Below are 67,718 nucleotides of genomic sequence, written 5' to 3' on the forward strand. Positions count from 1 at the left end.
GATGCTTTAAACATGACCCCTGCCTTTATGAAGACAAATTTGAAAACCAGACCCAAAATTAAAAATCCAAATACACGGTTAGATTCTGCATATAAAAAAAAATCAATAATTCAATTTTTGATGGAATCCAACAAAGTTTAAGTTTTGACAATTTAGATCACATTGTGGATCCGGACCAATTAACAGTCAGGGCCCGGTTGTTCTGAAATAACTGATTTATGAATCACTCATTCAAGTACAAAAATGTTGCAAATAAGAAAATTTGTAGTTTTACCAACATTTTAAACATACAGTTTTAGTTTATATCTAATTATTAGTAAAATTGAAATAAATGAACTTTCCTTTCTTAACAGATAATAAAATTTTACTGTTCACCATCAAAATTTCACTGTTCGGGGGTGTTGAAATTGGGGGGGGGGGGGGGGGGGGGGATTAGAATAATAATACTTAAAGAAGTGTTTTTTTTAAATAAATTGAGGTATGATACTTAAACAAGAGATTTTCATGTCAATATCCCAGATTCAGTACAAGGTTATCACTTGACATGACTGGACAGTCTATAAACACAGATGTTGGTTCTGGTAATTTTAGCAACATAATAAGCCCATGTATTATACATTTAAAGCTACAATAAATGAAATCACTTAGTCTAGTGATTTATTTGTACATGTAAAACTTAAATTGGTGATTATTGAGGGATGACAACTCTTACTTCCAACATTTGTGGACATAATGTTGGTTATACAACTTCAACTAAAGTGTGTATCCTTGTGTTTGTGCTGTGTTGTTGAGTGTATTAGTTTCAGGTCGTGCCTTTCACTCGTACACAGTGTCACTGATGACAAATGCCAATGATACACTTTTACAGGATTACCCTAGAAAAGAACTGGTAGCGTGAATTCCGTGAATTGAGGGAATTCCGGTGTAGTCCGAACGAAGTCTTGCCAGTGAACATAAACACAAAGTTGATTAAAAGTTCAATACTCATTACTGAATTATTCAAAATCCAAAGTAGCAGTAATATAAGTTTACAACATCTAAACTGCAGGCTCAACAATACAGTGGCATAATCTTAAATCTCTGAAGTATATTTCTCTCGTACACAAAATCGTAACTCCTTCTCTACAGCTATTTCTCTCTTTTATACCTCTATTTGCCCTAGTAACCTGATTACAATATGGTTAAATGACTCTGAACAAAGAAATAATCAACCGGAACTAGGGCTACAGGAGCCCAGAGGCGGAGCTGAGGTCAATTCATAGAATCATAAATTATTTTTTCAAACCATGAGTTGGATGACGAAGATGGAATTTTTTCTTCGAGTTTTCTTGTTTTGTTTCAACTTTTGAGTATGCATGTGTGTGTGTCTAATGAGTGTTTATTTTAAACGGAGTTTTACAACTGTGAACTGATCAGGTCAAAAGTTGAACAAACATTCTCACTTTTTCTGTTTATTTCTGCACTATTAAATCATTTATTTGAGTTACCTGTATTATTTCCGCGAGTATCTATGCGTCCATAGCTCCTTGATTGTGTTTGTCTCGTTAAATAAACAGAAACAAGTACTTGTTCAAGTTGTTGTCTTCAAATTTGCATCATTCATCTGAATCTTTCAAGCGTTTTAAAAACCTATCTCCGGTCCCGGATATCGTCACGAAGAATAGTTATCCATGTGCAAATAGGTACATGCTGGTTTCCCCATTCAATAGACCAATATCTAATGTTTCTTAGCATAATCACCCTCCCGACTTTACTGACTCAATTCAGTTTTAAAATGATATTTACTGCTTAAAGTCCTGACTAAGTAAGACATATAAATGAAAAAATAACAAATTATTTTGTTTACAAGCATCCTTTACATAGGAGCACCCCTTTAGTAGAGCATAAAGTTTAACCCTTAAAACTATTTGATATATTTTGATATAATATAAACTATATTGTTAGATATAATTTCAATGAAGTTATTTCATTTAGTTGAAGAATATATATGTTTAATCCAATTAACAGCCTGTCTAATTGGCATTCATACCCTCACATTTATTACAGCTAAATAATATTAGATACATTATTTAGTATATATGTGTAACAGGAGCTAGTTATCCTGTCTTGTTTTTCATGTAATTTCTGAATTGTTTATTTGTAAATGTTGATGTCTTGTTTTAGTACGGTATGATTGTTCAAGGAGATCAACCTAAATAATATATTGGAAGATTCAAACCACCAAAAACCAAAAAGGAACAACCAGAATTATTGACAATGACTAAAACAACCAAAATAATATGAACGGTGTTATGTTAATGACTAAACCTTTAAAACAGGGTATATCTAAGCTCTAGGTTCTGTTGTAGTCTCCTCTTGGTAGCTTATTTAAATAAAGAAAATCAAGTTCACATAGTTTAATGATGTTATAACGACAAATCTACATGTCAGAATTTAATATAAATATATATCAAGTCAACACTTCACCTATAAAGCACAGTGTAATGAAAATTGGGCAAAGTTATCTCCCCTTTTCTAAAATAATATTGAAAAACCTTAATTTCCTACTTACTTAACACTAGTTACCTAAACTTGTTTTATAAAATAAACAGGCTACTTAATCAAATTTGGGAAGGGAAAAACCAGACGTGGAAGCTTAACAGTTTGAAAAGTTTTGCCAAGGTTTTGTCTTACAACAAGCCAAAATTGTAAGTCGTAACTAACGCATCAGCCAAGTTGCTAATAGTCGAAGACTAACGCTGGCTAGTAGAAAACAGTCCTAATTTAATAGGCACCTACCTTAAGAGTCTGTTACAGACAAGTGGCTCTTGCATAAAAAGCAATGATATTAAGAATATGTGGGCCTTATATACTAATTAAGTTCTAATTATAGAAACTATATCTAAATTTATAAACCCAATAAGAAATATCAACACATAAGTTAAACCAATGAAATTTACTATCAAAAACTTGTTATGCCTAGATTTAGAAAAACGCACAGACAAAGATCTCCGAACGCACCCAATTTAAAAAATCTAGAGAGATAATAAGTTTCGGAACTAATCCAATAAAAAGCATGTTTAAATTCAAGGAAAATATAACAGTTTGGGATTTAAAAGTTACTTAATGACAAATTTATAAGGTAACATCAATATTTAAAGTTCAAAGAACGTTCCCAAGTGTAAATACTATATTTTTAAATTAACCAGGTTGAAAGTCCCATGACATTGCACAATTTACGTTTTAAAACAAGGCTCCACGGCCACACTCCCCCATCTAGACCATTGCAAATACCAATAAATGGTCTATACAAGCCAATATAAATTAAAAGATGAAATACACAATACATGAATATTAATTTTACAAAATGAATTAATTTAAATGTTCAAAATAAAAAGTCTTTCTTTGGTACCAGTTTCATTACCATTTCCCCATTTTCCTCCACCAACTCATATTCTATATCTCTCGGGACGCCCTCACCGTGTTGTACGTATTCTTGTGGTTGTACGTATTCCTGCGCGTCTACATACACCTCCTCCTCTTCTTGAACCATAGCTACCTCTATGTTCCTACTGTCCTCCCATAGCGGCGGTAAACATTTCCTTGGGTTTACATAATTTAAATTTACGGTGATTTTAGACTGTAGGGATGGCAGGATGAGGATGGCATGACGTGATGAAAAATGATGATATTTCATTAAATGCTCCTTGACATGGTGCCTGCGTGGAAATGAGTCATTACAACCAACACAACTAAATTCTTTTATATCGCGAACATGTTTGCTATGCCAGTGTCTCTGGTACTGGCGGAATCCATTAAATGGACCCCGTCCACATGTTGCTACTAGACATTTATATCCCTTTTTAAACACAGGTCTTTCTCCTGCCATACTGTAATATAATACAATTATAAATAATTTGTTAAGATAAATGAACAGTTAATATATAAGGTACTCATGTACACACATAAGAGTAATAATGCTACATTGTCAACAAACATACATTATGTAAATAGTAAATGAATAAAACAAATGTGTGACAGCCTTTTTCTTAGGTATAATTTGTGAAACTTTAAAAATCCATACGCACAAATTCCTATCAACGTTTGATAAACTCTTTTAATGAGTAACTGGAAAAATGTGACTATTATGTGAAAACAATATGAACTCTTCTGTTATTTAATAAATAAAAACAGCCTTTTTAATAGGTCTACGAAGCGAACATATAAAAATACATTTCATATATTTTATGATATAACTAGTCTCAACATATATGTCAATACATTGCTCTATCCTTCACTAATGCTTGTATAACAACATAAATTAAAATCTGCTATGCATAAATTACACCCTTATAAAAACATATTAAATATTCTTATTTTTATTCTAATCCTCAAACTAAATTCAGATATGAAAAGTACATACCTTATTCCATCTGCTTACCATTCTCAGTATTATTACTTTTACCGCACCAATATAATTTAAAAATATGCAAACTTGAATTTTTCAACTTTTCTTTTTTTTTTTAAACTAAGTACTGATTTCAGTACAAACATTATAAGCAAAAAAAAAATTAAAACTATATACACGGTGAATACTTTGTTGGCTTTTTCACTGTTCTTCCACATCTGGTTCTTTGTGGGCTAGGAGTACAGGGGTTACATCCATAAAGGGGAATATCATTTTCAGTTTCATCAAATGACAAGTGAAAATCAAATGACGGGGGTTCTATATCGGACTCATCAGACTGGATTTCATCCTCTATTTCAGGTGGTAACCATGTGACAGGGACATTCCCAAAATAGGGTTTTAAATGATCCGCATGAACTACTATGTCCTTTGCAATAGGGGTTTCTTGAATTCTGTAAGTCACATCAGAAAGTTTGGCTTTTACTTTATATGGACCTCTCCAACCTAACCCTAATTCAATTCCTGCAGTAGGGGGATACCATCTATAGACAAAATCATTCACTTCATATTGACGAGGTTTAAGTCCCCTATCATAACTTTTCTTTTGCCTAGTAGCGGCCTTTGACAACTTATCCCTAGCAAAATTAAATGTTTTCCTGAAAGAATAATTCAGCCACTGTACATATTCTACTGGGCATGGGGTATGTACAGTTGAAGGGTTTCCAGCCATAATATCTAACGGATAAACATTTCCCTACCAGTCAACATTTTATGGGGCTAACACCAGTTGAATCATTTTCCGTGGCCCTGTAAGCTATTAGCAAGTAAGGCAATAAATCATCCCAATTATTTCTGATTTTATTGACAAACATGGACAACATTTTCTGTAAAGTTCTGTTGAAACGTTCAACAAGACCATCACTCTGTGGCCGATAGGGTGTTGTTCTAGTTTTATCGATTCCCAACTTATCACAAACTGCTTGAAATAGAATGGATTCAAATTCCCTGCCCTGATCACTGTGTATTTGTAGGGGCATTCCAAAGCGACAAAATATTTCAGAAACTAGTTTATCTGCTACTGTTAAAGCATTATGGTTCTTAACTGCAAAAGCCTCAGTCCATTTTGTAAAGTAGTCTTGTACTACAATTAAATACTCATTCTCATTTTCAGTAATGGGACATGGGCCTACAATGTCAACCCCAATTCTATCGAATTGACAACCCACTAAAGACTGTTGTAAAGGAAATCTACCTATACCTGGGCCAGGTTTAGTTTTAGCACAAACAATGCACTCACGAACCCATGAACTTATATCAGAAGTCATTCCAGGAAAATAAAACCTATTTTTAATTGCTCTAATTGTTCGATCTCTACCTAAGTGACCAGATATTACTGAATTATGAAATTCTTTCATGATTTGATTCCTAATTTCTGCTGGGGCTACCAAAACAAGATTTTCATCATTATCCGTTTCAATCCTATAATACAGTAAGCCATTTTCTATTGACAAAGACTCCCATACACTCCATAAATTTCTAATTCCGTATGAACAACCGGAAACTACTTTCTTGCCAGGTTTTTCATCAAACTCTCCTAACATATTTACAATTTTTGATATATCTGGGTCATTATCCTGTCAACAGACTTTCTCTTCACTTGTCCAAACTCTTAACCAATTCGAAATTTGGGGCAAATCAAATTCACCTTCGTTATCACTATCATCTTCAACATAGGGAATTGTTTCATCTAAATCACTATTTCCAGGCCTAATGGGTGCTAGAAGACAGTTATCGGGGTTATCACAACTCTGACCTACTTGATTCTTATCACAAGCAGGACTATCAGAGCGTTTACACAACCTATAAGGTTTTCTGGACAAAACATCAGCATTCGTATGCTGAGTACATTTTCGATATTCAATCTCATAATCATAGGTATCCAAGACAGAAATCCACCTAGCAACCATACCTTCTGGGTGTTTAAAATTCTTCAACCAAATTAAAGATGCATGATCTGTGCGAATCCTAAATTTTTGACCTAACAGGTAGTGGCAAAAATATTTGACAAAGGTAATTACCGCTAAAAGTTCCCGGTACGTAGTACAATATTTTTGTTGGGTATCACTCAACATTCGACTAGCACAGGCAATAACCTTTTCCTCACCATCCTGTACCTGTGAAAGGACGGCACCTATTGCATGACCACTAGCATCCGTATCCAGAATAAATTCACCATCCCCTATAAGGTAACTTAAAATGGGAGCAGAAATAAGTTTCTCTTTCAAAACTTCAAAAGCATTTTGACAATCTTGATCCCACAAAAATTTCAAGCCCTTTTTCGTCAAATTTTTCATTGGCAATGCTATTTCTGAAAAACTACGGATAAACCTCCTATAATACCTTGCCAAGCCGAGAAAACTGCGGACTTCATTTACATTTTTAGGGACTGGCCAATTACTAACACTTTCAATTTTTGCTGGGTCACAAGCTATTCCCTTATCACTAACTAAATGTCCTAAATATAACAACTGGTGTTGAAAAAGAAAGCATTTCTTAGGTTTAAGCTTAAGATTAGCCTTTCTAAATCTGTCAAAAACAAGGTCTAAATTCTCTAGAGCCTTCTCAAAAGTAGGGCCAAAATAATGACATCATCTAGGTAACACATACACCTTTCCCACTGATAACCCTTTAGAACAATGTCCATCAACCTTTCAAAACAACTGGGCGCATTACACAACCCAAATGGCATCACTTTGAACTGAAATAACCCCTGGTGGCAAGAAAAGGCAGTTTTAGACCTATCTTTTTCATCAACGAGTACCTGCCAATAACCGGAAGCTAAATCGATAGTGCTAAACCACTTATTGTTCCCTAGGGAGTCAAGAGAACAGTCTATACGGGGCAAGGGGTACGAATCCTTTAAAGTATGTAAGTTCAAAACCCTGTAACCAATACAGAAGCGCCATGTTGAGTCTTTCTTTAAGCAAAGTGTGACTGGGGCACTCCAAGGACTACAACTTGGTTCAATTACATCATTTTGTAACATTTTCTCTAACTCTTGTTCAATTATTTCCCTTTGTTTAATGGGTACCCTCCTGGGAGGTATCTTAACAGGCTTTGTGTTCCCAGTATCTATTGTATGCCTGACAATATCTGTTTTTCCAAGTTTTCCGTCGGGACCCAAAAATATATCCTGATATTTTATCACCAGTTTACTTAAATCCTGTTTTTGACTCTCAGTCATTTTTGAAGAAACCCTATCAATCAGACCTGTTAAATGTTCTGGAAGTTCAGATAAATTGTTTAACTCATTTGCACTAACTGAATCAGAAATTGTTTTAACTGTTTGTATACTACCAACAACTTTATTTCTTTTTAAAGTTACATCTCGATCCCTACAATTTATTGCAGAAATGGCAACCCTACGTTTAGTTGTATTTACTAAAGCAGTAGAAATCAAAATTCCATTTCTAAATAATCTTACATTTGGTTCGACAAGCATGTCTTCTTCCTTAATGTATTTAGGAACTTTAATTTGAAATACTGACTCAGTATTAGCTGGTAAAACAAGTCTATCTGGGAATCTAATTAAGGCACAATGTTTATTTTGTTGCTTATGAAGCTTTATGGTACTTTCATCTTGCATGATCAGTAAAGACTTAGAAATGTTTATTTGAGCTTCATTGGCTTCTAAAAAATCTATGCCTAATATTCCCTCAAGATCATCTAGTTCAGCTATGACAAAGTCATGTGTAAAAGGAATGCCTTGAATAAAGAACTCTAAGGTAACTTGTCCATGTACTTTTAACTCTTGGCCTCCTGCCGTAGTTAACGAAGTTAAAATATCTTGAACTTTCAGTTCATCAATGTTAAATTCATCAAGCTTTGCTTTAGAGACACAACTAACAACTGCGCCTGTGTCTAAAAGAAAACTACCCTTATTTAGTCCTACTTTCACAGAAGCAAATAGACCATTTTGTTTAATAGGGTTTACTTTTATACTGGGCCTTATTTCTGTTCCGCAGCCTGGGTTTCTGACCCTGAACTCAGGCTTCCCTTGTTTAAATCTTGATTTGGATTGTTTTGTCTCTTATTTGACCTTGGAACCTTACAATCTTTGCTAACATGTCCTACTTTTTGACAATTATAACAAGTTGGAACCCTACAATCCTTAACTACGTGACCTAACCTATTACATTTAGTACATTGTAGGGGAATAGTTGTATTTATCTCCTCAATTTTTTTGGATAACTGTTCAAAACAATTCATAATAGTTCGGGTAACTTCAGACAGATCTGACTGAGCTTTAACATTCTCAGTGTTTCCCTTATCATTCTTATCGGACCGTTTTACAGCTTGTATAGCAGCTGCATGTTCTTCAGTCTGTTCTTTTGGTTTACGGACTTCAGTTGACATAGAACCAACAAACGCTTCATACTCAATGGCTAATGCGATCGCGCTTTCTAAAGTAGTAGGATGTGAGAACTGGACGCGTTTCTGAACGTCAAAATTTCCTAATCCTCGTATAAATTAATCAATGGCTAAGTTTTCAGTTTTTTTCCAAATCTGGATAGGCTAAACGTACAAGCCTTCGAAGAGCGTAACCGTAGTCTTGAATCGACTCGCTTTTTCTACGTATCCTACTATTAAACTTGCATCTATAAGCGGTTATTCTTTCCTTCGGAGCAAATCGTCTGCTCAACATATCTTAGAGTGAAGTATAATCTGCCAATACGTTTGACTTTGCATCTCCAAGTAACTTCTGTGCGGTGCCACGTAAACACATACACAATTGTTGTGCTTTCGACTCGTCATCCCAATCATTCCATTGAGCAGTTTGTTCAAAATGAACTATATAGTCTTGCCAATCAACGCTTTTACCATCGAACTTATCCGGTTCTCTTTCTCTCCGTAATATACGCGGTTTAGGGTGATTAAAGTTAACATGCCTCGGTGCAGGCGGCTGTACATTGGTTTGTACAAGATTTGTTCTGGCCATATTACTTGGTACAGATTTAGGTGTAACTAATAATGGAGCTCGAGACGGCACGCTAGTCCCTACTGAAGAGGTTTTTCTGATTTGAGGGGTGACTTCACAGTTGTTTTGATCAACAAATCCATCACTAGGTACCTCGTTGGTTTGTCGGCTTATGTAATACAAGCCTTCGCGACTTTGGTATGAGGAAGACTCCTCATCACCATCGTATCTCGGACGGGACCTCTTAAAATCAGTTTCAGACGCTCTGGTCGATTCGGCTCTCTGTTCCTCATTTCCATAATTTATAGGACGTGGTAAACCCAAAGGGCTAATCAAAGACAGATCTGATATGGAGTTTTGTTCCCTACTTTGTGAAATATCTACTCCTACGTTTTCAATTTGAACTTGTAATTGACCTATCATTTGTTGACATTGGTCTCTAAATTCACTTATATTTGCCATTATATTCTTATATTTATAAATCCTATTTATAAAGTCTTAATAAGTTCTTTATTTAAACAAAATAATTAATTAATCACCAGTTTAAAGAGGGGCCAAAATTTTTACAGCAGGATCCCACCGCTGCCACCAAAATGTAACCGGAGCTAGTTATCCTGTCTTGTTTTTCATGTAATTTCTGAATGTTTATTTGTAAATGTTGATGTCTTGTTTTAGTACGGTATGATTGTTCAAGGAGATCAACCTAAATAACATATTGGAAGATTCAAACCACCAAAAACCAAAAAGGAACAACCAGAATTCTTGACAATGACTAAAACAACCAAAATAATATGAACGGTGGCATGTTAATGACCAAACCTTTAAAACAGGGTATATCTAAGCTCTAGGTTCTGTTGTAGTTCGATCCTGAGTCTTTGACTCCTCTTGGTAGCTTATTTAAATAAAGACAATCAAGTTCAAATAGTTTAATGATGTTATAACGACAAATCTACATGTCAGAATTTAATATAAATATACATCAAATCAACACTGCACCTATAAAGCACAGTGTAATGAAAATTGGACAAAGTTATCTCCCCTTTTCTAAAATAATATTGAAAAACCTTAATTTCCTACTTACTTAACACTAGTTACCTAAATTTGTTTAATAAAATAAAACAGGCTACTTAATTAAATTTGGGAAGGGAAAAACCAGACGTGGAAGCTTAACAGTTTGAAAAGTTTTGCCAAAGTTTTGTCTTACAACAAGCCAAAATTGTAAGTCGTAACTAACGCATCAGCCAAGTTGCTAATAGTCGAAGACTAACGCTGGCTAGTAGAAAACAGTTCTAATTTAATAGGCACCTACCTTAAGAGTCTGTTACAGACAAGTGGCTCTTGCATAAAAAGCAATGATATTAAGAACATGTGGGCCTTATATACTAATTAAGTTCTAATTATAGAAACTATATCTAAATTTATAATCCCAATAAGAAATATCAACACATAAGTTAAATCAATGAAGTTTACTATTAAAAACTTGTTATGCCTCGATTTAGAAAAACGCACAGAGAAAGATCTCCGAACGCACCCAATTGAAAAATCTAGAGAGATAATAATTTTCGGAACTCCTCCAATAAAAAGCATGGCTAAATTCAAGGAAAATATAACAGTTTGGGATTTAAAAGTTACTTAATGACAAATTTATAAGGTAACATCAATATTAAAGTTCAAAGAACGTTTCCCAAGTGTAAATACTATATTTTTAAATTAACCAGGTTGAAAGTCCCATGACATTGCACAATTTACGTTTTAAAACAAGGCTCCACGGCCACATATGCCTCTGGTAATAATTCAATGTCAATCAATAATTTTCAATAACATACATAACACATTAATGCATTTGCCTGGGACACTATATAGGACTTAAAATATGTTTATTATCTATAAATTTTAAAAAGATAATTAAAAATATTTGAAAATTATACAACATTTTTAGGTGTAAAATTCCTGATTTAACATGTTTCAAGACTGCAGTTTTTTTTTATAAATAATATCAGATCTATCAAAGTTGTAAATTTAACCAACCATTCGCTATAAATTAACAAATTATTTCAGACAATCCTTGATTATCTTCTTAAAACATACTTATTAATAAGCCAAATAAAAATATACATTGGCGGATCCAGAACTTTTCATAGGGTGGGGGTGGGGGCTCCAGTCATGCTTCAGTGATTCCCTATATAATCAACCAAATTTTTTCCCACAAAAGGGGAGGGGGGTGGCAGAGCCCCCTAGATTCGCCTAGAATATATGTGTGGTTCTACTAACTGTTACCCTAACTACCCTACTTTTTAGTCTTAATAATAGCCTACCCTAAAGATTTTTTTGTCATTTTCATTAAGCACTGTTAAGTCAGAATGTTACTCTCATAGACTCAATGTAAAAAAAACACAACATAAAATTAAAATAAATCCCTACCTAGTTACTTAACTGAAATTATAAAATTAATATTTAGTTTAAAATTTTTCCCATTGATTGACAAACCCTGACAACTCAAAAGGAAAAATTGAGAAATCTTGATCATTATAAAAAGGTTTATAAAATATTTTGAAGTGTACAAATTGCAATCCAGTTGATAAACATGCAATCCATGAGAGAAGATATTTTCTTTTTTCTTCCTTTTTTTTAGATGAAGGAGTAGTTAGCATTTACCGCTTTTGTAATACTCATTAAATAAAACATTTTTCATATTTCTGAAAGCAAAGCAGTTTTAAAAATATACTGCACTTGCAATATATATACTTTGATAAACATTCAATTTTACATTTATTGACAACATTTGGCCCAATAAAATTCTTTTCAGCACACTTACATATTTTTATTCATAAGTCCTATTGTTAAACTTATGTGTGGTTCAAAGCTCAAAATTGTACTTGACAATTATAAGTTTGAGGAAAAATTTTAATACACAGCAAAAAAGGGAGATAACTCAGGTTTTGAAGTAACTGATTTTCATTATCATTTTTTTTTCTTTGCAATTATGGAAAGTAAAGGATCTTAATCACAGTAACAGGAATCTATTTCATAAGCTGGAGTTACCTCCCATATTTTATAAGAGGACAAAAATACAGAAAACTTTCTATGTGTGAAAGAAATTAAGTTTACTGATAAATAATAATAGAAATATTACTGATAAATCAATATTAGCCCATCAATATAATCTAGGTATCTAGGAATTTGAAATCAAAGATACAAATTCTACCCTTATTGCTCTACTAGAGATAAATATAAACATTGAGAGAAAATACAACTCAAAACCAACACTAATTTTTTTGTAGTTGCATCAAACCCACTATCAAGGGAGATAATTCATGCGAAATAAAAAGATAAATATTAATCATATGATGGTTATATGTCCCCCTTTTATGTAAATTATATTAAAGTGCTTGTAAAAATGTTCTCCTGAGTATGTTTTTAAAGTGTTTATTGTGAAATTTTGTTAGAATTTGTTAATTTTTGTATTTCAAACAAATAAAATATCTATATTCTTATTCTAATTCTTCTTCAATAACTATTTTTACATTTTGGCGATTATGTCAAAATGGCAATAATTAGTGCACACACTTAATTATTTTAAACAGTGATTTTATCTTGTGCAAAACCAACCACGTAAGCAGATTATATAAAAAATTAGCCTCAGTCAGATCAAATGAATTTCACGTGAATTTCACGTTAGTCAGATCATGTGCAATTCACGTGAGTCAAATCATGTGAATTTCATGTGAAAAAAGTTTTTGTGAAATTCACATGAATTTCAAATGAGTTTCACGTTAACAAGTTCACGTTAAATTCACGTAAGTCAGATCATGTGAGTTTCACGTCAATTTCATGTGAATTTCACGTGAAAACTGTTCAAGTGAAATTCACATGAAAAATTCACGTGATATTCACGTGAAATTCATGTGAAACTCACGTGAATTTTATGTGACTTTCATGTGAAATGAGACTCACGTGAAATTCACGTGAACAAAATTTGCCTGTGTACATAACACCACAGGGAGATAACTCTGTAAAAATCAGATGAACGTTTTAATCACGTTTTGTTGTTAAGGAAATATTAAGCCTCTCAATGATCAAAATTGTTGTTTGTCAAACTGCTATATATCCAATGAAATTTTTCCGATAAAGTGATTGGTTCAAGTTTTTTGAAATTTTCATATTTTTGTCAAAGGGTCAAAGTAAATATTTTGTCAAAACTTTATGAAAATTAAACGAGCCAAATTAATTTTAGTCAAGATGTTTGGTACCATCTTAATGTCCTCTTGGTATCTTCCACTTTTTGTCTAATCTCGCCTCTTCTTCCGCGATGGCCAGAGCCACTTCTATCACTGCTACCGTCTTCACCTCATGAAGCTATAAAAGCCATTACATTTGCGAAATGAGCACCCTCAATTGATAAGCCTGTGGAACTACAGCAGTATTAATAAAAAGGACGCCAAGTGATTATGATAACTTACTGGTTTGTGGTCCCTAGCTCAAGATTTTCATTTTTATCCTGTAATGGCTATTATATTCTCGGAATGTTTTTAAAGTACAAAACCCACATTCATAAATTTGATATTAGCATTCAGTTAAATGTGTCCTTCAATTGCACTCACTTGTATTCCTACCATTAAAAAAGCTCATCTTAGATCATTTGTTTAAAAAGCTAACGGTATTATTTATATGAAAAAAAATGGTCGTCTTTGTTTATCTATATATACATTCCTTTATTTAATCGTTTCTATTTAAATTACTTCATTTATTTATTTATTCATTTTGTTTCCTAATGACAGAAAAAGCCTACATTTTTTTTTGTTTTATCTGTAATACAAATCGATTGCTTTTAGAATGCTTTTTATTCCCAAGAAATCTAGCTAACTTTGAAAGTATGAAAATACCAAGAAAGCTACTTAACTGTAAGTAAAAAAGACAACATCATGGACAAAACAAAACACAAAACATGAAGAAAAAGTGTCCCAAAAAACTGAACTAAAAGGAGATGTGAGTCATTGACCAATGAAGAAACAACGTTAATCGTAACACACAAAATCAAACATAAAAACAATAAATAATTAAACACTTTATAAACTTTTCAACATTTCAACACAGACGTACTCACAACTGGGCTGGTGGTAGAAAACATTCCAGCAGCGCCTGCATACGGAGTATATATCTCCCAGTTCATACGATATTCCAGGGCTTGTATTCCTATCAATGATTTCCTTGATAGAGGGTTGCTGCTCACAAGGAAGCTATTAAACCAGGAGATCCAACGGGTGAAGTTGAAATCATCCCTTTGTAAGTTTTACGGACGCCATCAAGAGTTGGTTCACCGTTATGGAATACCTGTTTCACAGATGATAGCAGATATGTTCCTAATGTCGTAACTACAATCCCGTCCCCTTTTCCCCGACTGTGACCTACAGAATAAGACTTATAACCGGGTTTGAACTTACATGAGCAACACATGTGGAACAGGGTCTGCGTACCCTTCCCGAGCACCTAAGATCACCCTCCCCAGTTTTGGTGTGGTTCGTGTTGCTCAGTCTTTAGTTTTTCTATGTTGTTTTTGGTGTACCATTGTTTGTGTATTGTTTTTTTTCTTTTTAAGCCATGGCGTTCTCTGTTTATTTTTCGACTAATGAGTTTGAATGTCCCTCTAGTATCTTTCGCCTTTCTTTTACTAACGGCTAGAAACGTACGCTTACGTCTGCATCAACCCAGCAGTTGTAAAAACTCGTCAAAGATACCATATTCATAATGAATAAACAACCACTGCAACGACCAGATTTGTTTAAAAAGCTTAAAAAAACAATGACACATGTTTACAGTAAGTCAATCATCCTATAAGGATTGTTATTTGCAATATAAGAATTAAGAAATAAATATTGTGGCGCTCAGTGAAGCGAGAAGGTTTCTTTTTTTTTCTTACTTTCTTTAACATAGTTGATGAATGGTTTCCCTCATTTACATAATGTGGATTAAAATATTATCTTTCATGCATAGTGTGAAAGTCTCATGTAAGTCATAATTCGAGTACGTGTACCAACTTGTTGGCTGAATAGTAGTGATGTCGAAAATTAGTTTTATATAAATAAAATATGACCTTGATTGTCGATAACAATTTTATAAAAACTGTTATCACACCAACACTTAAAAAAAATACATGAACGTCATTAACATGTATATATCTTGATAATTAAAAAAAATGTTGTTATCTACGAAGATTTGATGAATATAGAAAGAAAATGGAAAAAAAATTGTCAATAACGTCATTGTAGACGTCAAAACGTTCCTATACTTCAAAATAGTCAGACGACTATATAGGAGTTATTACTCTTAAATAATAAATTTCACAGTTTTGTTCTTTCAATTTTGCCTACTAGAAATTGATAATAGATATAGACAAACTTTAATGACATACATGATCAGCAATACAAAATCTACAAATAATGCAGGTGGCCGAAATCGTCAGACGACTCCTTATTAGAGTTATTACCCTTTTTCATCAGCTCAGTAGTTAGTACTTCGGCAGTGACATGATTTATAACAAACCTTTCTAAATTTGAAAGTTTATAAACTTTAATATTATAAAGAAACTAAAGTTTCAACTCCCTCAGGCAAAGTTGACCTTAGACGGATTTGACAATTTATTTATGTACTGTTTGGTCATATAGCTATTCAAGAGAGAGGCTAAAGATACCAAAGGGACATTCAAACTCATAATTTGAATATAAACTGACAACGCCATGGCTAAAAACGAAAAATACAAACAGACAAACAATAGTACACAAATCACCACATAGAAAACTAAAAACTGAGCAACACGAACCCCACCAAAAACTGGGGGTGATATCAGGTGCTCCGGAAGGTAAGCAGATCCTGCTCCACATGTTCCATTCAACTGTTTCTATTTTACATCCTCGGCTTTCAAATATTTGGCTTTGAGCGTTTCTGGTGAAGGTAAATCCAGAAAAACACGCATGAAATTTATAACGAGTTGTTTTTATTTTTTTACCATTTTTAAGCGTTTTCGCCTAATATCTTTCAAAAACTTCAATAGATAGATAGAAACTACAAAAACCAAAAATGATCAGTAAGACAACATCTACAAATAAGTTTATGGTTGAATGCTTCAGTTTACTCGTTATTGCTTTTTAATGATGATTTTGACTAATTGTTAGTTTTTTCCTTTTATCTTGAAGAAAATAATAGATAGACAGATAAAGACAACAGTAGTATACCGCTGTTCGAAATTCATTCATCGATTGAGAAAAAAACAAATCCGGGTAACAAACTAAAACTGAGGGAAACACATCAAATATAAGAGAACTACGACACAACAGAAACACAACATTAAAATGTAACACACAGAGAAACGAACTATAATATAACAATGGCCATTTTCCTGACTTGGTACAGGACATTTTAAGAAAAAATGGTGGGTTGAACCTGGTTTTGTGGCTAGCCAAACCTCGCACTTTTATGGCAATGTTAAATATAACACTAAAATGACACCATTACATGATAATTTAAGGTAAAAATGGTCAGCAAGACAAGATCTACATATAGGTCAAATGGTAGTAATCGTAAGTGATCACACTTTAACTTTAAAAATAAAATACTTGAACGTCATAAACATGTATTTGTTAATATGTGAGCTGCGTCGGATAGAAATCGACCTTATGCAAGTGCACGTATACATATACATGTATCTTGATAATTGTTAATATGATAGTCTTAATATGATAAACAAAACATCCAAACATTTTTCCAAAACGTAAATTAAAGGATATTCCTTTGAAGGAGACAAAAGAGTTGAAATATATCAAAGGGAAATTCAAAGTCAACAACTGAAGACGGAATGAATCTAAAACATTGCTATGGCAATACACGTTTTTATAACAAGAATTGAGACATATCGAGAAAGTACGGATGTTCTCAAAACACTTGTTAAACTTATATTACATGAATAATTTTTTAATAAGTTACTCCATTTAAAAATCGTTTCGGTTTACAAAGAAGTCATTCTTTTGTAAGGGAATTTTCAAAACGTATAACAACAATACCGAACTTTTCGGTAAATTCAAAAAGGAGGAGGTCCTTACAAACTGACATAATCAAACGTGAGACTTTATCAACACACGGAACGAATAGAAAACAACGTCATAATCCTGATTTGGTACAGATATTTTAAACCTGGTTTCATATTTAGATACCCCCTCCCCCCCTTTAAGACAATTGTTTATAGTTCTTTATATTGACAAAATTGGGTGAGCAACCCAAACAGACATAATAGTTTTATGTGACGATAATTGAGATCCAGCAGCTCTAAAAACACAAAACTGTGAAAACTTCAACTTTTACTTTCCCGTGGTACATACTCATCAAATTTTTATTAAATGTTTTTTTTTTCTATGTCATTAGTATTCTGAAGCAGGAATTACTTAACTTTGTTAAGAAGGTCAAGACACTCTATGACATTCGGAATCAAATACTAAATTGACCTTGTACTAGAATTGTCTATTAATTTGATCGTACCACTCTTGGCTTTTTTATTGGGCATTACGGCGGCTGGCGTAATAGCAACGGGATGCACCGAAAAAATCATGGTTTCAAATTTGTGTGTAGTAAAAAAGCAATTTAGGATCTTTCATTTATTTAACGGGAAGATTTATTTGTTTGTTTAATTTTTTTTTGGTAGACTTTATTCGGTATCATGAGTTTCACCATTTAAATTTCGAAATGAATTATTGTAAAAGAATTGAAAAATTCGTTACAACATACTATATTCATCATAAAAAACAATATTCGTTGCAACGAAATTCAAACTTTAGTAAGACGGATTTTCCAGCTTATACTACAAAATATGTAAACCTAAAAAATGTCGATCTTCAGCTGCTGGAGAAGAAAATACCGAAGAGGCGGTTTTGAAGAAAATCAAAAGCCATGTATGTTCGTCACATTTTAAACTTTATTCCACTTCTTCAAAGCTTCATTTGTCATTTCTGGTATCTGTCATTCTTGGTAATCAGGAGAGTAAAAACAATAAAGGGTGTTCGCTACTCTTTTTCAAAGACTGCTATAAATTGGTAGTATATAAATAACGGAACTAAAAAAGTGAATAAAACTTATTGGTTCGTGTACTTGTTTTTGAAATATCAGCCATTAAAAATTTGGCGGGAACGTTTCTAGCCGTTAGTAAAAGAAAGGCGAAAGATACTAGAGGAACATTCAAACTCAAAAGTCGAAAATAAACTAAGAACGCCATGGCTCAAAAAGAAAAAGACCAATACACAAACAATGGTACACCTAACACAACATAGAAAACTAAAGACTGAGCAACACGAACCACACCAAAAGTCGGGGTGGTGATCTTATGTACTCGGGAAGGGTAAGCAGATCCTGTTCCACATGTGGCAGCCGTCGTGTTGATCATGTAAGTTCAAACCCGGCTATAAGTCTAATTCGATAGGTCACCGTCAGGAAAAGGGGACGAGATTGTAGTTACGACATTAGGAAATTATCTGCTATCATCTGTGAAACAGGTTTTCCATAACGGTGAACCAACTGGTGATGGCGTCCGTAAAACTTACAAAGGGATGATTTCAACTTCACCAGTTGGATCTCTTGGTTTAATAGCTTCCTTGTGAGCTGCAACCCTCTATCAAGGAAATCATGATAGGAAATACAAGCCCTGGAATTTCGTATCAACTGGGAGATATAAACTCCGTACGCAGGCGCTGCTGGAATGTTTTCCATCACCAGCCCAGTTGTGAGCACGTCTGTGTTGAAATGTTGAAAAGTTTATAAAATGTTTAATTATTTTTTGTTTTATGTTTGATTTTTATTTTGTGCGTTACGATTAACGTTGTTTCTTCATTGGTCAATGACTCACATCTCCCTTTGTATGTCCAGTATTATGGGACACTTTTTCTTCATGTTTTGTACTTTTAACATTGCCAACTTTTATTCTTAAAAAACACCTATCAAAAAAAAACCAAGGATTTAGTAAAATTTCAAAAATGGCTTTTTAACTATATGCAATTAAATACGGAAAAGAAAAGTAGGGTTGGTGAGCAAAATTTTGAATGGCACTTCATGGATAAAACCAGAGTATTCCGAATATCTGATAAACAGACTAGCGAACAACCTCAAGAAAAGAATTTTTAAATTATGGGGGAGGGGAGGGGTTTCAGACGTAAGGACGGTTCCTGCCTCACCCTTTTGGTTACATGTTATAAATATCACTGAGTACTGTCCTGTTAGGGCAATAATAAATGAATTCTTATTGACAAGTATATATTCTGTTAATTTACATTGAAGAAATGGTAAAATATAATTACTACAGAATTCACATGATTAAATGAAAATATAAAAAAAACACAAATTTATAAAGTATGCAAGAAAAGCGCAAGTTATTTTTCAGGCACGGTACGTAGTAAATATGGTTTGAATTTAATTTTTGTTTCACGTAGATACATACTTTGTTAACCGTGGCAAAGGTTTGCTTTTTCCCTGTCATATACCCCGACATCTTCTTTTTATTTCAAACTGGTATATATCGATTTTTCCTAGAAGTTTCGTGACATTTTGTCAGTTAAAAGCTTATATCTAGACATTACATCAAATTTAACACGTTCCTACAAGAAAATAACTATTCTAAAAAGATAATGTCATGGACTGTTTTACCATATGTTAATCACAAAGTATTCTAGAAGTTGACCTTATCAAAAAAATTAACATTGTGCTAGTTGTTAAAGCGCCATTTTGCCCAGTTCCAAGCCAAAGGTGAAACAGGCGGAGATTTGAACGTCATGATAACGATACGCATAAAAAAGAAACGCAATGGAAACAAAACCAAAAGACAATAATATTGCTTTCATAAAGTCATACAGATTACCCTATTGATGTGTTTTGTGACGGCAGAAATGCAGCATAATGTGCATAAAATATGCAGACCTTGCAAGATACAGTTAAACTAGAATAACTTCTAAAGCAACCGAACAAAACTACTAGTCGTCAAAATAAACTATGGTACTGCCTTAAGTGCGCATGAAAACTGTTCAGTAATAATCTTCATTGGGTACGCTCGAGTCTTAATTAGAAAAGCCAACTATTTAAACCGTTTGGAAGCTTAACCAAACTGGACTTTATGTAAACCGAACCGACAAAACTATATAAGGTTAGCTTTGCATGGGTGATTGAGGTGTATGCTTTGCATAGGGTGATTGAGGTGTAAGATAGGTTTACAAGCATATATTTAGGTCCTAATTCTGAAACGCTAAGCATGCTGTTGAGGGTTCGATCCTCGGCTGGGTCAAACCAAATACTTGAAATTGACACGTCCTGCTTCTCCTCAAATTACTTGGCATTTAAGAACAAACGCAAAGACTGGCTAGCACGGAGTCAAAATAATTTGTCCCAGTAAACTGACATGCAGACTGTCACTGTCTTTGTTTGTGATCTTGAAATGCCAAGACGTTACCGACACATGTGGTTAAACAGTGTTAAAACTCTTATGGGCAAATGCGATCTTTCACATCTTAATGACTCCGACATTTTAGTTAAAGGCAAATGGTTTAACGAAATAAACAATATGCCAAAATTGAGGACATACAAACATTTACTGTGGATTCATTATTATTCGTTGGGTACCAATTTTCGTGGGTTTCGTGTGTACAGGTGAACAACGAATTCAAATTTTCGACGAATTTCAATTTTTCTATAGGCGTTGTAAGCAGTGATTGGCAAACCACGAAATTAAATATCCACGAAAGTGCAAGTTTTCCTCAATCCACGAAAATTGATACCCACAAAAATAAATGAATCCACAGTAAAACCGAATTGTTTGTCAAGCCGTTGTAAAAAAGCATCTAACGAGGACCAAAAGATCTGCAATCGCTAGAATTTGAGGTGGTACTTTACCATTAAAAGTCTAACGAAGATAGTATTATGTTATAGAAACATTCCGATCGAACAAAGAATCTGTAAAATGTGCAATTCTAGGTCTATTGGAAATTAGAAACATTTCATTTCATTATGTTATATAACTCTGTTTTGATAAATCAACTAATTTCTGCAATATCTCCACGTCATGTTTATCCTCTACAGATAAATAAACTTCCTCCAAATGTTGGCTTGGATGAACTGTTATCTAACAACAACAAATTCATAGCAAACTTCATCTTGGACTGTGATCGTATCCGAAAAGAAATTGTGTCTAATCATTTTACTTTAACGGTTGCCATTTCTAATAACTTAGCTATTCGTTCAAAGCTATTTTTCTATTTTTCAAATATATTTTGCGTTTCAAATTGGAAACAAATCGTAATCATATTTGGCTGGCTGTAATGTAGTATTGTACTTAAAAAAATGTATGTGTATCTGTTATATAAATAAGTCTAAATTGAAAACAACGTTCAAACCGCAATTTTTATACGTGCGCATGCAAAACAAATTTCTTGGTAGAGGGGTCGAAATACAGCACAAACAACATTTTTCAAAAGACCAAAAAAGTGAAAAAGTATATTTCAACAAAACGCATTTGACTAACAGGTCGAACAACGGATGTTCTTAAACCCTGCTGACTGCCATTGGCGATTGCCAAATAAACGGATCACAAGAAATAACACAATGGATCTTTATTAATAATTTGATACCAAACAGAAAACAATAAACTTGCGGAAAAGATGGTATACCGCAAACATGAGGTGCAAAAATTTGTACACCATATCCGGAATTCAACAATTAATGTCTCTTCAGTGATGTTAGGAATCAAAACGGTATTTGGAAGGCCATATAATTAACCTCAATTTAGGATAGACTCTTGAATTTTGAAGAGTCGAAATAGGATGAACGGATCATATAAACCCGAAGGAAAATATAATACAAACCCAAACGAAAAAATATAAATAAGTCTAAATTGAAAACAACGTTCAAACCTATGATTGCGTTGGATAAAAACCGCAATTTTTATACGTGTGCATGCAAAACAAATTTCTTGGTAGAGGGGTCTAAATACAGCACAAACAACATTTTCCAAAAGACCAAAAAAGTGAAAAATTATATTTAAACAAAACGCATTTGACTAACAGGTCGAACAACAGATGTTCTTAAATATATAATTACAGGTTGCACTATAATAAACCATTCATTCATGCATTCATACAGCAGTTTGACAAACACTTATATTCATCATTGAGAAGCTTGATTTCTCTTTACTAATAGTATGTGATGAAAACGTTCAGCTGATCGTGAAAGAGTTAACTCCCTTTGATGTTATATAGCCCCTAAATGACGACTTTATGCATTTTAGTTTTTGCCTAATATCCCAAAATCTAAATAGATAGATCAAAACTTTAAAAAGCAAAAAAATCAGTAAGACCAGATCTATTTATAAGTCTGATGGTTAAATTCTTCAGTTTATTCGTTATTGGAGTTATTGCTCTTTATTGACGATTTTTACCAATTGTAAGTTTTTTGGCGTATAACCTTGAACACTATAATAGATAGACAGACTCTAAATTGCAAATATGATCAACAAGACAAGATCTTTAAATAAGTCAAATGGTGGAAATCGTTAGACGACTCGTTATTGGAGTCCTTGCTCTTAAATGAAGATTTTTACCAATTTGTGGTGGTTTTGCCTATATCTTGAAAACTATAAAAGATACATAAAAAGTTTAAATAACAGAAAAGATCAGAAGGACAATAACTACAAATAAGTCAAAGTTTGCCGAAATAGACTCTTTAAAAGAGTGATTGTCTTAGAATGACGATTTGCTTTGCCTTCTTGAATGTTTTGGGCAAAAACGAAGATAAAGATAAAATATTATCAGCAAAACAAAATCATGTTATATTCTAGTCTGCAATGTTAGAATTTGTTCATTGTTGAAAATGCACATAGACCTAGGTGAGCAACACATCTCTATTTTATTTCTGCCTTTAAAACTACAGATGAATATTATCACTCATTAACGTAATGTGGATTAAAGTATTATCTTTGATTTAGAGCATGAAGTTTTCATGTAAGTCATACTACTAGTATTAGTCTAAAGTCTGTAGTCGATAAATAGTTCAACAAAATAAAATATGACCGTGATTGTCGATAACAGTTTTGTAAAACCTGTTATCACACTTAATCTAAAAAAACATGAACGTCATAAATATGTATCTTGATAATTATAAAAAATGTTGTATTCTACGAAGATGGCATAAATATAGAGAAAAAAAACCAAATGTGTTATAACGTCATTGTAGACGTCTTGTCTTAATGTGATGAAATAAACATTCAAACTGATTTCTAAGACGTAAATTAAAGGGTATTCTTTTGAAGAATACAAAAGAGTTGGAATATACCACGGGGACATTCAAAGCCTATAACTAAAGACGGGGAAAAACTATAACAATGCTATAGCTAAAAACGTTTGACGACAAAAAGTCCACATATCACACTATTACATAGAAAACTCAAATGATTGTTATTTTAAGGTGAATATTTTCAGTTTCTGTAAAAAGTTTAGTTTTGTAAAACCACGCTAGTTACAGAAAAAATAACATAAAATAACAATTTATACTGACAATTTCTAATTGTAATTTGATGTCCTATATTCAATAAGAATAAGCAGTTCAAACTATTTTACAGAAAAATCATAGAAGCTTGTTTTGCACGCATAACATGTGCAAAATTTGATTCCAAAAACCGCATGAACCCGGCATTTTGATTTTTCCCGATTAGAAAGTATATAATTCGATCCCCGGATTGAGAATATTGTGTCAAGAACCCAGACTATTGTTGTGTTAGTCCGAACTGTTCCGAATAGAAATCTTCCGAGGGTCTTTACAACGTTTACGTTATATGTTTAATACCGGATCTGAAACCTTATTCCATATACTTGATTTCAGTAACTGAAATGATAATTCATCCCGTATGAAGATGCTTTCTTTCAGTTTTAACTAAATTCAATCATGTACGGTTACAAATCAGATAAGTTAAAAATTGAAATGAGGTTACTACATGTATCTATCTGGTCTGTGTGCTGTACCCACATTTCTGACATTTTTACCTATTATGTATGTTTGTTTTGCACACACATTGTTGTCATAATGGAATTTTATGCGATTATCATACATGTGAGAGGTTTAGCTAGCTATAAAGCCAGGTTTAATCCACCATTTTCTACATAAGGATATGCCTTACCAAGTTGTTTACCTTTCGTTTGATGTGTTTTGATTTGATAAAGGGCTTTCAGTTTTGAATTTTCCTTGGAGTTCGGTATTTTATTTTTCACAACTTCAGAAGGCTTCAAGGCCTAGTAAATACCTTGATTGACTGGACATAACAGATCGAACGGCACGTGGGCACTAAGGAGCACCTTCAAACGTCTTCAATATGAAATGTGGATATGTGTAAAATCACCGATGATGATTTAGACAAAAATGACCGGATTCATTGCTTTCCGAATATGCTTTTCAACCTATGAATATGAGACTTTTTTTTCGAGTTGTTCTCATGCAGCAACGTTTACGCCATGCACAGGGCAGGAGGGCTCGAGTATACGCAAGGAAAATTTCACTACCGAATATAAATATAACTGTCCTGTTTCAAACCAAGAATAGGCCAATCGATATAAAGGTAAATGAAAATTAGCTGTAAAGCATGCAAGTTGACATTGACATGATCTCACAACAGTATTGTCATATACATAGTAAGTCAGAGCACAAAACATAAAAGACTATCATCATACGTATGTGCTTTATAAATGAAACGACCGTATGAAAGATTAGTGTGAAAAACCACTGTTTTAAAATCAAAGAAAGTGTACACATTTGTTTTTTACAATTTCTTAATCACCCGAGAAGATTTTTAAACATCCGTTCCTTTTTTCGTGATATGGGTAGAAAATGACATTTGCAGCATTATAACAAGAACCGAGATATACTGAGAAAGTACGAAAACACATGTAAAACAAATATTAAATGAAATTTTTAATAAATTACATCATTTAAAAATCGTTTCAGTATACTGAGAAGTCATGCTATTGTAAGAGGATATTCAATCAGTATAACAAAAATACCGACAAAAAGGGGGAAACCCATACAAACTGGCAAAATCAAACGTGATACTTGATCAACCAAAGGAACGAATGGAAAACAACCCTGACTTGGTACAGGCATTTTCCGAAGAAACTGGGAGTTAAACCTGGTTCCATATAACTCTTACCTCTCAATTATTGACAATTGTTTATAGTTTCGTTATATTGACAAAATTGGGTGAGCAACCCAAACCGACATAAAAGGTTTATGTGACAATAATTGGGATCCAGCAGCCAAAACTGTGTAAACTTCTACTTTTACTTTCCCGTAGAACATAATCATCAAACGTTAATAAATTGGGTTTTTTTTTCCTTGTCATTAGTATTCTGAAACAGTTGTTACTTGTCTTTGTTAATCAGGTCAAGAAACTCGATGACATTCGGAATCAACTAATAAATTGTCCTTGTACTAGAATTGTCCATTTATTTGATTATACCACTCTTGGCATTTTATTGGAACATTACGGCGGCTGGCACAATAGCAAGTGGATGCATCAAAATAGGTCATCGTTTCAAAATGGTGTATAGTAAAGAAGCAATATAGGATCTTTCATTATTTAAAAAAAAAATTGTTTATTTGTTTTTTGGCAAATTTAATTCGTTATTATGACGTTCACCATATAACTTTCGAAATGAATTATTGTAAAAGTATTAAAAAAATCATTACAACATACTGCATTCATTATAACGTATTTCGGAAATTGGTAAAACGGATTTTTCAGCTTATACTAAAATCATTTGAACATCGGAGATATTCAGTAACTGTTGTTGGAGTAGAAAATAGAGGAGTACCGGAGAGGCGGTATTTCCAGAAAAAAAAACAAAGCCATAACGGATAAAGGATTAAACAAGCATACAAATAATCAGAACATAAATTCTGAAATTATAATATACATGTAAGGTTGTGTGCAACATTTGTTGGTACATTTTAAACATTATTCCTATTGTTTAAGCTACATTTATCATTTTCTGTCGTCCCTGGTAATCGGGTGAAGCATATCAAGAGGTATGCAAATGTAGGCATTGTAAAAACAATTAAGAAAAGAATCCTTAAATTTTAGGGATTAAGGGGGTTTAGAAGTAAAGATGATTTTTGCCTCACCCCTTTGGTTACAAGTTATAATATCACAGAGTATTGTCATGTTATGGCAGTAATAATAAATTCTTATTGTCAAGTAATTATTCTGTTAAAGAGAGGCGAAAGTTACCAAAGAGACATTCAAACTCATAAGTTGATAATAAAATGACAAAACCATGGCCAAAAATGATAAATACCAACAGACAAATAACAGTGCACAAAACTCAGCATAGAAACTAAAGACTGAGCAACACGAACCAAACCAAAAACAAGGGGTAATGTCAGATGCTCCGGAAGGGCAAGCAGATTCTGCTTCACGTGTGGCACCCGTTGTGTTGCTCATGTTAGTACAAACCCGGTAATAAGTCTAATTCGGTAGGTCACATTCGGAGAAAAAGGGACGGGATTGTAGTTACAACAATTGGAACATATCCGCTGTCATCTGTGAAACAGATATTCCATAACGGTCAATCAACTCGTGACGGCGTCCGTAAAATTTAGGGAGTGATGATTTCAACTTCACCACTTGGACTCTTGGTTTAATAGCGTCCTTGTCAGCAAAAACCCTCTTTCAAGGAAATCATGATAGGAAATACAAGCCCTGGAATGTCGTATCAACTTGGAGATATATACCTCCGAATTCTTATTGTCAAGTATTTATTCTGTTAGTTTACCTTGTGGAAATGGTAAAAGATCTAATTACTACAGAATTAAATGAAAATATTCAAACCCGAATCTATTAAGTAAAACATGGAAAACCAACCGGTTGATATTGTGCAAAATGCACAAGTTATTTTTTAGACAAGGTGCGTTAAGTTTTTTAACCACAATTTTGGTTCACCTAGATGCATACTTTGTCATCCTAGAAGCTTTGTGACAATTTTTTCAATTAAAAGCATATATATTGATATTACAACAAGTTTAACACGTTATTGGTGAGAATAAACTATTTTAAAAAGATAAAGTCATGGACTGTTTTTTCCAAATGTTAATTACAAAGTCTTCTTGAAAATAAACATTGTGCTAGGTGTAATAACGCCATTTTGCCCAGTTCCAAGCCAAACGTGAGATAGGAGGAGGTTTGAACGTGATGGTATCAATATCACGATTCGCATAAAAAAGACACGCAACGAAACAAAACCAAAAGCCAATAGTATTGCATGCATAAAGGCATACATATAACCCTATAAGTGTATCTAGTGAAGGCAGAAATGCAACATAAGGCGCATAGGATATGCAGACCTTGCATGAGACAGTAAAACTAGCATAATGCAACTAAAATAATTTCAAATGCAACAGAACACTGGTCGTTAAAATAAACTATGTTACTGCCTTAAGGTATAGAACCACTAATTAAGGCCCGGTCGGAAAGAACATACAAGAAAGTAGTACATATTTTAAACAAAATAGTTCCTACACATAGCTGTATCTTTGTCAATAGGTGGAATATTTGGGTAGTTTTGGTATCAAATGAAAGCTTGGGGACTTGGGATCACTGTAGAACCCTTGTAGAAAGTTTCTTTTGAATAATAAAGAAGTATATACAATTTTTAATAGGAGGGCACATTTGCCCTGTTGTTCAGATCAGAAGTACCTGTTTTTGTACTATCAAACTTCCGGGAACCAGTACACTCTAATATGCAATTAAAGGTATGTTGAATTTTTCAGCACAAGTCAGGATATGGTATAGTTTTGACATGAAATAACTGCTACTTTATTTGAACTTAAGACAAAGTAGCCATTAATGCTTGAAATTGCAGAATTTAACATAGAAAGCAATGGGGCTATGAATTAGTGGTTTTATACCTTAAATGTGCATGAAAACTGCTTCGTAATAACCTTCATCGGGTATCCTCGAGACCTAATTAGAAAAGCAAACTGTTTCAACCGTGTTGTAGCTTAACCTAACTCGGACTATGTGTAAACTTAACCGACAACACTATTCAAGGTTAGCTTTACATGAGTGACTGAGGTGCAAGATAGGTTTACTAGGAGATATTCAGATCCTAGTATTTTGATATGCAGACTGTCACCTTGTGAACTAGTACGTCAAAATCTGACTCAGCTGTTACCCAAAATGCCCGAAATATCGAATTCAACAGCCCATCTGAATTTCAGGTAATGAATGAATGCATTAAGTACTATGCTAGAAAAATGGGTAAAACTCATCCTTGATGAACCAAAACTGGACACTTTATCTGAAGGAATCAAATCCGTCCAATCATGCATTCAAGCATTTAAAATCTACGATGTAAGAAGAACTCACGGTTTTCAGACCCTTACAAGAAGCCTGAGGTTGTGGATCTTAATCATTCCTTCACGACAAATATGTTGTTGTTCCAGCAGACAAAGCCTCAAACAATATTTTTGTTTATGCAAAAACCATTATTTGGAATGTCTAACTAGAAGACAACTTGGAATTCACAGCAAAACTATGAATTCGCCATTTACCTCTTTATCATTCACGAAAGACAAGATTTTAGAAAATCACGAATTTGTCCTTCTCTCCTTTGGTATTAATATAAAAAAGGACGTTGGAAATATCTCATATTCATATTAGATACCCAAACTTAACAAAAATTCCTTATAAATAACAATATATAGCCGTTTTCTTAAGATGTTCGACTAACCATCTTTCTAAAGTTCTTATTGTCATTCTTTCCATAGTTATTGTAAAAGGTGGCCTGCAGAACTATTGTGATGAAGTATATTCAACCAGCGGTGTCAATCAAAATGGATTCTTAAAAATTCTAATGGTCTACACACAAATCTTTAATCACAATCTTTACAATTTTGCAGTAATATTAAAACCTTTGATATAATCGACTACATATCTCATTAAACAGGACTTTTTCTACAAAAAAAGGGAAACGTAGATACAAATTCAAGAAAATCTGACTTAGTGAAAAACCACACTGATTCCCACAAGAAATACACCGAAGATGAAATCATCAAAATATACAACATATTTTTTGGGTTTGGTGGAATGATATTTTAGCAGGCAGTCGGTATTCCAATAGGTTCTAAATATGCACCACAACTGGTCTACTTGTTTTATGTATTTATATGAAGCAGAATTCATACATAATTGTCTCAAAGACAAAAAGAAAAAGCATTTTGCAAAGTTCTTTAATTTTACTTTCAGATATACTGATGACGTTCTGCCACTCAATAACCCACATTTCACTGAGTTCTTATATCTCATACTAGTATATCCCAGGGAATTTGAAATTAAGAATACTACCGAAAATAGGTCTGCTTCATATCTTGATCGTTTCCTCTATTTTGACACAGATGGACGATTTCCAACTGAAATCTATGACAAACATGATGATTTCAACTTTCCAATTATCAACTTTCCATTTCTAAGCAGTATCATACCATATGCTTCATCGTATGGCGTTTACACATTTCATTTAATACGTTACGCTCGTGTATGGTCACACTAAACGGAATCCATTGACAGGGATGTGCTCCTTACACAAAAAAAAATATGCTCCTACAGAGTTATGAGGAACAACTACTAAAATCGACACTACCTAAGTTTTACGATCAATGTAACGAATTGGTTGACCGATACGATATATCAGTGTCTCAACTCACTAGCGACATATTGTCGATGTCTTATATGTTTAGATATCAGTATATTCGTCTGATCTGTAAAATTCCCGATTTTGTCCTATTTCCGGTTGGGTCATTTTTACCGAGTGTGAATTCGCATGGCGGGTGATGCATCATATCATCAAAAAGTACCGAGTAGGACAACGGTGGTAGCATTTGATATAAAACTTAGAATATGGTCAGATTACTTATGGGAGTACTGTCCACCAGACTTCAGAGGACGAGAATGTAAACAACATACGGTAAAGCAAGCTATAAAAGGCCCAGTTCTGACAAAATAGTTCATCATAGGAAACTACCAACAACAGTCTAGATGAGAAAGATTTATAAAACTGCTATTTATTTGATATTTTTCATTAATGTATTTACTGGCGTTATTTGTTGTTGTCGTATTAACATACAACTAATGTCATAACAACAAATAAAGAACCTTAATATGAACAAACTGACATTTACAGCATCATTGAAGCATGATTTGGGACTGATGCTGAATATTATATTATGTTAGAAACGTGGGTTAAAACAAATGTAATCATACGCCAAATACCAATGTTTTATCATTATTGCAAACGGATATTATAACAATAAGAATATGTGGTATGATTGCAATTGAGACAACTTCCCACCAGAGACCTATAAATGGATAAATGTATATTCAATACTAAACATTGCAAGACAAGAATCCAATTATAGTGGAGAGGGACAAATGTCTAATCAATGTATCAATTGTTTTCAATAAAAACTTATAGGGGACATAGGGGCCAAAGCGTAAACTCATCATAAAGTTTTAAAAATATATTTTTCCTGTACATTATTGAAAAGAATATTTTTTTAAATTATAACCGAGAAAAAAAAATGTTTTTCCCGCTTAACAAAAATGCATCCCACACTTCCCCTTACCCCTTTCCACACACACACACACACAAACATATTAGAGAAATGGTCTGTTTCTAATCAGCAAATTCAGCATCAGAAGCTGGCGTCAACGAAAAGACAACTCCTGCAAATTTTCTACTATGTTTGCGACCTGCGCTGTATACGACACTAAACATAATCATAAATACACTGCAAAAACATGATACTGATTGACAAAACAAAATTAAAGCATTAATAAGCTTGCTCCTATATAAAGAAACTAAATGAATCGAATATGCACGCTGTGTTAATTACTAGTAGATCTCGGAGTATTAGCATCTCCATTGTTGTCCGATAGGATAGTATTTTCTTCAAAGCACTGAATATGACATGCTGTTCATTCACATTGATTGTCTGTATAGGGTAACTGATCGTTTAACAAGTTTGTCAAGCTGTTTATATAGTAAATCTCTACCGCGTATTGCCTGAAAATTTCCTGAACTTAATTGGAAGCATTTTAGTGGATGATTATACATTACTGTTTATAGCAGATGATGTTTAACACGTTCTTGTATACATGTAGCATTTAAATGCAGGTAAGTTATTAATCTTTATTTTAATTACTATTATACACTTTTTTGAGAGTTTAGAAGGGGAAAATATAATATTAAGAATATCTAATAGGATTTTAATAAATTAAAATCAAGAAATAGACTTACTTTTTTTTATCTCATTTTCATTTTTTTTTTTTTTTTTTTAAATTATGACATTTGTCTTTTTCCGATTATTTTTTCTCTTCTTTTCTTTTTTTCTCTTCTAAGACAAATGTCACAGAAGTGAGACGTGCTACTGGTGTCTGGGCTCAACAATTGTATGACTTTATAATTAGTTCATACAATATTATGACTCTGTGTTAACAGGTTTTTTTTTAACAGAAAAAATGATTACTTTCACAGTTTTATCTCAAAAATAAATTTGATGTCAACATATATGATGAACTTTTAATAATTCAGTTTTTCGTTTGTACTGCTTTTAATAGTACAAATTTCTGTATGAAAGTAAAGTCGTCTGATGTGTGTAGTTATTATTTAAAAACTTCCATCAGTACTTGGCAAGCCAAAAAATCTCAACCATAAGTAGATCGTTTATTTTTCTCTCTTAGTGTAAGAGTCATGTGATCAAAGTATTATATAGCATCCTGTGTTATTAAACAAAATCAGAAAATAGTTAATATGTGACAGACGACGGTTTCTTTCGGTGAATAAAATAGCTAATTACCAACACTCTTTTCCCCCGACCCCCTTTTATGCCCGATCGGGAAATGTAAATCTCGAACCGTTTACGTAGACCAATGTAGACGGTGCGACCTGTTAAAACTTCCGTGTTAATATGTATTCAAGTAAGAATTTGATTTCTTGCATTACTTTGGCCAATTTTCTGATGTTTTTTGTTGTTTTTTTCTTGTATTTTTGTTTTTTGTTTTTTTGTTTTTTATTTTTTTATTATGGGGTGTGGCATCCGCTTGTTGGTAGGGTTTTGCTATTATATAGTCAAAATAAACACATCAATCAAGATAGTTTCATCAGAACTGTGATTATAACTGTGTATATCCTTAAATTTATTATTATATGATTACAAATAAAGACTTTCAAAACTGATGAATAGCACTTGCATATACATTATTTACTGTGTATCTCAGTTGAAATCGTATTCCAAGGCTTCTATTTACAATTTTATTTACTGAAAAGGGACACCTTCATGATTTTCACTAAGTCTTTTTTTAAAGGGCAATTATATACATGAAGTAAACCGATAGTGATACATTCTGTTATATCTAAGATTTAAATATGAATGGTTAAATCGAAAGTGGTCTTCTTAATCCATCCTTTTACAATAATTTCATTTATAAAGATAACAAGTTAAGGACTTGTACTTCAACTCTTTCTTTGTGGTGTTATAGACCAATTGCTACAGATTTAAATCATACTGTTATTATTCAATCATTTCGTTTGGTGTCTCTTAAACGAACAAAATAATGTTAACAATTCGCGCGCTAATTTATAAAAGTTTAAAGCAAAATTAAAATGTTCCGTTTCTCGCCATGGAAATATTATGCAAGTTTATATTGGGCATTGCTAAAATCGGTGTCCTCCTCTATTATTTGCGATGATGCTGTTCTCAAGTACAGCGATCAATACTAGAGTGTATAGGGGTTAGGATTTCTTACCAACGGTAAGTATTTGGGCTTACTTTCGTGTATAAAACCACTTTTTTGGGGCCACTCATAAAGAACATGTACAAGAAAGTAGTGGATATATTAAACAAAATAGTTCCTACACGTAGCTGCCAATACGTGAAAAATTTGGTTTATATTGGTATCAAATTAAATGTTAAGGACTTGGGATCACTGTAGAATCTACCTATCTTGGAAGCTTCTTTTGAATAGTAACAAAATATATGAACTTAAAATAGGGGCAAATTTGCCCTGTTGTTCAGATCAGAAGTACTGTTTTTGTACTACCGAACTTTCGGGAACCAGTGCGCTCTTATATGCAGTTAAGAAAGTTTTGACATAAAATGACTGTCAGTATATCTAAACTTATCAAGGTAAAATTGGTATGAATGCTTGATATTGCAGAATTTAACATAGAAAGCAAAGGACCAATGAACTAGTGGTTTTATTCCTATAATAACTAAGAGCATTTCGATTTCAATTTTCTTTGATGCGGTCTATATAAAAATAAGAAGATGTGGTATGATTAGTTTATTACTCTTCTACTTGTATGTAATATTATCCCTTATTCAAAGATTCAAAAACTTTTCCTGTACTGGTTTTCATTCTTCGTTCTTCCATTTACCTTTTGAAAATCCGCTGATCGAGATGTAAAAAGGAGAGAGTTTAAGCCTTCCACGTATTGATGTGCTTGTCCCTAGTCACGAACTCGTAAGTGTGTTTTCTTTTGTTATATTTCAATGTTTTTATTCTTTTTGATGTTGTTGGATAATCTTGATAGTCACTCACATTTTGTTTTTTAACTCAAGGCGATATAGACATTGACATATTATACTTACACACTTCTATTGTTAAACAAAATAGAGAATGGAAACGGCACATGTGTCATAGAGACAACGACCCGAACTAAGAGCAGAAAACAGCCCAAGGTCAGCAATAAGTCTTCAAAACAACGGGAATATTCCGCACCTGGAGGCTGTACATTGACCTCCATATGTTTTTCTGTCATAATTGTCGTTGGGTTGCTGTCTCATTGGCGTACTTTTAGAATATACCATATTGTTAAAACCATATCTGCGTTGAAAAGTTCACCCTATTGATAATGTCAGATTTCAGCGCGATACAACAGCGTTTGTATATACAACAAAAGATAATAGCCATAGTAATTATAGTTGTATATCGAATTAAATAAGTAAAATTAACGATAATGACATAGTGATGACGTTTATACCATTAGAAAGGCCACTGTCATTAACTGCTGGTCAATCCGATAACAATCACGTTAAGAGGACATGTTTAATGGTTAACTTCGAATTAATGATAATGTAATAGTGAAGACGTTCATATGTTCAACTACAATTAGAAATGCCATTGTTATATAGTGCTGGTTAATCCGATAACAATTAGAGAACAGGTCTAATTGTTAACATGCAAGAAGTATACTCCTTTTCAGTTTTTTTTTTCCTGTTTTCATATTAAACGGTCGTCATTTGCCTTTTAGAGTGCAAACCCGGAACAAAGTTATTGAGGTGCCACGATCAAAATAATGATAATGTAATAGTGAAGACGTTTATATGTTCAACTACCATTAGAAATGCCATTGTCATATAGTGCTGGTTAATCCGATAACAATTGGAGAACGGGTCTAATTGTTAACTTCGTGCAAGATGTATACCCCTTTTAATTATTTTCCTATTTTCATATTAAACGGTCGCCATGTGCCATTTAGAGTGCAAACCCTTTACAGTGCTATTATTCAATGTGCTACGGTCACAATTTCATCGTTATATTTATTTCTACTTCGCATTCTTCCGAGAAAAGTATATTGTTTTTCCTTCAGTGGGAATGGAATCTAAACTATTGCTCGAATGGTCCAGCGCCTAAGACCACTTGACCAACTAGGTCATATAAAGTATAATAGAATATTGCCTTCAATTTATCTTTTCCGGTCGGTTTAATCCAAAGTTTTTTTTATACAGTACATGATATATATCATATACTATATACGATTTTTTTTATATCCTATAAATAATCAAAATCTTTTAAAAGTTCAAATATTACTATGAATGATTGAATTTTCTTTAACGTTTGCTGTTGCCAGTGGCAAATATTTCATGCACATTCAGGCCTAGGGCAAAAAACAAATTGACAATTAATTCAATAGTTTTTAAAAATTTGTAAACCGGATGTTGGTTTGGAAATTTAAACGGCAACCCATCAAAGACTATAGTTGCAAGAGTTGTAAGGAGACATAATGAATAACGTTTCCATTCTGAACGGACGTGATTGTGTTACTTATACATCCCACACAGCTAAACGGGCGTCGTCTTTAGCTTTGGTTTCTACCTAGACAAATTTCTACTATTTTTTACAGTACAATCTGCGACAAAGTAAATATATATACCTTTAATCAATGTCGTCGATCTGTGGTCAAAATTAGCAAATCCTTAGTCAATTTCGCAAGGCAATGTATATGTAATAAAGGTTTCGAGAAATTAAATATGAAAAAGTAATTACTAGACATTAAGCAAATAGAATAAGACAGGGGGGAATCAATAAAAACAAATTGTATACATGTACACTCCTATATATAGTCCAATTCATAAAACCCCGTTTCTAAATAACGACTTTATTTTGACTTATTATATTGATGGCTGAACCATAGCATAATTATAAAAAAAGATAGAAAAGCGATAATAACATGCAAAGTAATTATTTTTTGTGGTATGACTATTACTGTAGATTCATTTATTTTCGTCGGTATCAATTTTCGTGGATTGAGAAAAACTTGCATTTTCGTTGATATTAGATTTCGTGGGTTTACCAATCTCTGCATACAAAGCCTATGAAAAAAATGGAATTGTTGAGCATTTGAATTCGTGGTTCACATGTACCCACGAAACCCATGAAAATTGGTATCCAACGACTAATAATGAATCCGCAGTAAGTGAATTAATTTTTAAATGCTCCAAATCATTCGATATAATTGGCATTTTTTCTTACATTTCTCTCTGGTCTAGGTATGATTTATAAACTGGAGACACCAGTAATTTACCTACGTTCAAATCTCATATCATTTAGATGATCCAAATCTATAGGTTAAACAAACTAGAGGCTCTCAAGAGCCTGTGTCGCTCACCTGACTCTACTTTGGTTTTAGAAATCATGTAAAGATAGATAAAAATCATAACAGATACCCAAATAATGATTGAGGCCAAATTTTGATTAATATTGGTCCCGTTATTTAATAAGATATCCTGGTGGCCATCTTGAACAGTAAATCGGCTACAAAGTAGCAACACTTGGTCAGCACTTTATAAGGAACATTCATGCCATGTTTGGTTTCATTCCATTCAGTGGTACTCTAAAAGAAGACATTTGTATGTATTTCCCAAATGGTCCTATGTTAAACTAAGCCCCCCCCCCCCCTGGCGGCCATCTTGATTGATGGATCGACTGCAAAGTAACAACACTTGGTCAGCAACTCATTAGAAACATTCATGCCATGTTTGGTTCAATTCCATTCAGTGGTTCTCTAAAAGAAGACAATTGTATGTATTTCCCAAAGGGTCCTATGTTAAACTAAATCCCCCGCTGTCGGCCATCTTGGATGATGGATCGGCTGCAAAGTAACAACACTTGGTTAACATCTCATAAGGAACATTCATGCCATGTTTGGTTCCATTCCATTTATTGGTTCTCTAAAAGAAGACATTTTTATGTATTTCCCAAAGAGTCCTATGTAAAACTAAGTCCCCCGCTGGCGGTCATCTTGGATGATGGATCGGCTACAAAGTAACAACACTTGGTCAGCATCTCATAAGGAAGATTCATGCCATGTTTGGTTTCATTCCATTCAGTGGTTCTCTAAAAGAAGACATTTGTATGTATTTCCCATAGGTCCTTTGTTAAACTAAGTCCCCTGCTGTCGGCCATCTTGGGTGATGGACCGACTGCAAAGTAACAACACTTGGTCAGCACTTCATAAGGAACATTCATGCCATGTTTGGTTTCATTCCATTCAGTGGTTCTCTAAAAGAAGTGATTTGTATGCATTTCCCATAGGGTCCTATGTTAAAATAAGTCCCCCGCTGGCGGCCATCTTGGATGATGGATCGGCTACCAAGGAACAACACTTGGTCAGCACCTCATAAGGAACATTCATGCCATGTTTGGTTTCATTCCATTCAGTAGTTCTCTAAAAGAAGACATTTGCATGTATTTCCCATAGGTCCTTTGTTAAACTAAGTCCCCTGATGGCGGCCATCTTGGATGATGGATCGGCTACAAAGGAACAACACATGGTCAGCACCTCATAAGGAACATTTTATGCCATGTTTGGTTTCATTCCATTCAGTGGTTCTCTAAAAGAAGACATTTGTATGTATTTCCCATAGGGTCCTAATATGTTAAATTAAGTCCCCCGCTGGCGGCCATCTTGGATGATGGACCGACTGCAAAGTAACAACACTTGGTCAGCATCTCATAAGGAACATTCATGCCATGTGTGGTTCCATTCCATTCAGTAGTTCTCTAAAAGAAGACATTTTTATGTATTTCCCATAGGGTCCTATGTTAAACTAAGTCCCCCCGCTGGCGGTCATCTTGGATGATGGATCGGCTACCAAGGAACAACACTTGGTCAGCACCTCATAAGGAACATTCATGCCATGTTTGGTTTCATTCCATTCAGTAGTTCTCTAAAAGAAGACATTTGCATGTATTTCCCATAGGGTCCTATGTTAAAATAAGTTCCCTGATGGCGGCCATCTTGGATGATGGATCGGCTACAAAGGAACAACACATGGTCAGCACCTCATAAGGAACATTTTATGCCATGTTTGGTTTCATTCCATTCAGTGGTTCTCTAAAAGAAGTGATTTGTATGCATTTCCCATAGGGTCCTATGTTAAACTAAGTCCCCCGCTGGCGGCCATCTTGGATGATGGATCGGCTACAAAGTAACAACACTTGGTCAGCACCTCATAAGGAACATTCATGCCATGTTTAGTTTCATTCCATTCAGTGGTTCTCTAAAAGAAGTCATTTGTATGCATTTCCCATAGGGTCCTATGTTAAAATAAGTCACCCGCTGGCGGCCATCTTGGATGATGGATCGGCTACAAAGTAACAACACTTGGTCAGCACCTCATAAGGAACATTCATGCCATGTTTGGTTTCATTCCATTCAGTGGTTCTCTAGAAGAAGTTCAAAATGTAAAAAGTTAACGCCGTCGACGGACGACGCCGGACGACGACGGACGACGGACGACGGACGCCAAGTGATGAGAAAAGCTCACTTGGCCCTTCGGGCCAGATGAGCTAAAAACTGAGGGAATCGCAACTCTTAAAGGAGCACGGCCAGGTGTGTCGACAAGGTTCGTTCGCATAACAACATTATCAACTTGTTTAATTAACACATAACTCCATTAATCATCTATGATATTCATGTTTTACAGAAAAAAAAATTCTGTTTGTATGGTGACGAGATTTCATTAGACCTATTTGTACCATAGTGCCATCTTGTAAGCTGATAGTCATTATAGCATAATTGCGGTGACAATAATTAAAAATGAACAGCTTTGCCGATAACTTTTGCCAACAGTTGTCCAGCTACATATACAGTCTAAGGTCAAAAGTGTTTCTCCTAACAGAAATTCCCCTATTATTTCAATACATATGAAAACACAATTTTTAAAACCATTGTCAAAAATTAGGTTGAAGTCCGATTTTGATGAAATTTTCAATGTTAAACTAATAAAAGTGTACAGTTTTTTATGGCTATTTTAAAATATTTCTATGATATGTCATTACTGAGAAATCATTATTTGTATACAAATATTAAAATTAAGTGTCATTTTTTCCTATATTGCCATGTTTTGTTTTCATATTTGTCTTTGAACTGTGATTTCCTTAACTTTATATATTATAAATATATTTCATAATTATTCAAATAAACTGCAGACATTCCTGTATTTAATGGGGAAAAATCATTCAATTTGGACAAGAAGTATTTTAAGTAGAATTTATATTGAAAATGTGTTTTTATATGCAATAATAGGGGAATTTCCAAAAGGTGAAACACTTTTGACCTAAGACTGTACACACACCATACCAATAATAAACAATAGTTCAGCCTATACTGTAAAAATTCTTGTAATATATATATAATGCACGATATTGTATTTTTCTATAGTCCTGCAAGGAATTTTTTTATGCACCTTAGATGAATTTAGTTATTTGTTTAGGTCTCTTTTTAACAAATATACCTTGTAACGTTACTACGTATTTATAAATCCCTGGCTTTCAATTTTAGATTTTAGCGTTTTTTTTATGAAGGTTAATCCAGAAAAGTCATTCTGACGCACGAAATTTATTAAGTGCTATTTTCATTTAACATCAACAACTTGTTTCAATTAGATTAATGATGTTGCAATGTATTATATGATTAATATTACTTTTTACAAATCGGCTTTATTTATGGAATTATTAGTCATTATTTATTTATTTCGATTTGTTGTTTTTTTGGAAAAATAATTTTGTATCTAACAGAATCGTTTACACGTACGATAAAAGTTCAACAAACGAATAAATGGTTGACGATTTCGATTGAACAAATCGGTTGAAAGTCAACTGTACTTATTTTATCGATGGTCAACTAAAGGAGAAGGGATGTAACGACCTATAAAAGTTGTCACAGTTACTGAAAAAAATTGATTCAAATTTATATGCACTGATGAGATCAAAAAATTATTTTTTCATAAAGTATAAAATTAGTTCACCTCCCAACGAATTTTCCCATAACTGTCATCGCGGTTGGAAATAAGGACGTTAAAGTCCGTGTCTCGTGCAGGGAGAGTGCCACGTTGTCTGCACGTTAAATAAATCCTTGCAACAACTCTCTCAGAGGGGGTGGACAGGGGTTAATGAACATGGAAATAAGGGGACTTGAGTCAGCGTGAGGGAAGCAGGCGTCAGGGGTGGGAAGAGGGTGAGTAAAAATAGTGATATGCTAGAAAAGTTTTTTTTACCGATTTTCGTCCGAGAGTCAGAGGGTGAGAAGTGGGAATCAGAAGGTCCGGTCACCCTTGTTCACACCTCCTCTCAGGTCCGTAGAAAGCATGTTGCTACTGACATAAAGTTTCTGTTTCTATCCAATATACCTTCAATTTCCAGTAGCAGTCAAAATTCCAGGATCTAATCCCTGTCAAAAACTTACCTTTTCGTATTTGTATCCTTTAAGTGCAGAAGTATTTTATTCTTCCGAAGTTTTCGTACGTCATATCTATTTTTGTTATTTGGAGAATAAGGTGTTGCAAACTCCGAAACAGTGGTGACGTCCTCCTTGCTTACGCTACGTTGACTTTGTGAAAGTTAAGCGAAGCAACGTCACCACTGTTTCGGAGTTTGAAGGTGTTGAAGATAGATCTTAATTTTTCCATTTAATTTATGCACAACTTTAACCGACTCAGGACGATTTTGAGTTTGAAATATTGTATAGTCACTTGTCTATTATTGAAGACTAACTCTCCCTTTAGATGTCGTTTGGCTAGTTGTGTCGTTGGGTTGTTGCCAATGACCAACGTCTTCTTTTATTCATATTATGTATGTGTTAATAGGGGCAAACATACATATAGTTTGTAGAAATAAGCATATTCAAGCAGCTGTGACAATTTTGTTATAATAATTAACCATTGCAAGTGGAAAACTAAGCAAAATCTCTCTATGTAATTGAACCGTCATTTTCTTGTTGGGCATTTACCTTGAAACCATCATAATTTGTATTGATCAATATATAGGACCAGATAAAGCTTATTTATCACAAATATGTGATCTTTAAAACAGGATATTATGATTTCATTTCACGATCTCTTATAGAAATCATTTTTATTGTGTGAATAATGTGTCCTGATTATAGATTATGGTTTATTATCTTAGAGGCGATAATCACAACTACTCGTTAACATGATCTATATAAAATTGACCTTTCGTGTTAGCCATCTGTCCAATTGTCGCTATTGAGGGACATAATAAAAAAAAATCAGAGCAAACGTTTCGACAATTAAAATGATGAGATATTTAAAAAAAAACTGACTTTTTAAATCTTTTACTTTATTTTTCCTCAAAATTGTTACATATAAAAGTGTTATCCTTTTAATTATGGGATAACGTGCCGCATAGAAAGTAAAGTAGTTTTAAGAGTCACTTTGATTTCTTAGCATTTTTGTAATTTCCAGGCGACCAACAAAACATAGCTATCAAGTGTGTGTGCGAAAAGATGTGACCCTTCCTTTTGGGAAAGGGGTATCAGATTATAACATTGCAAACTTGGGTGCAGACCATAAAGTACGAAGGTCTAGTCCCTGATCCTAGTTAAACAAGTGACCGGTGTGAAACAGACGACTATAGTTAAATGCATATAAAGGTCGTCTTTAGGAATGCCATAATATTGCACATTGAAAGCTTCTTGATTAAAATCAATAAAAGTTCAGTAATCATTTTCCAGCACTGGGATGATTTATAACATATTTATCACTTTATTAAAAATCTAATGTTCCAACTCCCGCAGACAAAGTTGACTTTTGATGGATTTGGCTATAATGTTTAGGTCCCTTTTTGTGATATAGCTCTTCAAGTGTTTGGGTACGTATACATTCTTGACTTTCTTTGTTTTGGCTTTGAACTTTCCTGCTTAAGGTAAATCCAGAAAAACTCTTTGTACAAATAGAATTATTTAAATGTTACTTTCATTTGATATCATCAAGACGCAGTAATTTTTATAGACAATACATTTCTCTTTCAACAGAAAATCAGCATTTTTATGGGAAACCTATGTATTCCTCCTTTCGCCGACTTTTCCCCTTATCCGTATGAAGCAGACTTAGTTCATACTAGAAGGCTGAAAGTTCGGGAATATAGAGTGTACCCTTTCTGTGGTGATTCACAGTATAGTAACTATTATGTACCATCTATTGCATCGAACTTAAAATAAAAAAAAGTCTACGAGACAGCTAGCTCTGCTTCATACCTTTATTTCCACATAAATATCGACAGTGGGGATCGACTTAGAACGAACCTTTTGCGTATTCCATGCATGCGGAGTATTGATATTTCCCAGTTGATACTTCGTTCCGGGATCTCGTTACATATCAGGATTTTCTTCCTAGAGGGTTCCTGCTATCACAAAAGCTACAGCACACAGGGTTCCTTATAAAAAATATATATTAAGTCAAAGTCAGTTCTTGTATAATTTATGGACCCCCATCATGACTTAGTTTGCATACATATTTTCGTCTATAAAACTGGTTATTCTAGTAAATTAAAATCGGAGTCGAACGTCTAGGGATCAATCTCACAACATCAGTATTGACGACTAGTGATATAATTGTAGATTAACTACTAAGACCACTCGGCCACCGAGGCTCCCGAAAATGTTAGGAAATATATATCAAATTTAATACGATGTGATTGTTTAAAAAATTATAATTCTGATTGTTTAATTTACAATTATATATCTGTTTTACATAATATGCTTTTGATATTGGTCAGCTGGACAATAAGCAGCCAAATATTAATCAACTTACAATTTTATTTTCCTAACCACTTATGATAATGTACGTCTAATTGTGGAATATTTTCATTGCAAAATTCAAGTATTTATATACCGTTTTATAGGATGTCAGGCGTTCATTTACTTTAAGGACCCAGCCCATATAGGACAATACTAAACTATCCCTTACTCTAAACCCTACCTTAACCTTATCCCTACCTTATAATAACCCTAACCTACAACAAACCCTTATCTGACAATAACCCTAAAGCCCAGTGTCCCTATTAAGGAGGGTCAGGATGGTGTTTGTCCAAAAAAAAAAAAATAGGCAAAAAAATAGAGAATAGAGAATAAAGGGGTGCTAAAATATACAGAATAGAATAAATGGGAAAAAAATATTAGTATAGAGAAAAATGACAAAAAATTTGAAAAAACAGCCCCCCACCCCTTTTTTTCCAGATCCTCATAAAGTACATTTAAATGAATGCCGGATTGCACGTAAAGAACTCTTGCTAATAATGACTTATAATTAAATAACTGACTTTAATACATTGTCTGTTTGTTGCTTGACGTGCTGCAGTTATGAAATTTATTGGTACAGGAAATATTACACTTTTTACGTTAATATTAATCCGCGAGAAACAATTAATTCACTAAGCTGGTGCTCAGTCAATAAAAAACTATTCATTTGATTATTATACAGCTGTGGATATCTGGTCAATCAAGAATATTAGAAAAGTAACCTTTTTCAGCGATTAAGGTAAACAATATCATACTTTCGAATTTGTATTTATACTTGTTTTTTCGAAACCACAGTTCTACACTATTTTTTTATGCTATTCGACAATTGACATACAAAAAAAAATGTGACAAAATGTGAAACAACTCAATCAATCAATCAATCAAACGCGAAAGAATCAACGGCCTGCGGATTTATAAGAAAACAAGAAACGAAATACAAATATGACAGACAGGAACCAACGACAACCACTGAGTAACAGGCTCCTGACTTGGGACAAGCACATAAAGTATATGGCGAGGTTAAGCTTTTTGTAGGCACTCAACCGCTGTTGTTGCAGTAGAACAGAATAACAAACTGAAAATTCAGTTGCAGAATGCTTGCCTCATTAGATTGGCATTAAGCACAAACAAAACTTACATAAATAACAAAAACATAAAGTACTGATCTAAGAGAACTCGCAGTTACGCAAAACTAAAGTGAAGCAAATTGCAACTAATACATTAATCATGTTATCCCAGACTAACGTATAAATACAAAACGCATCTAGCGGATTTAGTATTAAGACTTCACAAAAAGTCTGAGAAAACCATGACTTTAATTGTGCAATATTAAAATTTAAACACAGTATTTACCGTCCCTTGACCTTAATGTGAACTATTCACGTATTTCAGCTTAGATTATTTGTAAGCTGAAGCCATATAAAAAATACTTTAACACATTCTGTATTATCAATTTATATCATAACATATCACATGTCTTTACATTCCACATAATTAGCTTTTTCTGAGACGTAAGCTTCTATAGATCAGCACTTGTGAAAACCTTAGAATTATTTATTTATAAAATTTGGACTATTGCTTTGTCTTTCAGTTTTTTTAAGTTGTTTTAGTTTTTGTTTATCTTGTTGTTTTTTTGTTGTTTTTTTTATGTTTTAATGTTTTTGTTTTTTTTTTGTTTTTTTTTTAGTGGTGGAGGGGGGGGGGGGTGCTTAATTGTTTGTAATTGCTGATACTTGTCCAATGCTTGGACTTTTGATTTGACATCGAAGTATTGCATAAGAACGTCCCTTTCGTATGCCTCTAGTAAGCAATTTCTAGGGCCAAATCGATTCGCGACATAGCACAATAACACAATGGCGGGATGTATAAGTACCGAGCCACGCCAAAAGAATATTACCAAAAATGGACTAAACAGAAAAGACTTATAATATACAAAGACAAATTAAGGATCCTATAACACGTAATTAAGAAGATAAACAACGTCAGTACCTATAATCTATACTTTTTTTGTATTCGGTACGAAACAGTAGAAGGGCTCAGTGAACCTCCCATGCAGTTTCTAAGCCGCGCATAAAAAAAATGATATTTTTCTGATATTGACCTAATATTGTATATTTGTGTAAACGTCAATGAGACAGCAACTTAATTAACGACACAAGGACACCTAGATGTCAACACACAGACGAAACATACATACGTGTTAAAGTGGTGTTGATCAGATAGATATACCTTCCAGAGTTATTGACCTCTTAACTTTTTTTATTCGAGCGTCACTGCTGGATCTTTTGTAGACGAAACACGCGTCTGGCATACAAAATTATAAGCTTGACATCTTTCATGAGTTTCTGTAGTAGATTAATTTTAAATTTAAAATATCCAGCGGCCGATATTAGAGCTGTATTCATGAGAAAACAAAATATATTTGAAATATTTTATTAGACTAGCTTAAAAAATTTGGGACAGACTGGAAGTTTTAAAATTGATACCATACTCAGTAAAAAATTTGGTCTGTGCATATGTAGTATGTATGTTATATAACGCTTAATTAGTCAAGTGTTCCATTTTTAAATTAGTAGTAGTTACAACGATTTATAAAGGTGATAAAAAGAACTGCTTCCAATGACTACTGGACGCATTTCGTAGCTAAAAACATTTTAAACGCAGCTTTTCTGAAAACTTAAAATCGATGTCTTCTTTCGTTTATCGCCGGAAGAGAAACTGTTTATCCATTACATGTATTGATTGCATATACCCATACGATTTCGAGACGAAATAGTTCCTAAACTTGAAAATAATATATTTTCCGTCTGAATCAGTAATATTATTTATCAATGAATGTCATTACTTACCATAATAATTTTTGCTAAAATTCTGAAAAAGCTCATCCAGTAGAATCGATCATTCTTGACAAAAAAGGACACAACAATCCTATAAGAAGTTGATACGTGATGAATATAGTAATGAAGTTTCCCCTTGAGTGATTTTATATTTTCATTTAAAAGAATTTTTCCAATAAAAGTGACAATTTCAATAAAATTGGCGATGAAAATGAAGTGACATTTGTACATGATAATTGGAAAGAGTTGAAAATTGAAGAGTTTTCTAAATTAAATGAATATTTCATTAGACAATTGTAGAAGTTGTTAGTAACCTCAATTTTGAAAGTAAATTATTTTGATTGTAGAATGAGTTGTTTTCGTTATATCCAAGACTTGGCACAATTAAATGTGGGAAGAGGATGTACACTTAGCAAAACATCTAGAAAAAAGTCACTATATTAATGGATATTAAATATAAAAAGGAAGTAAAGATACCAAGAGGGTAATCACAAATCATAAGTCGAAAAAAACAGACAATTGTTTAACATTTTTCATTTCTGCCATGGGCATTTCATAGCTGACTATGAGGTATTGGTTGAAGGCCGTACGGTGACCTATAGTTGTTAATTTCTATGTCATTTGTTCTCTGTTGGAGAGTTGTCTCATTGGCAATCATACCACATCTTCTTATTTTATAATCATACCATGTATGAAAAGGGGCGATAAGACAGACAACAATAAAACAACAAACCAAAAACTAAATATTGAGAATCACGAACCCCATCAAAAACTGGTGCTCCGGAATGGTAAGTAGTTCCTTCTCGACTTGTTTAAATATAAGGTACTAGTAAAATGAAAGAAATGTGTCAAAATAGCTTTTTGATGTCTTTTTGTTGTAGTTTTAAGGATGTTCGCTCCTCTTGTTTTTGAATTATGGCCAGATATTCGGAATCCTCTGGTTTTATCCATGTAGTACCATAAAAAATGTTGCTCTTTATCCCCTGCTTTTTTCATAATTTTATGACATATAGTTTAAAAAGCCATATTTCAAAATCTTATAAAATCCTTGTCATTTTTTTTATACTTTTTGAATGAATTTGAATGAATAAAGGTGTCAATGTTAAATGTAAAAAACGTCTAGAGAGAATCATTTCCCGCCAAATTTTCAGTGGTTTATATCTCGTAAACAAGCACACGGACCCTTCATTTTTTTCTGCTGATTTAGTTCCTTTATTTATAACTATCAATCTATAACAGTCTTTTAAAAAGCTTGTAACTTTGAAACAGAGTAGCGAACATCCTAAAATGATATGGAATGCCTAAATCGATTCAGTTTTATATCATTGATTAAGTATTGTTTGTTTAATATTCAGTGGTTATTCGGGAAGAATGTAAATTAATATACCGGGTATCTTGATCTGAAATCCGGTTAAACTGGTCCGCCATTCCATCTAAATCTCTGCACCGAAGGTTAGTGTAGCGATAAGTGAACACAACAGAGGTCCAATTTAAAATCCGGGGACAGATACAAATCCCGAGGAGCAATTACTGAAAAGTTAGTAACGGTGGGTAGGTAAAATGTGGATCCAATTCCATAATTCCATCTAGGGATTCGGATCCAGATTTTACTTATCCACCGTAAAAAACTTTTCATTAAATGCTCCTAGGGATTCGGATCCCTCCATGGTTTCAGATTGGTATACCCGGTGTGAATTAATATTACTTCATTCGTAGGTTCTGACACATTTATAACATATTCCCACCTCCGAGTGACATTATTAATTTATCCTTTCCCGTTATTTTTAATCGAACCGTGATAAACATGAGTGAACTTGAAAGTGTTAATATAAAAGAAGATGTAAATCATCTTTGATGGTCATTTCAACAGATGGAATGAAATAGCACTGACACATTTTTGTGAGGACAATTTTAAAAATTGATTTGTTGTGTCTACTTGAGGTAAGACTGAATACTTAAATTTCTCAAATTCATCAATAAAAAAAATATTCAGGGGAGAAAAAAATGCATGATCTTGCCAGACGGAAAAATTCAATTCTTTCTACTTTTTAAGCATTTGTTTAATATGTGATCAATAGATTAAAACATGTCCTTTTTCCATATTGTACCTGGTACCATCCCTCGATCCATATCAGCCCTCGGTTAACGCCTTTGGCTGATATGGTAGTCTCGGTGCGATACCAGGGCCTATATAGAAAAAGGACATGATATACATAAATTCATACATCCCAAAATTAATCTGTCTATAATATGTATGAATATACTGTATAACTTTTTTTTCAGTGAGAAGTTTAAAAGATTTTCAAACCAGATTGAGATTATAGCCATAACACTTGGCCCATGACAAATTTGGTAGTAGCTACATGTATCAGTTTTGGAGATTAAGTTCAAGCCGAAGGTCAAACGTATTTTAGTTTAACAGAAATACACTTTGAAGAGGAGAAATGACTTTTTTACTAACGTATAACAGCACACTGATTATGGAATTAACAACTAGTATATTTAACGCATCGCATTACAAGCATTTATACTTTCAACACAACGAAGAACCCTTTTGGAACCCCTCTCTCCAATCGATAAGTTTAAAGTATATGGGAGTCCATGGTTATCTTAGTCTATTCGTATGCTTCTTCGGAATTCCAACCAATGTCATAAACATTACTGTGTTGACCCGGAAGCACATGCAAACACCAATCAACTTTATTCTTACGTCGATGGCCGTATTTGACATTCTGACAATGTGTTCGTATGTACCGTTTGCGCTTCATTTCTATTGCCAGTTTCCGTCTGGATACATATCGGAAGAGAAAAACTCGTACGGGTGGATGATGTTTTTGATTTTTCATGTCAATTTCTCGGCAACTGCTCACACTATATCGATATGGCTAGGCGTATCAATGGCGATATTTCGATACCGCCATATTCATTCGCCTGCCAAAGGATCGTTAACACGCATGCGCCGTCTCATCAGAGCAAGATTAGTTGTGTTTGTGATAATTATTGCATCTGTGATATTAATGATTCCGAATTACATGTCAAATAAATTGGTTAAATATCAAAACACAACCATGTTTATTTTACGCGATCTCGAATTAGGGACACCTCATGTCCGAGCGGTAGTTATGATGAATCTTATGTTGTATAGTTCGCTCGCAAAAATCTTTCCTTGTATTTTAATGATCATATATGGATCAATGTTGCTTAAAACAGTAAATCGGCGATTGCTTGCAGTTTCCCGCAAAGTGAAACGCGGGGTGTTTTCCAACAAACCAAGAGACACATCGAAGACAACAATAATGTTGTTGACAGTCATTGTTCTTTTCCTACTGACAGAGTTTCCTCAAGGAATTTTGATTATTCTTAGTGTAGTTTTAAAGGGATTTTTCGACAACGTGTACATTCCTCTCGGAGATGCGATGGATATTTTAGCTCTCATCAATAATGCTGTTAACTTCATTCTTTATTGCTCAATGAGTGGAGAATTTCGGCGGACACTTAAGAAATTATTTTGCACTTTTAGAAGACGGAAGTCTAAAAATGTTATTATTGATTTTCAAAGAGAGCGCACTCAGTCTACATGGCTCAGTTTAAAATAACAATTAGTCATCTTGACGTGTTACAGTAACTTAAATCAATCAAAACATTAAACTTGGAAATATGATAATTATTACAAAATTAAGTAATGATATCGAAACACTTTATTGAAGGAGTGTTTAATGATTCTTCTGCATGGTTAAAGTGCAATACAAAGTTTATTAAATTTATTGTGACTTATGGACTTGTTGTTTTTGTTTTTGTTTTTGTTTTGTATTCTATTTTTGTGTTTGTTTTTTTATTATTTATTATTGCCTTGATACATTGTACACGCAGGAAGAAAACACCACTAAAATTTCATAATCTCAATAAAAAAGAGGCGGAAGATTTCAAATGGATATTCAAAATCATAAATATATGACAAACTGGCAGTGTCATGGCTAAAAACGAAAACCGAGACAAACAGCAGTATACAAAACACAACATTGAAAACTAAAGACTGTGCAACACTAACCCCACCAAAAAACCGGGGTGATCTTAGATGTTTCGGAAGGGTAAACGATTCTGCTCTACATGTGGCACCCGTCGTGTTGCTCAAGCAAACTCAGTACTAAATCTAATTTGGTGATGTCACATTCGAGGAAAAGAGAACGGGATCATTAAATTTTACAATTGTAAAATTATCTGGAATGGAGAGTCAGTAAGTTCCCCCTTTTGTTCATTGACTATGTCATATTGATAGAGAATGCTTTATCTTGATTTCCTAGATTGCGCTGCCACAATTCAATTTCAATCTCATAAGTGTAGTCCCCTTTATGGTTCCTCAAAGAATTCGAAACATTACAAGATCAACATTTAAGAAAAGAAATTATGTTTTGAAAAAGATTTATTAGGGTCCATTTTTGTTTTGCTGGCTACAGTTGCAAAATACAAATTTGACCATTTACTAAGATAAATATATTATCCCCATATACATTTCCAATTCACACACAATTTCATGGAAGTTAGTAGAACAATGATTACTCTTTGGAAATACTATAGATAAACGCGCAATTTTTTAACTCGGTATATGTATAACAACGGCACTGTCGACATTTATCATGTGCAAGTAGTGTTTTTGTGTCATGAATAAATACACCATATGCTTTTTTTTCTCATTACCTTACAATTTGGATTTCTAATTAATGCTATCATTTTTTTTTATTGTATTTTAAAAGAACAAAAGCGGTTTAATTTAGATTTACAAGTGTCCACAGCAAAACGTCAACATGTCTCATTTTAGAGGAAAATACAATACCTATGTTTTTAAATAACTGAAAAATACCTGATTTAAGAAAAGTCTATGATATAGAAATAGAAAGAAAATTATTCTTTTCCGAAAACATTTTTTTAAGTAATAGGTTACACTGTATCGATGATAGGACAAACGCTCATACAGCACAAATTCCCAAAGCCTTAATATTATTGTAGAGGGTCAAGATAGGGGTTTAAGAACAGATAATAATGAATCACTACTTACTGAAAAATTGTCCAAAAATAACGAATAGAAAAAATAGGCCCAAAAAATAGAAAATAATGGGCAAAATGTATGAAGAATAGAGAAAAATGGCTAAAAAAAATAAAGAATAAAGAATTGAAGGACCCCATCCAAACCCTCATAGTAGCAATCACAAATATATCTCTACGCGTATACATAAAAACTTTTCGTGCTGTAAGATAGTGATACATCGACAAAATTAATTTTCCGCAATATAAGTCGATTCTGGAATGTTAAAAGGGTAAAATTGGAAATAAATAATACAGAGGATTCCAGTGTGAACACATTATTGTGCTTTATATAGAAATGTGCTGCAAACTACGATTCCTATGAGAAAAAAGTTGCAAAACTGCATTTATCATGTTAGGTATGTATACCAGTCCAAACTTTGGTTTTTTGCTCTTTTTGTCCTTAAAATATCTTGTCAACATTTTCAGACAATACAAGGTTGTCGGTGCTGCTTTTGACATTAAGTATCTTCATGTAGTTGATATGTATTTGTGATGAAAACTCATCGCCCCCTTAAAATACGATGACAATTATATTGCATATCAGCCATTTATTGTCCAAAATCTGACACAAAACATTGTAAACACTGTGTACTCGAACAGTTGTTATGAGACTGTATCTGTATTAATTAGGAAATTACAAACTACTTAGAGATCCAATCAACACCGACTCAAGGACAAACAGTCTTTCACATTTAATGAAAAATAAAATCTACAAAACATAACTGAAAGCGCAGGTGGAGTGATTCAACATCTTATCGTATTTATAGTTTGCTTTCGGAGAAGATCTAGATTTATTTTATGTTTTTTTTTTCTTCTTTCTTTCGGGTCTTTTTCTTTTTGTTTTTAATTGGTTTATACGCGGAATCAACGTTTCAAAAAGATACAATATGTTCTTATTAACATAGTACATACTCCAGATTATCTTCAGATAATACTGTTCGTTCATCAGTGAACGGAATAACTTTTTCTCTTTCCTTTTCATATGACATTACTTGAAAAACCCAAAACCTCATATATCTTGTAACATGAACAAAACCGAACTGTAGTATTCAATATGTAGGGCAAACTGGACGTGATTTTTTCAAACGAACACAAGAACATCTATACCGCTTCCGAAGACCTAAGAAATCCAAAAGTTTAATTTACCAACATTTAAAAAAACACAAAACACAACATTAGATTTATAAAATTCCAACCACTTCAAACCGTCCTGGAACAACCAGAACAATCACATAAACAGTTTGAAGATTCATGTAAACTTTGCGAACTTTCTTGGATTAAACGACTACAGACAGCGTATTCCATAGGTCTAAATAACAATATAATGGACCAAGGGACCATATCTAAAACTTCCTCTATTGATATCTTGACTAATGTTGATGAAAGACAACGAAATCATAGGTCTCATGGCAATCGCATTTACCGCAATCAACGAAATAAATATCGTTTTAATTTTACACTTGATGATTTTTTTATCTATATTTAAAAACAATGGTAGACATCAATTATTATGCAAACTGGGCCAAATGCTAATTAGTAAATTACATAATATTTATAACGAATGTGATACAGTACCGTTTTTCAGTCCAATATATGAGTGTATGCGTATTATTACAGCCTTTTGTCACCATAGACTGTTCCATCAAATTGACAAACCTAAAGATCATAAAAAGCATATTTCATAAAAATAAAATACCTTAATAGAGGTATTGATTTTATCAATTTGTCTAGTATTTTTTATGACTCTACCGTTCAAAACTTTATACCTCCATATTTTGATAACATAGAACAACCTATAATTTCTTATTCGTATAAAAAAAACAGTAGAAGTTTAATTTTTAATTATTCGTCAGTTACATCAGACATCAGTATATAAAATAATGCTCCTTCGACATGAGACTGTTTAGATATGGGCCTTTTTTTTTTTTTAAAAGTCCATTTTTGACAACTGGAAAATGATAAAAAAAATGAAGAGAAATAAGTGATTTAATTGTATATGTCAATACTTTAACATCAGTCTTTTAAACTAAATACAAAATATGCAACCTTAAACTGAACGGTCAGTTTGACAACAAGTCTTTAAAAGTGAACACGGTGTACCAAGATGTCCCTTTCGCAACGATTTTTTAAGCCTCTACCATGCTAAAAAATTAGAATTTAAAGGTATTTTTTCTTCAAAGATAAATGATTTTATACGGTTTAACTATTTGATTTGCAATTTTAGTTGCTAAAAAATATTACAAGCCGTTTTTAAAATATTCACAAATGTCCACTGGGTAACGATATATGTCCCCTATTAAACGCTTTGTGTCCACTACGCAACGGATTGTGTCCACTTCGAAACGAAATGTTGCGTAGTGGACCGTTGCGAAGTGGACGTATTTACATGTTAGCAGCCATTGTAGTTACACGCTACATGTTTTTATGATTATTGTATTAGATAATACATTTTATTTCATAAACTCTACGTTTTTTATGATTTGAGGTCAACATTTCTTTAATAAAAAACGTTGCAAAGTGAATAAGTAAAAAAGTACGCTATCAATAGGCTTGTCAATTGATTCAAAGCAGACGAACTATATCATCAGCATCTAAAGATGACCGCCATTTTACTACATGAAGTTGTATTATTTGCAAGTAAAAGGAAAGACTACAATTTGAAGAAAAGAATGCTTATTATTTTGCCAATTGTTTGTTGCCGTTGCGAAGTGGACATTTTTTTATGGACGCCACTTAAAAATTACTATCACAAATCTATTTGAACTTATCTAAATATTTGAATACTTTTTGTAATGTTCAGATGTAGCTCTATGACAAAACATTAAAAAAGGAGCAAAAAGATTGGTAAATTGTATGAAATTTTGAAAACTTGAATAAACTTTCAAATGTGGACAGAGCATTTTAAATTGCTGTTTTTGAGCCCTTTGGTCTGATATTTTCAGAAAGTCATTACAACAAAACAGGCAAAAATTGTTGTCGTTGTCAAAGTACAATTTATAGACTTAGACAAAAACAAATAAATATATATATGATTTTATCACAATTTAAGCCCTGGACAGAGAAAGTGGACATTTTTTGAAAAACGCCCTTATGGCCATGTACATGTAACTACAGGGGACCTTGTCATCGTTCAAGACCGAGAGGTTATAAACTTTCTGGAAAAAGGACAAAAATAACGTCCTCCGTCGAATATGAATTGGGAAGAGTGTCGTCAGGTTATTAAAGATGCTCTTTCATCCCATTGTAAAAAATGGTGTAAACGGGAGAAATCTGACAAAATGTCACTTGATTCCTATTTGAAGAAATGTCTGAATATTGTTGATATTCGCATATCACATTTCGAAAATAATTTAGAAATAAATAAAAGAATACGTAATACGCCCATTTCTAGGATTAAAAACAAAATTCAAGTACTCGCAAAGCGTTTTGTGTTTGTACCGGCCGACAAAGCAGCCAACAATGTGGTGGTGGTATGACGTAAACACTACACGGAAGTCCTTAAGAAGGAAATTATACATTCAACTACATTCAAGGCCATACGCTCCACAGAGAGTCATATAGTAAATAATCATGTCACAACCACAGCTCAGCTTAAGGGCTCTTTTGAATATTTGAAGGTCCCCACTATGTATTGGTTACCTAAACTACACAAAAAACCCGTAAAATATCGTTTCATCTCGGCCTCTTGTAAATGTTCTACTACTAGACAGTGCTTTTAACGAGTTCCTTAACTACTATCAAAGAACTGATCATTTAATTTATTTTTTTGTAATAAAACATATGCAAATAGTGGAATTAACCATTTTTGGAGAGTAAAAAATTCTTTTGATGGTTTAGATAAATTACGTGCTTTTGATGGTCCTTTTGATTCGGTTGACAGTTTTGACTTTTCCACGCTTTACACTACACTTCCACACAATCTTACCAAACAAAAGTTTTCCTATTTAATTAAATGGTCGTTCGATAAATCTGATTGCAAATTTATTTGCTGAACTCATATAAAGTCTTTTTCGCAAACGAGAAAGGTAAATATGCTAGATATACTTACTGGATGTGTGATGAGATGATTAAAGCCTGATAACATTTATGTACGTTTCGGCAATAAAGTTTATCGACAGATTGTAGGTATTCCTTTGGGCACCAATTGTACCCCTTTAATAGCAGACTTGTTCCTGTACTGTTAAGAATCACAGTTTATGGCCAAACTTAGTAAAGACCCGTCTAAATTCCATTTAATTGATCAATTCAACAACACTTACCGTTATCTTGATGACATTTTTTTGTTAATTAAATTCTCTAAATATACTGCAGAAATTTACCCACAGGAACTTACCTTGAATAAATCAAATATTAACAGCAATAAGTGTCCTTTCCTAGATTTAGATATTTCAGTTTTACACCACAAACTCTACACAAAAATTTACGATAAAAGGGATGATTTTTCTTTCCCTATTGTTAATTTTCCTTTTTTGGACGGTGATGTTCCACTGGTACCATCTTACGTTGTGTGTATCTCTCAACTCGTTCGTTATGCCCGTGTCTCTAGTGACGTTTTGGATTTTAATGAGCGTAATCTATGTATTACCGGTAAATTATTAAGTCAGGGATTTCGTTGCCACAAATTACTTTAAACCTTTACTAAATTCTTCCATAGATACAAAGATTTGGTTTGCAAGTTTTGCTGTACCTGTAAAAAACTTAATTCAGACGGAATAGCACATCCTAAATTTAACGGTGATGTTGTTTAATGGGCCCCGAAATTTATATACGATCCGGGTAAACTTATCAATGATTATCCTTTAAATAAACTTATTCTAAAAGGCTACCAATTCAACACTGTAATTATAGATCTTTGAATATTGTTTTTATTTGTATAAATATTGATTTTGTTATCAGTAAATTCAAATCATACTAAATAGTTTTGTTATGCACATATACACATTAACGGTACTACAATCGGTCGATACCTTTATTTTGGCATTGCACAAGGTCGTGTTTTTCTCTGACTGTTAATGACGTCTTTACACTAAATCCATTGGATGTTGGATGTGAACTGATTGATATTTTAGTCTTAATTACATGATTTTTTTTATTAGTTGTTATAAGCTTTGAACTAGCTATCAGTAACTGCGAGTACTCTCAGATCTGTACTTAGTGTCCTTTTTGTTGTTAGGGATGAGGGATGGATAAATACCCTGCCACGTCCGGTCTGTGTTTTTGTTTGTTTGTTCTGCTTTTTATCGATCTGATGAGTTAAGCCTTTTTCAACTGATTTTTATAGTTCGTATTATGTTGTGCTGTTTTACCACTCTAACAAACATGTTTAACCCCGCCACATTCTTTATGTGCCTGTCCCAACTTAGGAGCCTGTAGTTCAGTGGTTGTCGTTGGTTCATGTCGGTCATATTTGTTTTTCGTAAATTGTTTTGTCATAAATTTGGCGGTTAGTTTCCTCAATTTAATTGTTTCATTTTTTTATGTCGGGGCCTTTTATAACCGACTATACGGTATGGGTTTTTCTCATTGTTGAAGGCCGTACGGTTGCCTATAATTGCTTACATCCACTTTGGTGGATAGTTGTCTCATTGGCAATCATACCCTATCTCCTTATTTTTTTGCTCAAACTATAATTAAAAGCACAAACATGATCTAAGCTTGCCGACAGCCCGCAGTGAATATCAGTCCGCAGTGAAAATAAGTTTTTCAAAAGTCAATAAAACCACACATTTACCCCTTTCATGGACAATTGCCTTAAGCTTATTTCTTATTGCGAGAGAGAAAATGATTTAAGGGATAATTGTTTACCAAAACTTATTGTACATCAAACATATTACTATAATTATAAATGTAAACGCTCGTGAAGTTTAGAGCGGTGAATATCACTTTTCTTCAGGTGAATATACTGTTTTATTCAAAATCCAATTCATATACAAAACTTACTAAAATAATACGAATTTGAAATAATATAAATATTCACAAATACGGTTATTCTAATGCAAACATGCATGAAGCAACGCAGTTTTACTTTATAAGTTCAAATCATAAAAGTCTTATTATAATCCTAATACAGAAGGACATAGGCATACCGAATTTCACTCTACGCAACCTTCAACGTCATTGCCAGTTAGGAACAACAAACGATTTGAATTGAGTATAAAACTCTAGAAACTATGTCAAACAATGTCAAGAACACAATTCCATTTCCAGTTAGGTGCTCGGACCTACACCTTTAAAATGTTACATATAAATCAAAATGTAGTCATAAAAACTAATGGTAAATACAATGTACATAAAAAATGTAAGTTTAGTGTTCACTTGTTGCACAACAGCTAGAAAGTGACTCTATACTTTATTACCAGAAAAACACCAATTGGTTACTTTAAATGACCCTATTATATATGCATACGACCCGTACCCGTCAATACAATATGTTCTCGCTATGCTATACTAAAACGAAACGTGGGAAAATACAAATAGTCACGATAAGAAAAAAATGTGATTATGTTTTTTATTTTCATTCTGAATTTTTTTTTTCGTACCAAGCAAGTATTAAATTGATTATTTTCTTTTAGAACTTATTACATTCAATATGATGGGGGGGGGATCAGAAAATGTATTTTCCCTCCTGCTTGATCAACATACTTGTTTATTCCAAGTCGGGAATGAGAATACATTTAGAGAAAAAAATAACCCCCTCCAAAGTTAAATGATTATTCTCCAACAGTATGCAATACTAGTATTTCACTTATTGCAATTAATGTAAATTAAAATGTCTATTATTGGTTTTTGTATCGTTAGGTTGTTGTCGCAAAAACATAAACACCACAATGCCTTTTGTTCACAGTTTTTATCCAGGATACCAGAGTAATTCTTTGTTGCTATATAATTCTTCCCCGTATAATGGTGTGTGCATAATCACGTTAAAATTAACGTAATTCAGTCGGGAACTGTTCCTTCCTAGATTGCAACTATCAATTTGCTTTCTGAACGATCTTTTAATGATTTTCATTCAATTTTTGAATACAATGTATTGGAAAGAAAATCACAAGCTTCTGCAATCACTGAGAATATAATTTCCATCAATACAACTTTGTGAACAAATTCTAACTTGACCAAGAAAATGTATATTTTCCAGAACAAAGTGACGTTCTCAGACAAAACAAGTGCCGGTTATTGCTTCAAATCGTGTTGTTGAAAAAATATTGAAAGAATTATGAAGAAAATGTATAGCCATATTAAGTGCTTAGACATTTGTTCAATCTCAATAAATAAATCTTTCTGTCAATAAAATTGTCGCTGTGTTTTTTTTTCACGACTGATGTAAATGATTTCGTGACATAAATGTCCTTAGTTTAATGAATTTGTTTTTAACGGAGATTTATATTTACATCAACTTACCATGCTTACAGCGAAATTAAATGAAAGAGAGAGAAGAAGACAGTGAAAATTCGTTTATAAAAAAATTCTAAATATAAGACCGCTAAAGTTTGGGTTTTTTTTGTGGTTTGGAGTGTCTCATGTCGTGCCTCGTGTGTCAAAAAGAGTGAGCCAGGCAGCTTTTTAATTCTGATTTTTTTTTTAAATTTAAACTTAAAAATTATGCTTTTTGTTGTTTTGTTTTTTCCCTCTTGTTTACAAATTTGTTATTTTTTTTTTGTCTCAAAGGTAGGGCAAACGATACAGTAAATCTGTTGAGGTTAGTCAATATTTTATAAGCCGAAATTTTGTTTTTCCAATAAAATCATTCATGGAAAGAAATGTTTTGCCATGGTAGTGTCATTTGCTAGTAAATAAGTTGTAATAACTCTCGTCATGATTTCCAAGATCAAATTCCAAAATTGTAAATATTATTTGAAATATGATTGCAATGGGATTTTACTCAATATCACAATATAATCTAAAAAGAAAAAAGTTAGTAAAGAACACTGATTAAAATTATAGCTTTAAATATTCCAAATTCCTCGCAGATCATCCTCAATAAAAAAAAATTATTAATTCATTTTAAAGATCTGTCATAGATAAGGATAAGTTTTCCATCTCTCAGTTTCACTGCAATGATACATTTCATATTACCTCTTTTTAAAAGTATTTTTGTTTCAGTCGTCAATCAAAATTTATTGAATGATGTGAGAAATAATGATAAATTGTACTAGCCAGACCTTCACATTTCATATCTACATGTAGTTTGCAAATGATACATGTATGAACTAACTGTACGCAAGAAATACATCTGTACTAAACAATGACTTGCTCTTATTTATATTTTCAATGTCTCAGCAACACTGCAAAGATAGTTTTCCAATTAGCTTTTTAAAGTTATAGCTGTTTCAGTCGTCAATTAAAATTTATTGAAAGATATAAGGAATATCAATAAATTGTTCTAACAAGGCCTGACATTTCATATTTATATATAGTTTCAAGTGCTACATATATGAACTACATTGTTTTTGTAACTGTACTTGAGACGTGCATGCGGAGATTACTTATAAATTGTCCCATGCCTTGACACTCAATATGTACATGTAGTTTCCAAGTGCTACATGTATGAACTAATTGTTCATGAGAAGTGTATGCAAGGAATACTAATAAATTGTCCTTCCGTTGACTTGACATTCCATATGTACGTGAAGTTTCCAAGTGCTACGTGTATGAACTAACTGTTCATGAGAAGTGCATGCAAGGAATACTAACAAATTGTCCTTCCCATGCCTTGACTGACATTTCATATGTACATGTAGTTCCCAAGTGCTACATGTATGAACGAACTGTAATTTAGAAGAGCATGCGAGGAATAGTAACAAAATGTCCTTCCAATGCCTTCACATTTCATATGTACATGTAGTTTCTAAGTGCTACATGGATGAAAAATAAACTGTACTTCAGAATGAGTGCATGAAAGGAATACAAACAAATTGTCCTCCCCTTCCCTGGCCTCAACTGACATTTCATATGTACATGCAGCTTCCAAATGCTACATGTATGAACTAACAGTAATTTAGAAGAGCATGCGAGGAATAGTAACAAATGCTCCTTCTCTCATGCCTTCACATTTCATATGTACATGTAGTTTCCAAGTGCTAATTGTATGAACCAACTGTACATATTACCCTTTTTAAAAGGCATCGCTGTTTAAGTTGTCAAATTAATTTATCAAACGATGTGAAATAACAATAAATTGTCTTAACCATACCTTGAAAATTCATATGTACATGTAGTTTGCAAATGCTACATGTATGAATCAACTGTACTCAAAAAAGTTAACTGTACTTCAGAAGTGCAGTGAAAGTAATGTAGTCAATTGTTCTCATTTACAACGATGTCTAAAATAGCAAGACAGTCCATCATCTTTTAAAAGCGTGATAACGATAATTGACAGTTTTGGTATCAAGTTATCCTACTTTTTTGTTATGTTAAATATGTCTAATCGAAAGCTTTTAATCAAGTCGCTTTTCACAAAGAACTGACTATTTCACGGCGATGATCTGATTAGAAAAAAAGGAATAACATGGATGCATTAATGTAATTGGTCCATTTAAGAAGGCGGTTAAACGTGATTGTGTATTTATGTATTTATTTGAATGCAAAGTGGATATATTTATTGTGAGAAAAACGTACAAAAGAGAGAAGAGGAAGGTACTTAAGGAAGAATCAAAACTCATGAATCGAAGAGAAACCGACAAATATGACAAAAAACGAAAAATAGACAAAGTAATGCCCCTCACTCCACTCTGATGTAACTGTATTATAACAAAGTCAATGTAGAACTTTCTTTGCGATATTATTGTGTCTGGGAGACACAAATGATGCCCCCGCATATACAAAGTGTTATTTTAAAATACACAAAGTTGAGCATGGGAGCACATAGGTCTATGGTTCAATGTATGGGGAGTTATCCGGAAACGCTATGCACCTCTTATGCAAGTATATACTCCAAAAATGACAACGTTCAACTATCTCCCAAAAGACCATATTAAGTGCTTAGACATTTGTTCAATCTCATGAATAAATCTTTCTGTCAATAAAATTGTCGCTTTTTTTCAAGACTGATGTAAATGATTTCGTGACATAAATGTCCTTATTTTAATGAATTTGTTTTTAACGGAGATTTATATTTACAGCAACTTACAGCGAAATTAAATGAAAGAGACAGAAGAAGACAGTGACATTTCGTTTATAAAAAAAAATTATAAGTATAAGACCGCTTAAGTTTTGTGGTTTGGAGTGTCTCGTGTCGTGCCTCGTGTGTCAACAAGAGTGAGCCAGGCAGCTTTTTAATTCTGATGTATTTCAAATTTAAAATAAAAAAAATATGCTTTTTGTTGTTGTTGTTTTTCCGGCTTGTTAAGAAATTTGTTAGTTTTTTATCTCAAAGATAGGGTAAACGATACAATAATTCTGTTGAGGTGAGTCAATATTTATAAGCCGATTTGAATTTTCTTTTTCCAAGAAAATCATTCATGGAAAAGACATTTTCTGCCATGGAAGTTTCCGTTGCTACTAAATAATTTGTAATAACTCCAAGATCAAAATCCAGAATTGTAAATATTATATGAAATCCGATTGCAATGGGATTTTACTCAAGATCACAATATAATCTAAGAAGAAAAAAAGTTAATAAAGAACACTGATTAGAATTAAAGCTTCAAATATTCCAAATTCCTCACAGATCATCATCCTTACAAATGTTTCATTAATTCAAATTAATGACTGTCATAAATAAGGATATGTTTTCAATGTCTCAGTTTCACTGCAATAATACATTTCATATTACCTTTTTTAAAAACTAGATCTGTTCCAGTCATCAATTAAAATTTATTGAACGCTGTGAGAAATAATGATAAATTGTACTTGCCAGACCTTCACATTTCATATCTACATGTAGTTTGCAAATGCTACATGTATGAACTAACTGTACGCAAGAAATACATCTGTACTAAACAATGACTTGCTCTTATTTATATTTTCAATGTCTCAGCAACACTGCAAAGATAGTTTTCCAATTAGCTTTTTAAAGTTATAGCTGTTTCAGTCGTCAATTAAAATTTATTGAAAGATATAAGGAATATCAATAAATTGTTCTAGCAAGGCCCGACATTTCATATTTACATGTAGATTCCGAGTGCTACATATATGAACTACATTGTTTTTGTAACTGTACTTGAGAAGAACAAGCGAGGATTACTTATAAATTGTCCCATGCCTTGACATTCCATATGTACATGTAGTTTCCAAGTTCTACATGTATGAACCAACTTCTCATGAGAAGTGTATGCACGGAATACTAATAAATTGTCCTTCCGTTGCCTTGACATTCCATATGTACATGTAGTTTCCAAGTGCTACATGTATGAACTAACTGTACTTCAGAATGCGTGCATCAAGGAATACTAATAAATTGTCCTTCCCTTGTCTTGACTGACATTTCATATGTACGCGTAGTTTCCAAATGCTACATGTATGAACTAAGAGCATGCAAGGAATAGCAACAAATTGTCCTTCCCATGCCTTCACATTTCATATGTACATGCAGTTTCTCTGAAGTAACTGTATTATAACAAAGTAAATGTAGGACTTTCTTTGAGATATTATTGTGTCTGGGCGACACAAATGATGCCCCCGCATATGCAAAGTGTTATTTTAAAATACACAAAGTTGAGCATGGGAGCACATAGGTCTATGGTTCAATGTATGGGGAGTTATCCGGAAACGGTATGCACCTCTTATGCAAGTATATACTCCAAAAATGACAAAGTTCAACTGTCTCCCAAAAGACAATATATTGGTAAAAATCAAAACCCTGACCACATGCACACCTTCAATACATGTACAAACAGCCAGCAAAGTGAAAACTTCCTAGAATTAAAACTGTAGGAGGAGTTATCCGGAAACGCTATGCACCTCTTATGCAAATAAATACTCCACAAAATGACAAAGTTCAACTATCTCCCAGAAGAGCAAATATCAATAAAAATAAAAACTCTGACCATATGCACATCTCCAATATATGTACAAACAGCCAGCAAAGTAAAACCTTCCTAGCATTCAAATTGTAGGAGGAGTATCTGGAATAACTATATACCCCTAATGGGTCGGACGGCAGGACAGACGGAGGGACGGATCGACGGACAGGGGTAAAACAATATGCCCCCAACTTTCAGTTGCGGGGGCATAAAAAGACCTTTATAAGAATGTATTCTCGATCAGTTATTATAATCTGCAAGATTGCCAAATTCAACAACACCGACCGTTATCTTCGGGATACTTTTTCGTTAAACAATCAAGAATTCACTAAATATACTGCCGAAATTTACCCAAAGGAACTTACTTTCAATAAACCAAATATAAACAGCAATAACTATCCTTTCCTAGATTTGAATATTTCATTTTTACACGGGAAACTCTACAAAAACATTTACGACTTAAGGGACGTTTTTTCGTCCGCTATTGTTAATTTTCCTTCTTTGGACGGTAGTTTTCCTTTGGTTCCATCTTGCGGTGTTTATATATCACAACTGAGGTTGTGAGTTCGAACCGCGCTCGTGCGGGTGCACTCGACTCCAATCTTAATTGACTAGGATTGTCAGTTTTCCTATCGAAGGTCGGTGGTTTTCTCCGGGCACTCCGGCTTCCTCCACCAATAAAAACTGGCCGCCACGAAATAGCACAAAAGCGGTGCTAAAAAGTGGCGTTAAAACACCAAAAATCAAAAATCAAATTATATCTCAACTTGTTCGCTGTGTATATCCGTTTCTATAAGGATGTTTTGGATTTCATTGAACGTAATCTTTGAATTACTGGTTTATTATTAAGTCATGGATTTCGTTTCTACAAATAAATGAAAAATTTTCTAAATTCTTTCGTATATACTTGTAGAAAACTTATCACAAACGGAATAGCACATCCTGATTTTACGATGATGCTGTTTATCGAGCACGTAAATTTAAAATAAAATTATGATAAAGAAAACACTACCATAGATCTGACATCATCATTGATTTCTTCACTATAATGGTATCAAAGAACTAACTTAAGGTGGTACCAAACACCTTGACTAAAATTAATTTGGCTCGTTTAATTTTCATAAAATTTTGACAAAATATTTACTTTGACCCTTTGACAAAAATATAAAAATTTCAAAAAACATAAACCACACACTTTATCGGAAAAAATTCATTGGATATTTAGCAGTTGACAAATACTAATTTTGATCATTGAGAAGCTTAATATTTCCTTAACAATATCTAGAACGTGATTAAAACGTTCCGCTGATTTTTACAGAGTTATCTCCCTGTAGTGTTATGTACCACCTTAAGGACAATCACAGACTAGGTTCCTTACTTAATACATGCATGCTCGGATCAACATGTGAGAGGACAAACTAGTTTTTCATTTCCAAACTTGTCTTCTCCTTTCAATCTCTATCAGTCGAATAACAACAGTTATATATAAAATAAAACGTACAATTAGTCTTAGATACATGTTTTTTTATTATTATTATTAGTTGTTATTGACTCAGTAATTGCGAGTATCCTCAGATCTGTGCTTAGTGTCTTTTTTGTTGTTAGGGTTGAGGGATGGATAAATACCCTGGCACGTCCGGTCTGTGTTTTTGTTTGATTTTCTGCTTTGTATCGATCTGATGAGTTAAGCCTTTTTCAACTAATTTTAATAGTTTGTTCTCATGTTGTGCTGTTACACCACTGTCCCAGGTTAGGGGAGGGTTGAGCGCTCAAAAACATGTTTAACTCCGCCACATTCTTTATGTGCTTGTCCTTAGTCCGCAGCCTGTAGTTCAGTGGTTGTCGTTGTTGGTTTATGTCTGTCATATTTGTTTTTCGTAAATTTATTTTTTTTAAATTAGGCCATTAGTTTTCTCATTTGAATTGTTTCATATTTTTCTTTTCGGGGCCTTTTATAGCCGACTATACGGTATGGGTTTTTCTCATTGTTGAAGGCCTACGGTTGCCTATAATTGCTTACATCCACTTCGTTTGAACTTGGCTGGATAGTTGTCTCATTGGCAATCATACCATCTCCTTATTGTTATATTACAAAAATGAATTTCTGGTAGCTTGGATTTCAAACTTAAACTTCAGAAACTGAATTTCGAATGGTCATTCTGGCCTTATATTCGTCACGATCTGTCACAATCTGTATGGGTGTGTGCCAAATAAGGAGGCTGTAATTCAGTGATTGTCGTTTATTGCTGTGTTATAATTCAGGCCGCTGATTTTCTCGTATGAATTTTTTCACATTTTGTCATATCGGGGCCTTTTGTAGCTTACAATACGATTTGTTGAAGGCCGTTCAGTGTCCTATATTTGTTTACATCTTTTTCCTTTTGGTCTTTGCTGCACGTTTTATTGTAACATTGGCAATCATACCACATCTCGTTATTTTTATTTTAAAGAATTGTATTAAAAGCGAAAAAGCACAATTAAAATAAATTTCAACGAGAGTATAGCTGATTATTTTGAACCCAACTAACAAAAGCTGCTAATACAGACGTAACATAAAAAAATAATTACAATACAAAAAACAACAAATGATTGAATTAAAAAAAAATAAAGACATAAAAAAGATAAATTTTGAGTAAATGAATAGACAAATATAACCGGCGTGTATTTAAACCCGGTTAATTGCGCCATGCCAGTATTAAGATTATACCACTTAATCAGTCTAGACGTGGTTCAATAAAATAATAATTGTGAAAAGTTTATAGGGATGAAATTATCTATCTGCCATACTCTATTTATACTAAAAAAAACTTGTTTGTGAGAGATGACATTTCCTGTGTTTAAGCTTAAAAATACCGAAGAGAAAAGCTAAGATAATTTTATATCAACAGTATAATCAATACGAATGATGCTTTAAGTGCGTACGCTAAGCCTAACATATTTTGTTTGATATTATGTGTAACAGTTATTTGTGTTTTCTTTCACTTTTGTATAATGCTTTATTACTGTAATTTGATTTTGATGGATTTATTTAACGGTGTTGTAATAAAAGGCAGAAGATACCAAAGCGAAAATCAAATTTCAAAGGTCAAAGACTAACTGACAAAATCATGGCACAAACGAAACAGGGGTGATCACAGGTGTCCCGAAAGGTAGAGGTACAGATGTATTGGAAGAAATAAATGAGGTCAAGATGCCTAAGAATAGAAATATCACATTTGAAATTAATTAAGTTTTCTCTTAAATAGATAAAAAGCATAATTATAGCAATTTACAAAGTCACTGGACAGTACAAAAGACCACACCAATCACAAACACCGGACAGCTAAAAAAAAGATGTACAAGCTGAAACGAGCAACAACAAACAACACATGGTCCTGATAGCCTGACGTACTACAGGTAACAATAAACAACACATGGTCCTGATAGCCTGACGTACTACAGGTAACAACAAATAACACATGGTCCTGATAGCCTGACATACTACAGGTAACATCAAACAACACATGGTCCTGATAGCCTGACTTACTACGGGCAACAACAAACAACACATGGTCCTGATAGCCTGACTTACTACAGTCAACAACCAACACATGGTCCTGATAGCCTGACTTACTAGTCAACAACAACAACACATGGTCCTGATAGCCTGACTTACTACGGGCAACAACAAACAACACAGGGTCCTGATAGCCTGACTTACTACAGTCAACAACAAACAACACTTGGTCCTGATAGCCTGACTTACTACGGGCTACAACAACCAACACATGGTCTTGATAGTCTGACATACTACGGGCAACAACAACCAACACATGGTCCTGATAGCCTGACTTAAAACGGGCTACAACAACCAACACATGGTCCTGATAGCCTGACTTACTACAGTCAACAACAAACAACACATGGTTCTGATAGCCTGACTTACTACGGTCAACAACAAACAACACATGGTCCTGATAGCCTGACTTACTACGGGCAACAACAAACAACACATGGTCCTGCTAGCCTGACGTACTACAGTTAACAACAAACAACACATGGTCCTGATAGCCTGACTTACTACGGCCAACAACAAACAACACATGGTCCTGATAGCCTGACTTACTGCAGTCAACAACAAACAACACTTGGTCCTGATAGCCTGACGTACTACAGTTAACAACAAACAACACATGGTCCTGATAGCCTGACTTACTACGGGCAACAACTAACAACACATGGTCCTGATAGCCTGACTTACTACGGGCAACAACAAACAACACATGGTCCTGATAGCCTGACGTACTACAGTTAACAACAAACAACACATGGTCCTGATAGCCTGACTTACTACATGTTTGTTATACAATTTAAACACGCTATTACAAATATGTCACAATTGGAAAAACAATATTTATTTCCGTTGAAAAATTTGCAGTGATGAATATACCAATATTTTGCTATCCTAAAAAAGGGCAGGATTATATTTTTTTTTTATGATTTACATGAATTGTATGAACAACTTGTGTCTGTTGATATTAAAACAATGAAATCATATCATCTGAAACTAATTTTTTTTATCTGAAACTAATTTTTTATCTGAAACTAATTTTATTTAATTTGTTGTTTTTTATGCAAAATAAAAGTTAGAATATTTAAGAATTTTTTTATGTATGCCAACAAACCAATTTAACAACAAAACTAAAGAATGCATGTAGTTACCACACTATATATGGGCTCTTGTGAAAAAGTGACTCAGAAGAATCTCCGAAGAATCTCTGCATTTGTATTATTCATTCAGGGATGTGTATTTCCCGAACAATTAAATACTCTTTTGATTCAGATAAGGGTGAAGGTTTGGTACCATTAAAACGTTTAAACCCGCTGCAATTGTTTGCACCTATCCTAAGTCAGGAATCTGATGTTCAGTAGTTGTCGTTTGTTGGTGTGGTTCATGAGTGTTTCTCGTTTCTCGTTTTTTATATGGATTAGACCGTTGGTTTTCCCGTTTGAATGGTTTTACACTAGTATTTTTTGGGGCCCTTTATAGCTTGC

The 67,718-nt window shown here is 33.4% G+C and overlaps 1 protein-coding gene across 1 annotated transcript; it reads left to right on the plus strand.

Moving 5' to 3' along the window:
• Positions 1-48,233: 48,233 nt before the first annotated feature.
• On the plus strand, positions 48,234-49,291 carry LOC127719269 (G-protein coupled receptor dmsr-1-like). The gene has a single exon (XM_052225284.1). The coding sequence runs from the start codon at positions 48,234-48,236 to the stop codon at positions 49,236-49,238; it is 1,005 nt and encodes a 334-aa protein (XP_052081244.1). The 3' UTR covers positions 49,239-49,291.
• Positions 49,292-67,718: the final 18,427 nt, after the last annotated feature.

Source organism: Mytilus californianus, unplaced genomic scaffold (assembly GCF_021869535.1).
Source record: "Mytilus californianus isolate M0D057914Y unplaced genomic scaffold, xbMytCali1.0.p SCAF_11, whole genome shotgun sequence".
Taxonomy (NCBI): Eukaryota; Metazoa; Mollusca; class Bivalvia; order Mytilida; family Mytilidae; genus Mytilus; species Mytilus californianus.

Excerpts from the sequence above, each read along its gene's own strand:
- LOC127719269 (XM_052225284.1), top strand. The coding sequence starts at position 48,234 with ATGGGAGTCCATGGTTATCTTAGTCTATTCGTATGCTTCTTCGGAATT.